The 71,162-nt window shown below is 42.7% G+C and overlaps 2 protein-coding genes and 1 pseudogene across 14 annotated transcripts; 2 read left to right on the top strand and 1 right to left on the bottom strand.

Moving 5' to 3' along the window:
* Window positions 1-19,078: 19,078 nt before the first annotated feature.
* On the top strand, window positions 19,079-34,623 carry FCGR2B (Fc fragment of IgG receptor IIb). Of its 5 annotated transcripts, none has more exons than XM_012511334.2 (8): window positions 19,079-19,316; window positions 26,198-26,218; window positions 27,342-27,596; window positions 28,923-29,177; window positions 29,909-30,022; window positions 31,209-31,265; window positions 33,299-33,336; window positions 33,446-34,623. In XM_012511334.2, the coding sequence occupies exons 1-8, from the start codon at window positions 19,205-19,207 to the stop codon at window positions 33,521-33,523; spliced, it is 930 nt and encodes a 309-aa protein (XP_012366788.1). In that variant the 5' UTR covers window positions 19,079-19,204; the 3' UTR covers window positions 33,524-34,623. The 5 variants fall into 5 exon arrangements, with proteins under 5 accessions (XP_012366788.1, XP_030679920.1, XP_004089883.1 ...); XM_030824060.1 differs by having other exon boundaries at window positions 27,339-27,596; XM_004089835.2 differs by lacking the exon at window positions 26,198-26,218 and having other exon boundaries at window positions 27,339-27,596.
* Window positions 34,624-46,987: 12,364 nt separating this feature from the next.
* Window positions 46,988-47,380, bottom strand: LOC115837613 (annotated as a pseudogene).
* Window positions 47,381-60,905: 13,525 nt separating this feature from the next.
* On the top strand, window positions 60,906-68,275 carry FCRLA (Fc receptor like A). 9 transcript variants are annotated; one of them, XM_030824057.1, is made up of 6 exons: window positions 61,167-61,275; window positions 64,406-64,420; window positions 64,684-64,836; window positions 65,132-65,398; window positions 65,858-66,142; window positions 67,005-68,275. In XM_030824057.1, the coding sequence occupies exons 1-6, from the start codon at window positions 61,197-61,199 to the stop codon at window positions 67,298-67,300; spliced, it is 1,095 nt and encodes a 364-aa protein (XP_030679917.1). In that variant the 5' UTR covers window positions 61,167-61,196; the 3' UTR covers window positions 67,301-68,275. The 9 variants fall into 9 exon arrangements, with proteins under 9 accessions (XP_003258815.1, XP_003258817.2, XP_030679917.1 ...); XM_003258768.2 differs by having other exon boundaries at window positions 64,403-64,420; XM_003258767.2 differs by lacking the exon at window positions 64,406-64,420 and having other exon boundaries at window positions 60,906-61,275; window positions 67,005-68,271.
* The last annotated feature ends 2,887 nt before the right edge of the window (window positions 68,276-71,162 follow it).

Genomic DNA, 71,162 nt, shown 5'->3' with positions numbered 1-71,162 from the left:
CTGATGTAGTAGCAGAGCAATTTACTTGAAGCAAGATTTTGGATATTTTAGGTTGTTTCTAATTTTCATTATCATTCAACAGCTCTGCAAAGAGTAACAGTACTTTTGTATATTTTGGGATATTTCCAAAGATCATTTTCCCAGAAGCAAAATTACAATGTCATAGGTACATAAATTTCTAAGGTTTTGATAGTTTTTCCAAATCTCTTTCCAAAACAATTGTTTTAATTTCTACCCTATTCAGAAATATATGCAAGTTCATTTAATCACGTTCTTTTTTCTTAATTGTGGGCAATTTCATAGATGAGAAATGGGGTCTCATCATTTTTATTTGCATTTATTTGATTACTAGTGTGGAATCAACATTTACCATGTGTCTGTCAACCAGTTGCATTTCCTCTTTCATATTACTATTAGATGGAAAGCACTTAGCACCATGTCTGGCCCGCTTGGATATTTATTTTTTGTTTAACTAAATGTTTTTGGGTTTCTCTATTGATATCCCTGCCTTTGCCTATTTATCAAAACTCTATGTTCTTCTCACTAATTTCTTATATAACAAAAATACCCCTTTGCAGGGAGACATGAATTTTTACACATTTTTTTTCCATTTTTCAGCTAGTAGTTTGTTTTTGGTTGGTTTTAGTTTTGTATCATTCCGAAATTTAAGTTTTATGAAGGTCTTTTCTTTCTTTCTTTTTTTTTTTTGAGACAGAGTCTTACTCTGTTGCCCAGGCTGGAGTGCAGTGGCATGATCTCCGCTCACTGCAACCTTTGCCTCGCCTCCCGGGTTCAAGTGAGAATGTTTGGCTAATTTTTGTATTTTCAGTAGGGATGGGGTTTCACCATTTTGGCCAGCTGGTCTCGAACTTCTGACCTCATGCGATCCACCTGCCTCAGCCTCCCAAAGTGCTAGGATTACAGGCATGAGCCACCACGCCTGATCTCTTTTCTTTCGTTCTTTTTTTTTTTTTCTCTATTTTTTCCTAAGCTTAGAAATCTTTCTTCCTTCAGAGAATTTACTCAACATTCAATTCTATTATCCTCTGGCGTGTCCATAGCATGATTCTTGTGGTTCACTCTATGATCCTTATGAAACAGATTTGCTTGTATTCTGAGAGGAGCTGTCTGCTTAACAACTTGCCTGGCTCCAGGTGCTTACTAATGCCTTTTAGCTCCCTGCTTTTTGACTCTCTTTACAACTCTCCTTAGAACCCAACAAAAAGAGATATAAAATAAGTGACATAAAAATGTGAAGTGCTTAAACCGTTTATTTCACATTGCTGACTTTTTTCCATGTATCTTTCCTTTCTAATTAGTACTTAAAATCAAGGCTGAAGCACCTTAAAGATAGAAATGGCTAAATATTCTTGAACCTTTCAATCGTAGGATGCCAGAACAGGCCTCTAGAGTAGATAATATCTATACTGAGATCAAAGAGTCTCCCCTAGAGCAGAGTTTGTTGTATTCTGAGTATGAGGAGAGTAGGACAGTGTGATAAAGCTGCAGTGGAGTAAATGGGTCTTGGTACCACAGTGCTTTACAGAACACATTAAGGAGTTTGGGTTTTGTCCTGAGGGTGTGGGGAGCCACTGAATTATCTGAAACAGGAAAGTGACATAATATAATTTGTACTTTAACAAAATTACTCTGGTTGCTGCTTGTAAATAGGCTGGAGGAGTAAGACTGGGAGCAGAAAGATAAGTTGATCTCTTGCAGTAGTCATGGTGGCAGATGAAGATAGCCTCAGGCGAAGGTAATGGTGGTGGGGTTGAGATATTTAGCAAGAAGAACCAGCACAATTGGATGTGGGTTATGAAAGAGAATGTGGGAATCACAATGACATCTAGATTCCTGGCTTAGGAGGTGCCATTCCCTGAGGTGGGGAATATGATGGAAAGAAGCTTAGCTGGAAGGGGCTGGGGAAAGATGGTAAGTTCAGGTTTAGATATTCTGAGTTTGAGGTGCCTGTGGACATAGCAGGGGAGTGGCCAATATCAGCTGGGTAACTGGAAGGAGAAATCTGGGCTAGAGCTAGAGACACAGACGAGCCGAATTGTGCTTTCAGAAAATTAACTGGAAGCCAAAGAGATGACTCCTTATTTGCTGATACCTTGCAGCAGGTCTATTTCCAGTGACAAGGAGGCAAGTTTGAATTGGTTAGAGCCTCATTCACAGTTCTTCAAATGTTCTTGTCAAGTATTTACTTGCTACTAAGGAGGACAGCCTCAACCTTCCTCAGGACCATTTTCCAGCATCCTTCAGCATGTTTGGCTTAGGACCAAGTTCCCACCCTCCTGAATCTTTACCCTTGCTGGAGACACATGCACTTGATATAGTCAAAGGGCAAAACAGGCCTGACGGGGAGGTTCCAAGCCATTTGAGTTGCAGACCCTGGGTGTTAGAATCTAACTCCTCGTTTTCTACTACAACTTCAAATGTCATCCTCCTCACTAAGGGTCTAAATCCAGAGTGCGGATGAATGAAACAAGCCTTTCTTTCTGAGTACCACTGTCTGAAGTTATGCAGAGGTCAAGAGACATTCAATCAGAAGAGCAGACCAAGTGGCTTAAGGTAAGTGCAGCCCCGGGTTCTCCTTGCTCTGGACTCTTTTTTTTTTGAATTGAAGTCTCGCTCTTGTCACCCAGGCTGGAGTGCAGTAGCGCGATTTCGGCTCACTGCAACCCCCGCCTCCCGGGTTCAAGCAATTCTCCTGCCTCAGCATCCTGAGTAGCTGGGACTACAGGCACCCACCACCATGCCCGTCTAATTTTTGTACTTTTAGTAGGGACAGGGTTTTGCCATGTTGGCCAGGCTGGTCTCGAACTCCGGACTTCAGGTGATCCCCCCCGCCCCACCGCCTCGGCCTCCTAAAGTGCTAGCATTACAGGTGTGAGCCACTGTGCCCGGCCTGCTCTGGACTCTTAATCTCACTCCGCTAGACTGTTAGCTGGCTATTTCTTGCGTTAAACCACTCAGATCTCTCTTTACTTTCCTTGAAAACTGGGTTCCTTTGTCCTGCAGAAGAGATGTACACTGTCCACTTTTGTTTCAACAGAGGGCAGTAGAGAACAGCAAACAGTTTACATTTCTAAGCCCAGAAGAAACAAAACAAATCCATTTACAACATTCTCCCCAGGTCAAGGTACCCAAAATATGGCACACTGTGCTTCGTGTGTTCATAAATGGGGCATGTCTTTGTGAAGGTAGGGCAGATCCCGGAGAGTCAGCGACTCGTAGACGACCCTTCCTCTTGTGAACAACAGTTTAGCTATGTGTAACTCATGGAAGGCTTTATGGAGAAGGAGTTTGATCTTGAAGGATAAGTATGAGTTGGCAAGATAGCTTTGTTCACAGAAAGCAGCATGGGCTCAAACATGGCAACAGCATGGCAAGCTTGGGGAAGTTCAGAATAGGATTGGGCAGAATCTGACAAGACCGCAATATACCTCAAGACCCTAGGTGTTGGAATCTTCAGGATGGCACATAGCATCCTGTGTCGTGGGGCAGCTGTGATATTTAGATACACTCTCAGATGCCATGTGCCATCCCAAAGTGTTCGAATGTCACTTTGAAGGGTTTAACATCATCCTGAAAGCAATGTAAAATCATTGAAGAATTTTGAGCAGGGTGGTGATCTAACCTATTAGGCAATTTGAGATTTTCTTGTTTGTTTTTAATTGAGGTATATCATGGTCTTGTTAATCTTTTAAACTTTAGCCAACAAGGTGGGTATGTAGTGATATTGTGTTTTTAATGTGTGTTTCCCTGATAAGTAGTGACGACTTATTATCTTTTTATGTGCTTATTTGGTCATTTGGATATCCTTTTTTGTGATGTTTCTGTTTAAGTCTTTTGCACACTTACGAATTAGCTTATCTTATTCTCATTGATTTTTAATAGTTTTTTAATGTATTTTAAATATCTCTTTTGTCAAATATACCTATTACAAACATTTCTCCTACTCTGTGGCTTTCCTACTAACCTTTTAATGATGTCTTAACTTTTACTTTTTTCTTTTTTTTTTTTTGAGGCAGAGTCTTGCTTTGTCACCCAGGCTGGAGTGCAGTGGCGCAAGCTTGGCTCATTGTAACCTCTATGTCCCAGGTTCAAGTGATTCTCATGGCTCAGCCTCCAGAGTAGATGGGACTACAGGCACGCACCAGCATGCCTCACTAATTTTTTTATTTTTATTTAATAGAGATGGAATTTCATCATGTTGGTCAGGCTGGAAAATTTTTTTAATATATTTCAATAATGATTATACCAAAATATATTTTGTATTATTTGAGAAAATCTGTAATGTATATTTGGGAGATTAAGAAATACAATTATGAAGGTCACTGAAGCATGACTCTTCTAAAACAAGTTAATAATACATTCTACAGAAAACCTTTTAGACATTACAATCTCTAACCTATAAAATGGAACTCTAAATACCTTTTTACCATCTCAGTAGTAATTTCTGCCACATCACTTTCAGAAGGCTCATAAGCCAACTCACATACAACCGTAATATTAATGAGGAAAGCAGTTAGCGTCAAAGGAAGAGGATTGAAAGTAGAAGTGTTATGAAACTCCTCTTTTACTTTTTTGCATGCTATCAAAATCACTGCCAATAATATGAACGTCAGGTCAATTTCCATAGGTAAATCAGTTATCTTTTACCTCTTTAAAAAAAAGTTTTGCAGAAGAGGGCTGAAAATTTCTTGAGCCATTTCAGCACAAAGAATGAAAGTTCAGTTCTCACCATGATACAACTCTACCCTGCTGTCATCTTCATTGTGATGGTGGCAGAAGTTTAGCAGGGTGCAAGTGACCACTAAATGACATCTTTTCATGAAAAAACAATTGAAAAATCTTTTTGAAAACCCTATGAAAGATGAATTGGAATGGAGCAAGACTGAGGCAGGATGACTAGTTAAGGGCTTGTTTCAGCCCTTCTGCCATTAGAGGACACACAGAAGCTACCATCTAAGAAGCAGAGAGCAACCTCTCACCAGAGAGTCTGCTGGCACCTTGATCTTGCACTTCCCAGCTTCTAGAGCTATAAGAAATAAACTTCTGTTGTTTATAACCAGGAGGCAGTTGTACTATTATTATTACTATTTTATGGTTGAGAAAACCAAGGCATGGGGAAATTAAATGACTTGCTTGAAGGTTTTCTACTGCTAGTAATTGGCAAGAGGAAAAGAAATGTGCAAGAACTTTATTGATTGGATGGGAATGGTAAATATATTAATTTGAAGGATTTTGTCTTAGTAGATCTTAGAGAAAGAAGAGTAAATTTGGGAGAAGTTTTAGAAAAAAAAAATGTGTGTGTGTTTTATTTTTTGGACAGAGTCTCTCTCTGTTGCCCAGGCTGGAGTGCAGTGGCATGATCTTGGTTCACTGCACCCTCCATCTGTCATGTTCAAGTGATTCTCCTGCTTCAGCCTCCTGAGTTGCTGGGACTACATGCCACCATGCCTGGCTAATTTTTGTATTTTTAGTAGAGATGGGGTTTTGCCAAGTTGGCCAGGCTGGTCTCAAACTCCTGACATCCTTGGCCTCCCATAGTTCTGGGATTACAGGTATGAGCCACTGTGCCCAGCCAAAAAAAATGTTTTGAAGTGGAAATGCCTAATAGGTAGCTATCATTATATTATATATATAATATATGATAAATATATTAATATATATATTTTTCTAGAGTTAAGTAGAAAAGTGTTGGCCAGAGATAAAGACTGAGGAGTCATCAGCATATAGGGAGTGAAGCAAGGCTCTCATTCTCAGCACTATTGACACATGGGGCCAGATAATTCTTTGTTGTGGGGGGCTATGCTCTCCACTGGAGGACATTTAGCAGCTTTCTTGGCCTCCACTCAATAGATGCCAGGACCAGCCCTCTCCAGTTGTAATAGCCAAAAGTGTCTCCAAACATTGGCAAATGTCCCCTGGGAGTGGGGGGCAAAATCAACTCTGTTGAGAACCACTGGTATAGAAGAAGCCAAGAATGTAGATAAAATCATTTAGAAGTAGTGAGACATATACAGGATCATGTTTCTTAGCTCTTTAAAGTTCATTTGCAACCTTTTTGAACATAAACATACTTTCTTTAATTTTATCTTAATTTTCATATCTAGTTTGTCAAGTTTACAACTATTAAATTGTATTATAATGCTAAAAAGTCTTTTAAAATTACACCTCTACCTCTCCTTCCCCCTCCAATTCTGATGCACCCCTTGAGGGAGTCTCTTCTCACTTAGAAAATTATTGATAGAGAATTATGTAGAGGACAGAAAGCTGAGCAAACACCAATATTTAATGGACAGGTGAAGACAGAGGGGTGTTCAGGGAGAGTAACAGGAGTCATCAGAGGGACACCAGGAGGGGAACCCTGGTAAGTCGTGATGAAACAGGTGGTGAATGACTTCAGAGTATTTTGGCCTTGCAAACTGCAAGGGTACATCCTAAAAGAACTGCATACTGCCCCTGGGGTTCATAAATCACTTCTTAGAGAAGTGAGAGAATTCTGAGTTCTCCCTGGGCTTAGAGTAAAAAAGGCATTTCCAGTGATAGGGCCCAGTGCAACATTCAGGACAACTCAGGGAAGAAAACTTTGAGATTCAGAAAGAAAAATGACTTCTTCTGTCAAGGAAGAAATAAGGAAGACTGCAGATGAGGAGATGGCCTAAGTTTTGGTCTTGAAGGGAAGATCAGAAAACAAGGTCTGGGTTCCCATTTATTTTGGAAGCAAAGTATTATTGTGCATTAGAAACTAGGCTTGGCACTCTTCTTTTGCTTATCTTCATATCTTAGAAAACCTTTCTTTTAAAATCTTCCAGCCAGTTTAGTTGACCAAGAGAAAGATTTAGATATTTTGACATTTCCGCCAATTTAACTTCTGATTATCTCCTTTGTGGCTGGCTAGAGTGGTGGCGCTGGCATCCCAGCTCTCCAATCAAAATTTTTAAAATAAAGATCTGGCCGAGTGCAGTGGCTCACACCTGTAATCCCAGCACTTTGGGAGGCCAAGGGGGGTGGATCCCCTGAGGTCAGGAGTTTGAGACCAGTCTGACAACATGGAGAAACCCCATCTCTACTAAAAATACAAAATTAGCCAGGTGTGATGGTGCATGCCTGTAATCCCAGCTAATTGGGAGGGTAAAGCAGAAGAATTACTTGAACCCAGGAGGCAGAGGTTGTGGTGAGCTGAGATTGCACCATTCCAGCCTGGGCAACAAGAGCGAAACTCCATCTCAAAAAATGAAATAAAATAAAATAAAGATCTATGGGCATTTTAATAATGCTCTATTTATCTGTGATTTTCAGCAGTTTAAATATGATATATTTAGGAGTGTGTGTGTGTGTGTGTGTGTGTGTATTTTAGTCTGCCTATGCTTCTCTGTCCTTCTTGGATCTGTGGTTTGATAACTTCCATTATTTTTGAAAAATTGTTGGCCATGTTCTCTTTAAATGTTTCTTCTCTCTCGTTCTTTCTCTCTTCTCTGGGATTTCAATTACATGTATGTTAGGCCAGTTTATATTGTCCCACAGTTCTTGGGTGTTCTGTTCTATTTTCTGTTTTTTACTCCTTGAATTTCAGTTTGGATAATGTCTATGAACCCATTTTCAAAGTACTGATTTTTTTTCTCAGCTGTATGGCATCTACTGATGACCCTGTCAAATACATTCTTCTTCTCTTTTACTCTGTTTCAAAATTTTCTAACATTTCCATTTGACTCTTCCTATAGTTTCTATCTTTCTGCTGAAATTCCCCATCTGTTTATGTATGTTGTCTACGTTTTCCACTAGAGCCTTTAACATGTTAAATATGGTTACAATTAATGGTTTGATTTTAAAATTCCCTATTTGATAGTACCAACATCTGAATCATCTTTGAGGCAGTTTCTATTGCTTGCATTGTCTGTTGACAGGATTTTTAAACCTTGCTTTTCTGTGTTGGCTCATTGTTTGTATTGAATTCTGGACATTATGTGTAGGACAGTAGGGATTGAGGTAAATTGCATTTATGGTTGGAAATGAGCACCCCTTTTATTCTGGTAAGCTCTTAGTGTGGGCCAATCTAGTCAAGATTTGAGATGGGTTCGGGTTTTATTGTTGCCACAGTTACCTTCAAATTCTTCTAGTGTTATCTTGTGCTTCGGTGGGGGCAGCATTTCAGTAGACTGAGACACTGGTATTACTGGATGGTATTTTCTCAATTTTCCTGCACTACCCCAACTTTAGGCCTTTCTAAAGTATGTGCCTGCACCTCAGAGATTCTCTCTTCAGTGGCAGAGTACTTTTGCTCCTTATTCAGTACTTGCTAGCCTGGGAGGTAGGGCAGAGATTTATCCGTTGTGAAGTTGCCTTTGCAGAATATATATATAAATAAGGAGAGAAATCTGGCTGGGCACAGTGGCTCATGTTTGTAATCCCAGCACTTTGGGAAGCTGAGGCGGGTGGATCACTTGAGGTCAGGAGTTTGAGACCAGCCTGGCCAAGATGGTGAAATCCAGTCTCTACTAAAAATACAAAATTAGCTGGGCGTGGTGGCAGGCACCTGTAATCCCAGTTACTTGGGAGGCTGAGGCAGGCGGAGAATTGCTTGAACCAGGGAGGCAGAGCTTGCAGTGAGCCAAGATCTCACCACTGCACTCCAGCCTGGGTGACAGAGCAAGAGTCCATCTCAATAAATAAATAAATAAATAAATAAATAAATATAAAAAATAAATGAATAAAGAGAGAAATCTAACATGACTGACTCCATCCTGCTTCTAACCCACAGGCTAATTTTTTTTTTTTTCTTATTCTAGCATGGAGGTCAAAATAGCTATGAGAGAAATTTATAGTTAAACTTTGAGGCAAGGGAAACTGAACTCCCTCCTTGTTCAAGATCAAAACTGCATTTATAAGGCAAGGTTAAAACATGGTAGGGACTTTAACTTCGCTGAAGAATAGACTCAGTTAAACAATGACCTGCCATTGCTTAGTGTTTCTTCCTCACTTCCTTGCTTTCCATGTGTCCTTACAGTAGCATGTTGCTTACTGCACCAGAGTCACGTAACCGGGAGTTGCAAAATTTATAGCTTCCCCAACTACTCCTATAGATAACATCACTATTGTGAACCCTGAAGAACGAGTCTTCGAGGAATTTTTCAGATTCAACATTTCAGTAGACCAAGAGACGCCACTAGGTCCTGAGATCCACCCACTCCCGGGAACTGACTTGGCTGCGTGAAGACGGCTTTAGACGCCCCAGTAATTTCATCCCCAGCCAATCAATTGTTCTAGTTTCCAAACCTCCTGCCCACCAAAGTACCCTTGAAAAACCCTAGTCTCTGAATTGTCAGGGAGACGTGTTTGAGAAATTGCTCCTTGCTCTCTTCACATGGCTGGCCCTGTGATTATTAAACTCTTTCTTTGCTGCAATAGCCACTGTTCTTATTGATTTTTTCAGGGCAGTGGCTAAGAAGAACGTGTGGGGCTTGGCAGCTGTTCTAGTCCCGCCTCAGTCTTAGTCGGGCCTTCTGTCCCTGGATCTTGAGGATAGGGCTTTTTCAGTGATCCTAGATCTCACTCAATGGTAGAAGACCTGTAATCATCTAGGCTTGGGATGGTTTCCAGCCCCTTCCCCAATGGTAGAGAGTTGTTGTTTTTTTTTTTTTCTGTTCCTTTCCTCCAGGTGTAATGGGCTCTTTTCCTGTGCCCTGGGCCCTTCTTCTAGTGATTTAAGACATTTGTTCCTTAGAAAAAAGATTCAGGTGGGCTTCATGACTTTCCCAGAATGATGGCTGCTCCATTACCTAGGTATGTATTCCCTGGCCACAAGCTTTTCATGAGCTCTAGTGGAGTCCCATGAAGATGCTTCAAATGGATAGGAATGGCCCTTGTATCATGAGCTCTCAGTTCTTGGTCACATCTGGCTTTCAGCGATTTATTAAAAATTTTAGCTGAATTCTTCTAACCCATTTGAATGGTAGCCCTGCCTTCCTTCCACGCTGTCTTACAGGTGAGCCTGTGCTCATATCCTAGTCCTCTTTAGAAACATCTGTCTTTTCTCATTTATGCAGCCAAAAAACACATGAAGAAATGCTCATCATCACTGGCCATCAGAGAAATGCAAATCAAAACCACAGTGAGATACCATCTCACACCAGTTAGAATGGCCATCATTAAAAAAACAGGAAACAACAGGTGCTGGAGAGGATGTGGAGAAATAGGAACACTTTTACACTGTTGGTGGGACTGTAAACTAGTTCAACCATTGTGGAAGTCAGTGTGGCGATTCCTCAGGGATCTAGAACTAGAAATACCATTTGACCCAGCCATCCCATTACTGGGTATATACCCAAAGGACTATAAATCATGCTGCTATAAAGACACATGCACACGTATGTTTATTGCGGCACTATTCACAATAGCAAAGACTTGGAACCAACCCAAATGTCCAACAACGATAGACTGGATTAAGAAAATGTGGCACATATACACCATGGAATACTATGCAGCCATAAAAAATGATGAGTTCGTGTCCTTTGTAGGGACATGGATGAAACTGGAAAACATCATTCTCAGTAAACTATTGCAAGGACAAAAAACCAAACACCGCATGTTCTCACTCATAGGTGGGAATTGAACAATGAGAACTCATGGACACAGGAAGGGGAACATCACATTCCAGGGACTGTTGTGGGGTGGGGGGAGGGGGGAGGGACAGCATTAGGAGATATACCTAATGCTAAATGACGAGTTAATGGGTGCAGGAAATCAACATGGCACATGGATACATATGTAACAAACCTGCACATTGTGCACATGTACCCTAAAACCTAAAGTATAATAATAAAAAAAAAAAAGAAACATCTGTCTTTTCTTAGATTTCAGGGTACTTGGTTGCCTCACTACCTCAGCACTCTGATGGGTTCAAGAAAAGTTATCACTTTGTGTATTATCTGTTTTTTTTTTCCAGCGTTTCTAATTAATACAGGTTTTTTGGGGAGGTTGTTTCTAATTAAAACGTTTTAATGAGGCTGGTTTTCACAGCTGTTTTTATACCACAAATCAAAATGGCCAAGTCCAAAATGAAAAAATCACCAGAATGGCAGGGCATCATGAGTTTAAGCACAGAAATTAGATGAAGTTATCTGTTTCTCACATGACTTGATAATCTAAAAAGCAGAAAGTAAAATGGTATGTTTTAAAAGTTATCATAAAAAGTGTCCTTGAGGTCGGCCCTGACTCTGTCCTGAAGGCCATGCAGGCAGGAGTTGTGCTAAGTAGGTAGGCTCTGCTATTGGCTCTTCACACCTCTGGTTAGTTTACAACCTCTCCTCGTTCAAAGTTTGCACCAAAGCCTGATACTGGCTTTTGTTTTCCTTGAGGCTATGCTGTTTCTCATATAAACATGATTTCCATTTTATGACTGTCCTAACCCTTCATGGTGCAAGCCTGTTTCTCTGAGCTACTACATTCTTCATACATTTATGTTATAACTTCTTAATATTCAGAAGTACCTTAATATTCAGAACTACCCTCCAAAATGGAGGGCTCTTTTCTGACCATGTTCTCAGCTGTTGGACAGGGGACAGGGACTGATCATGCTGGGTGGTTTGAAAAGCCTATGGGAGGCCAAGTAAGGGAGACCTACTGCCAGGACTATCACTCCAAGCTCAATTCCTGGGGCTTCCACCCTCACATTCTAGAGGAAAGCATATTGCCACTCATCCAAGTTGTGTGCTGTGATTACTAGTGAAATCTGATCAGCTCTGGGGGCCCTTGGCTCTTGGCTGTCAATGGAGGATGATACTGGGCTATAGGAGGAAGAGGTAAGGAAGAGAGAGTATGCAGATATGTCTGAAATCACAATCTTTCTGATTAGATATTTTGGCTCTATAATCAATTATTTCTTCTAACACTCACACTTTTCCTCAATTTTTATTTATTTATTTATTTATTTTGAGACTGAGTCACTTACTCTGTCGCCCAGGCGGGAGCGCAGTGGCGTGATCTCGGCTCACTACAACCTCCGCCTCCCGGGTTCAAGCAATTCTCCTGTCTCAGCCTTCCAAATAGTTGGGATTACAGGCATGTGCCACAACGCCTGGCTAATTTTTTGTATTTTTAGTAGAGATGGGGTTTCACCATGTTGGCCAGGCTGGTCTCATTGGCCTGACCTGAGGTGATCCACCTGCCTCGGCCTCCCAAAGTGCTGGGATTACAGGCATCAGGCATTGTGCCCAGCCTCAATTTTTAATTCTACTACTTTCTGCTCTAATTCAGGTGAAGCACAGGATAGGTTTGTATTGTTTTTATATCTGTCTCCTGCATGTATCCTGTCTTTCCCATTGTAATGAGGATTCCTCAGGACAGAGACCACTGTTCTTCTCATTTCTTCATTTTTTCCTCCCATCCATCCCCACCCCATCTTTCTTACCTAGCAGAGTCAACACTGGGTTAGAGCACTGGATATGGATTGAGTAAATCAGTCACTAGTTGATCCCCATGAGTTATTGCTTTCCTGCTCAGAATTTACTATTGCCACTCTTGGTATCATTTCCCTCCGGTGATTCCTGAAGACCTCGTTTTACTTCTGTAATTCTGCCAGGGACCAAGTTAACTGCAGCCTGCCCTTCTGCTCCAGTCACAGTAAACTCTTCTCCTAGGGCCTCTACTGAGACTGGAGGCCACAGGAAAGAACAGGTGCTGAGCAGGAACTTCCACTGTCCTCTTGTACAAAATACTTTTCCCAGTTTCTAGAACGATAAACCGCGACCCGATTGAAGGGCTTTTCCGTAAGACTACTCAACCAGTGGCAATACTTACCTTCGTATTTGCAACTTTACTGAAATACCTTGGTCAGAGGAGATCTCCTTTTAATTTTTATTATATGTTTATTTAGTAGAGGCAGAGATCTCCTTTATTTACATTCAAATCACTTTTAGGATCTGTCCTGTCTTATCAATCTGCCAATAAATGCACAAAGAGAAATGGATGATGGGAACTTGATGGTGGCAAGATTTGTTCCTTTTTTCTTTCTTCTTTTTTTTTTTGAGACAGTCTTGCTTTGCTGCCCAGCCTAGAGTGCAGTGGCATGATCTTGGCTCACTGCAACCTCCACCTCCTAGGTTCAAGCAATTCTCCTGCCTCAGCTTCCCAAGTAGCTGCGATTACAGGTGTGCGACACCACAGCTGGCTAATTTTTACATTTTTAGCAGAGATGGGGTTTTACTATGCTGGTCAGGCTGGTCTCGAACTCCTGACTTCAAGTGATCTGGCTGCCTCAGCCTCCCAAAGTGTTGGGATTACAGGCGTGAGCCACCATGCCTGGCTGACAAGATTTGTTTCAAACTGGCCCTGGACCCAGCACCCTCCCTTCTGCTTCTGACTCCTCACACATCAGTCCTTCTGCTTTGGATACCTGAATAATGGACATTTCTGGTTCTCAACCCTTCTGCTTTCTCTCCAGGGGATGGCTTACATCTTCCTTCCTGGCTAGCACCTTTTTAGGGTGGCGCTTACAGTAAGCTATCTCTTTGTCCTCACCCTTCTGTGTGTTGCCCCAGAGATGAGCCTGCCCAGGTGTTACCTAAGATCTCAACTCTTTTCTGTCCCTGACAGGTTGTGGCAAACTGGGCACCCTCATACTGAAAATCATCATTGAAGACAGAGTAGAATCCGGAGCTTCATAGAGGTGGAAAGTTATGATAACTTTCCTTGCCCATCATGAGGGTCATAGCTGACACTCCTATAACAAAAGATGAGTTAGCAAGAGAAAAAGTTTGTCAACATTTTATTTTATTTTATCAAAATTTTACGTGACGCAGGAGCCTTCTGAAATGAAGACCCAAAGACTCAGGGAAGACTCTGTTTTTATGCTTAGGTTCAATGAGGAATGCCTAGCCCTGTAGAAATGTGATTGGATAAAGGGTATAGTCTGATGCTAACAACTGATGGGGAAAACTTAGCAAGGTCTGTGTGTTTAGATTCTTCTTGGCCTGTGTACCATTCCTTCCTCCTGGGTGTGGGGCAGTACTCCTCTGAAATGAGGGTCTTTAATGACTTTTCTCAGTTGCTTTGCATTTGCTTCTTTGTGAAAGATCAGTTGACTATATTCATGTGAGCCTATTTGCAGGCTCTCTATTCTGTTCCATTAATCTATTTGTCTGTTCTTTCACCAATAATTGGATGCTTTTTACAAGTTATTCCTGGTTCTAACCACCATGTTCCTAATGATGATAAGCATTGACTCATTTCCAATTTTACCCAGTGTTGCCAGTTGGGGCACAGAAACAATACCCCAACATATGGCACTTTGGCCTGCTGAGTGCTTTGAACTAAAGGAGATTGGAAGGCCTCAGAAGCAAGGTCTCTCTGACATTCTCTTGCCCTCCTGTCTTTTACCCTTCCTTCTCCCCTGAAGCAAGTCATAGAAACCAAAATCCCTCTTCCCCAAAGCAAGCCATAAAACTTAGAAAGGTTACTCTCTTCCCTCCTCCCTGGCTGAAGTGATCCACCCACTTTAGCCTCCCAAAGTGCTGGGATTATAGGCAGGCGTGAGTCACCACTCTTGGCCGGGTATTTGCATTTCTAACAGGTTGTTAGAGATGATGATGCTTTAACACAAAGACTTGAATTCCCTGAGGAGGTGTGGTTGATGCTTAGACCTGGCTGAGGCCTCTCCAACCAGAGCCTCCATCAGTCAATCATCATTTTTGTTTGTTTTCCTGGTGGTTGCCTTCTCTGCCAGGCTTCCCCCTCCTTTGGAGTTGGCAGCTGATTGTAGTGCCTGCCTGTCTCAGCTTGTGGGGAAGTGGCTATAAGGAGGAAACTGTAGAGAGGATTGATAAAAACAACCACAGGGATTCACTGAGCCTGTGGTCAGGATATTAAGAGGAAGAGAAACAAAATTCAACCAAGCAGAACAAAAAGAAAGGAGTACATTCTGAATCAAGCGGCTGGAATCTGAGAGTTTGTAAACTTGAACCATTTGAGTTTATAGCATTTCTCTGCCTTCCCAAAGTGGGTCTATACACACTAGTCCCAACTGGAAGCAGAGACTAGATTCTTCTAGCCTTTTAATGATAATAATGATAAAGACTAAATTTATATGGCAGTTTCTGTGTTTAGCATTATTTATGGATTTTCTCATTTAATCTTCACAACATTATAAGTTGAGTACTAATGTAATCTCCATTTCACAGATGAGACAACAGAGCTTAAAAAGGATGAATAGGACAGGCGCAGTGGCTCACACCTGTAATCCCAGCACTCTGGGAGGCTGAGGTGGGCAGATCACTTGAGGTCAGGAGTTCAAGGCCAGCCTGGCCAACATGGTGAAACCCCGTTTCTACTAAAAATACAAAATTAGCCGGGCGTGGTGGCGCATGCCTGTAATCCCAGCTACTCGGGAGGCAGAGGCTGGAGAATCGCTTGAACCCAGGAGGTGGAGGTTGCAGTGAGCTGAGATTGTGCCACTGTACTCCATCCTGGGTGACAGAGCAAGACTCTGTCAAAAGAAAAAAAAAGGATAAATAAGATATCCAAGATTGCACAGCTGATAAGAGACAAGATGAGGCTCTTGATCTGGGTCTGTCTCCAAGCATCTTCATTATCGGTTCTCATGATTTTTGAGTTATTCATACTTTTCCCCTTACCAGAATACACATTTTACATAAAATCATCCCTTTCAAAGAATTCTCCTTTCTTTTTTTCCTTAGAGAAAAGTCTTGCTCTGTTGCCCAGGCTAGAGTGCAGTGACATGATCTCAGCTCACTGCGATTTCTGCCTCCCAGGTTCAAGCGATTCTTGTGCCTCAGCCTCCCAATTAGCTGGGACTAAAGGCATGCGCCACCACGCCCAGCAAATTTTTATTTTTTATAGACACAAGGTTTCACCATGTTGGCCAGGCTGCTCTTGAACTCCTGACTTCCAGTGATCCGCCCACCTCGGCCTCCCACAGTGCTGGGATTACAGGTGTGAGCCACTGGGCCCTGCCCAAGAATTTTCCTTTCTGACTGACATATTTCAGTTTTAATAAATAGTGTGCCCCTCTATTTGTAACCATTTTGTTTTAGAAGTATCTCCTTGTATTTTGTGCTTTCCCTTTCCCAGCTGTGATGGGAAAAAGAGACTCATTTCTGTTGTGATTTAGTGTCCTTGGAAATGCCCTACCTGACTCTGTGTCTATCTCCTTTAATAAGTCATCTAAAATATATTGTCTGGTTCTTTTGTCTCAGTAAAATGTCTAGTAGTGGTATTTGGATCCTGAGACAATTCAGGGAAGTAGCATGTGCACTGTGTAGGACTTCCTGATCATTTTTAAATCGTGGCACAGAGAAAACCACACAAGTAAAGTTGTAAACAAATGAGGCTGCTTACAGCCAGGGGCAACTGGCCCTACCTGGCTATTCCTAGGCCTGAGAGCCACTCATTAGTTCTGTGTGCTGGTAACTCATACAAGGCATGTAGGTGGTCCCTGCACACTGTTTGTGAAGCTCCTTGAGTGTTGTAGTAAACCTAAGTCTTTAGCGTCAGGCAGACTTGGTTTCGTATTCTGACTCCACCACTTATTAACCGTGTAGCTTTGGACAAATCATTTTAACTTCTCTGAATCTAAGTTCTTCATGTGCAAATGAGGGTGATAATACTTATCGTCTGGGGTTGTTGAAAATTAGAAATAATGTGAGTTTAGTGCCTCCTCCATAGTAATAATGTGAAAGGAAAATAAAAACTCAGGACTCTAATTCACTGTGCCAAAAGAAAAAAAAAATTAAACTGAAAGCTGAGTCATGCAAGAAACTGACTTTCCATTCGATCCTAAGCAGATAGCTACAGATAAAAGATTAAAAATCTCCGTAGATGGCCAGATGTGGTGGCTCATGCCTGTAATCCCAGAGCTTTGGGAGGCCAAGGTGGGTGGATCACTTGAGGTCAGGAGTTCAAGACCAAGCTGTCCAACATGGCAAAACCTCAGTTCTACTAAAAATACAAAAAAAAAAAAAAAAAAAAAGAAATTAGCAGGGTGGGTGGCAGATGCTTGTAATTCCAGCTACTTGGGAGGAGGAAGCAGGAGGAATCGCTTGAACCCGGGAGGTGGAGGTTGCAGTGAACCAAGGTCGCACCTCTGCACTCCCACCTGGGCGACAGAGCGAGATAAGGAAGGAAGGAAGGAAGGAAGGAAGGAAGGAAAGAAAGAAGGAAAGAGAAAGAAAGAAAGAGAAAGAAAGAAAGAGAAAGAAAGGAAGGAAGGAAGGAAGGAAAGAAGGAAGGGAAAGAAAGAGGGAGAAAACTCCACAGGTTACTTGTTTGTACCTTATCTTACATGAAGTGCCAATTTACCGAGAGCAAGACAATACATAATTGACTATTCCCCTGTCTGCTACTTTTCCCTTACAACATGTGGGTTACCATACTCTTCCTCTTTCCCCTCCGGCCTGCTTTTCCTCTAAATATTGAAACCCTCAAATTCATCTTTGGAGAAAGTCACAGACCACATACTGTTTCTGTGATTCGTGTTTTTTTCTTCCGGGCATGTCCTTAACCTTGGCAAAATAAACTAAATTAATTGCCACCTGTCTCAGATACTCTTGGTTTTACAGTAAGAATTCATATGCTTACACAGTAACTATTAATTTTGGTTTCTTAGTGTGTTACCTATATATTGTATGCCTTTGTTTCTAATGATATTTATAAAGTATTGATGCCAGCTCATTGTTATCTCATCGCCAGTTAAAAAAAAAACTAATTTTTAACCTAAAAATTAGATAAGAGCTGGAGATGGATTTGGAGTTAGAACGGGGGCAGTAGTAAAAGCATGCATCAGAGTGGGTGGGGCTGTTGAAGGTTTCTGAAGACCACAGAATGTGATAACAAGGTTTTATAGTGTCATTTCCTTAAGTATTAAAGTATTACAGCTTGCTTCCTGAGAGGGCATTTGGGAAAGAGTCCCCAGAAAGGGGCCCCAGGAGAGATTCCAGAGAAACTCTTGTTCTGGAGATGTTGAGGGTGAAAAAATGGTAATGAGGATGATGACAGAATGCAAGGAAAGGGAACTAGCATTCACCGGACACCCACGATGTACCAAGCACTTTGCTAACCCTCATATTCTCTTTTACTTTCCAAAAATCTGTAGTACTGTGGTTCTCAGCCAGGGGCAATTCGTCCCCTGGGGAACACTTGCTAATATCTGGGGGCATATTTGTTTTCACAACTGGAGGTGCCACTGGCATCTAACAGGTAGAGCCCAGGAGTGCTGCGGAACATCCTACAATGCTCAGGGAAGGTCCTCACAACAAGAATAATTTGGCCCAAAATGCCCATAGTGCTGAGGCCGAGAAACTGTGCTTAAATGGTAGGCACAATAATCTTCACTTTTACGGATTGGAACCGGACACACTGAAAGCCACCTGGCATTCAAACCGAAACCTAACACAGCTCCAAAGCCCATGCTCTTTCACCATGCCATTGCAGTGAGAACAGGGATAGAAATGAGGGTGGCAAAAATGACCAAGATACAAAACCAGGGCACAGATTGGCGCTCAATAGATACTTATTGGGATATTCATTAAATAGAAGAATGAATAAGAAAAAGAATGAATGAGGGCAGGGGAATAATGAGGATGAGTGTGGCCATTCTATTGCCATCCTGCCATACCTCCTTGTCCTTGTTCCACAACTCAACAGTGAGTCTGGGATTATGACAATAGAGAAAATTAAATGATGGTAGGTGGCCTGGAGCCCCCATGCTCAATTTCAGGAGGAGTCCAGATTCCAGGGCCTGGGTCTCCAAATGGAAGTAGAAGTACTAGAAGATTGCTGGTGCACGCTGTCCTCCGTCACCCTTTCTCAGGAGGATAGAGACTGAAACAGGAGGTTCTGAGCTGAGTTTTGGTGACCATTTCCCTCTTTCTCCCAGAGGCCCAGGCCAGCTGTGGCCTCAGGGGGAGAAGAAGGGAGTTGTTTCCCTAGTTTCTAAAATTTCTGTGAATTTGAACATGGGCTACACCAGATTTATTCTGGGAAGCTCTGAATCTTCTAGGAGGGAACGACTGAGAGGAAAGAGGGTGGAAAGGGAGGAGCCTGTGATAAAACGGAACATTTCTTTTTCGCTTCCTCTTTCAGACTCCAGAATTTGTTTGCCCTCTAGGGTAGAATCCACCAAGCTTTGAGAGAAGGCTGTGACTGCTGTGCTCTGGGCGCCAGCTCGCTCCAGGAAGTGATGGGAATCCTGTCATTCTTACCTGTCCTTGCCACTGAGAGTGACTGGGCTGGTTGCAAGTCCCCCCAGCCTTGGGGCCATATGCTTCTATGGACAGCTGTGCTATTCCTGGGTGAGTCAGGGCCCCCAGGAGGGAGAGAGGAACAGGAATCTCAGTTGGGGATAACCCTGGGCAAGGATGAGGGGTGGCATGGGAAGCCCGTCAGGACACCCAGGGGAGGGAAGGCAGGCTGGTGAAGACGAAACCCTGATGACTGCTGGCTTTGGAAAGTCATCCAATGTGGCAGAGTTCAGGGCTTTTTCAGTGTCTTTCACCCAATCTCACTGAACACCCAGACTCTTGATGTTCTGTTGCTTTCCACATCAAAACCCGCTCTGAGAAAAGTCTAGTAACCTATACTTGAATGACAAATGAATGGCCAGAGTGTTTGCCTTCTTTGAAATTTATGTTTCACGAAAGACCAAATCTTAGGCAGGAGGGCCAGTGCTGCCTTGGGTAAGGGGTAGGGAGGAAGTTATAAGATGCATTTTTGGGAGGAGGTGGCAGTGGCCATTCTCTGTGCCCCTGAAACCACTTCATGTAGCAGAAGCCTATTGTCTTCATGTGTAAGAATATTCCCCTGGGCAGAAACATAGGGAGATCTGGGTTATCCAGGGAACGGGGGCTCTGAGAATACGCAAACCTGGGTAAGTCTGGAGTCATCTGTTGTGGGACCAGAGAAATCATGCATGCTTCTTTTTACTACACAGACCGTGATGGGGAGGAACTGGATCTGATCAGCAAGAAAGCCAGGGTCTTAGGCCAAAATGGAGGGCTCTTTTCTAACCATGTTCTCAGCTGTTGGACAGGGGACAGTGACTGATCATGCTGAGTGGTTTGAAAAACCTAGCGGAGGCCAAGTAGGGGAGACCTACTGCCAGGACCACCTCTCCAAGCTCAATTCCTGGGGCTTCCACCCTCACATTCTAGAGGAAAGCATATTGCCACTCATCCAAGTTATGTGCTGTGATTACTAGTGAAATCCGATCAGCTCTGGGGGCCCTCGGCTCTTGGCTGTCAATGCAGGATGATACTGGGCTACAGGAGAAAGAGGTAAGGAAGAGAGAGTATTCTCCCATGAATGGGATGGAATGGATTAAAGTAGAAGAGAAAGTAAAGTGAACTACCTCATTTGTCATGTGGGGAAGCTCAGGCCTAGAGAGGTGATGTGCTTCTCTATCTCTGCTGCTAGGGCTAACAATGTGCCAGTCACCTGGGCAAGACTCCTGGGAAAGATCTTTGGTATTTTCTCCCATTTGCCTTTTGCTAAGTCATCAAAGATTTACCCCATTTTTTCCATTCTTATTGGGCCTTCCACATTTAGGTCTTCATCACTTGATAACTCAATTTTTATAGCACCCTCTGATGGGGTCTTTATTGCTCCTGTCTCCCCTCCCCTGCATCCATGCTGCCCACCAAGGCCATGGTATCTTCAGGTCCAGCTATGGCTGTGTCAGTGCATTTCATAACTGCCTTCCATGCTGCCCCATTGCCTACTGCAAAAACTCTAATTCTGTCCTGGTAACCGTGTTCCCCATTGCACCCCAAATGGATCTTCTTCTATAGCCAGGCAGCATGTACACTGCACTTTCTGTTTTTACCACCTTTGCCCCTGCTGATTCTCCAAATTCTATGTGCAGGCACTGTTCTAGGACTTGGAGACTTATCAGTGAACATGACCGACAGCCTTCCTGACCGGAAATACGAGGTCAATGAACTTATTGTGAAGCAATAAGTACACCGGGTGGGAGCATATTTGGTATTTACTGCTATTTAGTAACTGTGGAATGGATACATAATTGGTGACTTCTCTCTCCTTTCCTCATCTTTTTCTTTTTTTTTCTCTCCCTCTTCCTCTTCTTCTTTTTTACCCTCTCTCCCACTACACCATCCCCCTTGCCAATCCTACATACTCAGGTTTTTAGCTACCACTTCTATGTCAATAACTCTTAAACCTATTTCTCTTGCTTGCTTCTGTCAAGTATAATTTTATATTTCCACTGCTGGTTGGACACCTCTAAAACGATTCTCCAGCTCAAAAACAAAGCATATTTAAAATCCAACTTATCATCTCCTCCTTACAAATGTTCTCTTCCTCCTAACATTTGTGTTTGCGTAAGCACAGCCACCCTTTTCCTAGTTATCCAACTTAAATCACCCCCACAGTCTATTAAATGCCAACTTCTCTCTGCCACTTAAATTTCTTCTGCATCTGTTTCCTCTTCTTCACCTCCTATTGTCAGTACAACTTTGGGCTCTCATCTCCTACCTAGATTCAACCAGTGAATGATTTCCAGAGCAATGGCACATAAAATTAATATGGCTACCGCTCTCTTTGAATTTATATTCTACTGAGGGATATAAATAGTAAGTAAACAAACAAGAAGGCATAAGTACAAATGGAAAAGGGCTATGAAGATGTAAACAGGGTATTGTGATAAGATTAGTTGTGGGGAAAAGAACAGAGCAGCCTACTTTAAACAGGATGTTATGTAAAGAGTTTTCTGAGGGAGTGACATTTAAGCTGAGACTTTCAACATGGTAAGGATTCAGCCATCTGGTGATCAACGATGCATTTCAGGGTAGAGGGATTGGCATACAGAAAACTCCCAAATTTCAAGAATGCCAGGAAGGCCAGTGTTAATGAAGCTCAATGAGTAGGGGAAGAGGGATCTGAGCTGAGGCTGGAGAAGTAAGCATGGACCCAATTTGGTAGGGCTTGTAGACCGTTTCCGTTTTATTTTAAGATCAAAGAAAGGCAACTGAAGGCTTGTAAGCAGGGGAGTGACATCATCTGATTTCTTTCTTTCTCTCTCTTTTTTTTTTTTTTTTTTAAAGAACTAGCTTCTTTGTGGAAAATGGATTATAGGGGGACCATAAGAAGTGAGGGGACAAATTAAGATATGGGAAAAAGCTGATGGTGACCTAAACTGAGTAGTGTCTATAAAGGGGGTGAAGAGAAGTTAGTGGGTTCAAGATCTAAGTTGGAAGCAGGATCAAGACTTCCTGGTGTGGAAGGGGCTGGATTTTGGGAGACAGAGAGGTTAAAAGATGGCTTGCAGGTTTCTGGCCTATGTAGCTGGGTGGATAATGAAGATAGATATTTGACATGGGGAAGACTGAGAGAAACAGAATGTGTCCACTTGATATGACAACATGAAGCCATTGGTGATTTTGACAAGAAAAGTTTCAGTGGGCTGCTGAGGGCCGAGTCCAAATTGCAGAGAATTAGACAGTGAATGAGAGGAGAAGAAATGAGGACAGTCTATGTAAGAAAAACAATGGAGAAATTTAGTTTTTAAAGGGATGAGACGGGCCAGGCGCGGTGGCTCACGCCTGTAATCCCAACACTTGGAGAGGCCGAAGTGGGTGGATCACTTAAGGTCAGGAGTTCAAGACCAGCTTGGCCAACATGGTGAAACACCATCTCTACTAAAAATACAAAAATTAGCCAGACATGATGGTGCATGCCTGTAATCCCAGCTGCTTGGGAAGCTGAGGCAGGAGAATTGCTTGAATCTGGGAGGCGGAGGTTGCAGTGAACTGAGATGGTGCCGCTGCACTCCAGCTTGGGTGAAACAAACAACAACAACAAAAAAAAAAACCTGAGAGAAATGGGGCAGTAGCTGGAATTATATGTGGTGTCAAGGAAAAGTTTTTTTGTTTTTTGTTTTTAATGGAAGATACTGAAATAAATTTACCATTGATGGGAAGATCCAGCTAAGAGAGAAACTGGTGATGCAGAAGAGAAAGTGAATAACAGAAAGGGAAATCCTTGAGAGGATTAAAGGGAATGGGATCCAGAGTACTTGCTTTGAGACTGACCATAGACAGGAGGAGAGATGCTTTCTCCAATGAAATGCAAGGAAGGAGAAGACAGGTAGAGATGCAGATAGACTGATAGATTTAGTCGGGGGATGATGTGAGATCTTCTGTGTAACCTCTTTTGTTTTCTCTGTGAAATATGAGGAAAGGCATCAGCTAAAAATGAGAGGGTACTGGAGGCAGAGGGTGGGACGAGAAAGCTTGGGGAATGAGGAAAAGATGAGTGTCACTACTCAGAGTAGCAGAGCAAATTTCTTGGAGAAAAGTGCCACAATGGCAGTTTAGTGTCCTTTTGAATGTGGTGATCGCACATTTACTGCGTCAACAGTTTGCCTTCTTGTGTGGTAATTTCAATAACACGCAGCTGAGCAAGTAAAGGCATGGAGAATACAGGTGCATTTGGTAAAGATAGAGACAGGCAACGAAGTTAAGGGGATTTGCAAGGAGGTAATTATAATGATACCTCATTGAATTCAAGCTAGATGGGGGTGGGTGGGAGGTAAAGGCAAACGTGCTCAAGGATAGACAGTGGTAAGACGGATGCTTTGGGGTTCTTGATAAGGTCAAAGATTATTCTGGGGGCTGTACTTGAGCAGAGAAAGTTCATCTCCAAAGAAAGAAAGTTTACTGATGATGAGCAGTTCAAGGAATGAAGAGACAAGGTGTTTGATGGGTTATCCACATATTCTGGATCACTGCAGTCATCTCTTTTTTTTTTTTCTTTTTCTTTTTCTCTGACCTCATTCTTCCATCACAATTAGTTTCTTTCTTAATTAAGCTCTTTGGCATTTGCCCTGTTCCAATCTATTTGACACTGCACTTTCAGCCCCAATTTGAAAATTCTAAGTGACTTCCCACTGTATACTGAACCAAGGAGTGAACTTATAAAAAAAACTTAAATTTATTTGAAATTCACCATGTGTCATGTAGCACACTAAATGCTTTCTCTGGATTATCTCATTTAATCCTAACAGCAACCCTATGAGGTAGATACTGCTGTCATTATCTTCATTTACAAGCAAGGAAACTGAAGCAGAGAAAATTTAAGTAATTTGTGAAAAGTCACTTAGCAGTAGCGGAGTCAGCATTTAAACTCAGTATGTGCTTTCCCCCACTGCCACACCACCTGGCACTAGAAGCCCTCCAGAGTATGACTTCTACCTTGCTTTCCTGCTTTGTCCCTCATTATTGGAAGTGCTTGAGGAGAGACCAGAAATCAAGTAGAAGTTGGGCTGCAACTTGCTGGGAATGTTGCCAAGTACTTGCTGCTCCTTCCCATGGAATACCTCTTCCCTCTCAGCCAAAATCCTATCAGTCCTGGAAGGTCCTTGATGAACCTGGAAGGTCCCATCTTCTCTGTGGGATTCCCCTCCTTATGAACCCCAAACCCTCCCAAACACAGAGCCCTGGGATCTTTTCTTTCTCTGAACCTCCATAGCATTTTATCCATATTCCTCTAATGTCATCTCTTACATCAGATTACACATGTGCTTATCTCCACCGTTAGATTCTTGTCCTCAGTGGAAGTAGGGACTTACATTCTTTTCCCTTAGGTGAACTCAGCATGCATTGCAGGGCAGTAGGAAGCCAATGCAGGTTTGTTGATTAATGTTGGATGCAAAGGAAGGAAGTGATTGGTCCAAGTGTATATTTCGAGATATTGGAGCATCGGGACCAGAATCCGGTTCTCTAAACTTTGAAGCCAACACTTTCTCCACATTGCCCCCTTTTCAACTCTTGGTTCCGATTCCATTTCCTTCCGTACTTTTGTCCCTGAAAATATACATGCACTTGGAAGCTTCTTGACTTTCTCTCAGCCCAGATGCAAGAGAAACCCCTCACCCATGGACAGATGGACACACACCACACACACACACACACACACACACACACAGAGCTCTGATTCACCTAAGGATCCATCTTTGCTTCTTTACCCAATAACAGCACCCACAAATCTTTATCCACCCTAGCCCACACTTTGCCTCCACTACGGAAGCTCTTTTCTTAACCCAGTGGCATCCCCCTACCCCTGCATGAAGTCACAGATCTAGTGCCATTTTGCAGTCTCTTCCTCCTTTTATCAGGTATTTCTAATAGCAAAAACCTGGAAGACCTAAATGCCAAGCAAAAGAGTTGTTAAATAAATCACAGGACAGCCAAATAGTAGGATATAGTGTAGCCATTTAAAACGACAACATGGGCAGGGAACGGTGGCTCACACCTGTAATCCCAGAATTTTGGGAGGCTGAGATGGGTAGATCACTTGAGGTCAGGAGTTCGAGACCAGCCTGGCCAACATGGTGAAACCCCTTCTCTACTAAAAATACAAAACGTAGCTGGGTGTGGTGGCGCAGGCCTGTAATCCCAGCTCTTGGGAGGCTGAGGCAGGTGAATCACTTGAACCTGGGAGGCAGAGATTGCAGTGAGCCAAGATCACGTCATTGCACTCCAGTCTGGGTGACAGAGTGAGACCCTGTCCCCCCACAAAATAAAATAAAATAACAACATAGAAACAGATTCATCTACTAGAACTTGCATTGCTCAGTGAAAAATCAGGTTAAAGAACAGTTTTTAGAGTATATCCTCATTTACACTTATGTATGTCTGTATGTGAACAGTGTGTGTGTGTTTGTGATCACAGAAAAAAAATCCAACAGGATGTATGCCAAGGTGATAATATTTTGCTCCTATGTATTTTCTATTTTTCTGTAGTGATCATGGATTACCTGTGCAATTTCTACCCCCTCCCAACAAAAGAACAAATCTTGCTCTCAGGATAAACTCTGGCAAAATTATTTATACTGATGCATAAATCATATGTAAAGCCCAACAGAGACCTCTTTCCAGAGGCACATTTATTTTAATCAGTCAAGAGGGGTAAGCCAAAGGAAAATGTCACAAAACCGGTGGAAGAGGGTGTTATATAATTTTATTTCATTTTTGTATGTTACTGGGAGTTCTCAGTCCTTTTAAAAGTGCAGCTCATCCAGGCAGTCCCAGGGCATATGGCCATGAGGGCTGTGCTGTAGGTGAAGGGCGCTCTGGGCCTGGGCAGTCTCTGAGCCAAAGTGGGCAGGTGTCAGTTCAGACACTCCACTGTGGGCTGATCTTTGCTTTCTGTCTTACAGCTCCTGTTGCTGGGACACCTGGTAAGTACTCCACCCACAGCCTTTCCTTCCCCCAGGTCCCCTTTTCCTCTCCTCCCAGTGCCCTGTCTGGAGGTGCTCTAAATGCACCAGCAACTGAGCCCAGTACCAAGTCAGGGCCAGGAAAGGGTAATTGCTCCCGGAAGATCCCCTGCTCCCTCTTCCACTCTCCTCCTTCCTTTTCCTCCTTCTATGGAGGCAAGTGGTAGGCAGCCACGGTGTTCAAACGGGGGAGCGGTCACAGAAAATGAGAACTCTGACCTCTCTCTCAACTGCCTTCCACTGTCCAAATAAAACCAAGAGCTTCCTCTCTCCAAATAAAATTCAGGCACATGCAAAATCACATGGCCTGCATATGTTGTCCCCCTGTGTTGCTAAATCCTTGACTGTGCATGTTTCTGAGAGCTTCAAGGCCTGTTCCCTGACAGAGTGGTCTCTGCATACCTCTGGCTACACTTTGCTGGGCACTTCTGTGTTTGTGCCACTCAGCCTCCACCGCTCCAGGACTGGCCCTCCAGCTTTTCTCCCTCTCTCTCTATCCTTCTGAGGCCAGAGAGGCTCGTCTATGCTCGGGTGTGAGGACGGGCCATCTTGACCTCATTTTTAAAGTATACAGAATGACATTAGGTCAGAACGGAAACCTGATATCCGACTCCCATGCCTGCCATCTCCACCAGAGCCCCCACTTATCTTCAGCCAGCCCCAGGGGAAATTTATCCACTAGTGTCCAAATGCCTTTGTTTATCAGGGAGAAAAGTTGTCTCAAAAGAGTATGTATGTATGGGGTGTCTGTGTGTCTGTGGTGGTGGGGAGAGGTTGGTGGGGAGAGAGAGAAGGAACTGGTGAAGATATCTCTTGTAAAGTATATGTATTTCTAGGGTGTTTCTCTTGCCTGCTCCCTCCTTCTTCCCTGTTGCCCTGTCTGAGTCCTGGGCTCCCTGGGGCCCTTGTGGTGGGATGTATGAGCAAAAGCAACTGCCTTCAGTTGCAGAACCATTCTGGGCCTGGCTCAGCTTTTGGTGCCCCCAGTAGGCCTACAGGTGCTTTTTTGTCTGAGATTCAGGGCCTGCTCAGGCTCTTGGGCTTCCTCTTCCTCACGCTACCTCCTCTCTCTGCCCCTCAGCAGCTCCCCCAAAGGCTGTGCTGAAACTCGAGCCCCAGTGGATCAACGTGCTGCAGGAGGACTCTGTGACTCTGACTTGCCGGGGGGCTCACAGCCCTGAGAGCGACTCCACTCAGTGGTTCCACAATGGGAATCTCATCCCCACCTACACGCGGCCCAGCTACAGGTTCAAGGCCTACAACAATGACAGTGGGGAGTACAGGTGCCAGACTGGCCCGACCAGCCTCAGCGACCCTGTTCATCTGACTGTGTTTTCTGGTCAGTGGAGGAAGGCCCCGGGGTGGACCTGGGAGGGCCAGGACGGATGAAATCTGCTTTCAGGCAGAGGTTTGCAGGCAAGGGGGGTGGCCTGCTTACTGGGAAGTATCGCTGTGTGTTGCCTCAGCACATGTCAGTGGTTGTTTTTGCCTCAGTCCTGATTGAACAGAAGAAGGTTACAAGGCCAAAAACAGGCAGCCAAGTGTGAGAGAAGCAGAAGGAAATCCCTACTTCATAAAACCCATTTCCATTTTAATGGCAGAATTGAAAAGCACAGACCACAACTGAATCCTAGCCCTGGAAATGACTCACTATACAACATGAAGAATTCATTTAACCCTTGAGTTTCCATTTCCTCACCTGCTCCGTGGGGCACTAACGCCTCCCTCAGAGGCTTCTGGTGAGAATCAGTGTTTCCCTGCCCCCACCCCACCCTCCATGCCCCTTCTCCACGTTCTCACTGTGCTAGGTGCTCTTCTCTGTCTTTCTCTTCCACCAGCCTGTGGGAAACCTGAGATGAAAGTCGTGTCTCATCCATCTTTGTATTTCCAGCATCTGAAACTGGGCAGAGCTTAATAAATATTTTGCTGGAGAGTTTGATGATCTTACAAAGCTCCCATTGAAAGGTGGCTCTCTGTAAAGCAAAGTTACAATGAGATTGTGATGAACACTGTCCTTGTGGCTTTTCACTTAGTCCCCTCCCTTCACCTGAATAGCAAATTTTCCTCAAAAGTACACAGCAAACGAACGACCCACTGGTGACACTGCTGCCTTTAGACCCTGCTGGAAAGAAGCTCCACATTTATTAACATTCCCAAAGTAAATTTATCAAGTAGCATTCATTAGGTAACATTTGTTGCACATTCATGACTTTCTACTGTCCACAAAGGCATATATGTCCTTATCATCTGCAGACTCCTCGGTCAGACTGGATTCCTCCTTCCCTCTTCGACACGAAAGAGATGGCATCTTAGGGTCTCTTGTGTTCTTCCTGCAGAGGCCTGTCGGGCAGGAAAAGGCTGCAGCTGCCTTCCTGGGAGAAGGAGGAGATGAGTGTGTCCTGAACACCTGTTATGTGCTAGGGGCTATTGTAGATACATGACATTATCATGCTCATTTTCACAAATGAGGAAACTGAGTCTCAGAAGACTTAAATTATTTGCCCAAGAGTTCATAAATGACAGAGCCGTCATTAGAGTCCAGGACTGTCTGATTTCAGACCTAAGCTGTTCCCTCTGCACATCATGTCCCACCAGTAAGGAAGATCTGGGTCTCAGAGCTGAGCCAAGACCTCCCAGGTCCTCTGGGGTTTTTTGTGTCTTTCAGAGTGGCTGGTGCTCCAGACCCCTCACCTGGAGTTCCAGGAGGGAGAAACCATTGTGCTGAGGTGCCACAGCTGGAAGGACAAGCCTCTGGTCAAGGTCACATTCTTCCAGAATGGAAAATCCAAGAAATTTTCCCGTTCGGATCCCAACTTCTCCATCCCACAAGCAAACCACAGTCACAGTGGTGATTACCACTGCACAGGAAACATAGGCTACGTGCTGTACTCATCCAAGCCTGTGACCATCACTGTCCAAGGTATGGGGAGTCTGCCAAGATGTAGGGAGGGGAGAAGAGGGGATGGACAAGGGCTGAGGTCACATGGGCCTACATGGAGGTCTGAGAAAGGCCATAGCAGCAAAATTGGGCACTGGAGCAAAGAGGAGTGGTGTGGAGGCCTGGCTAAGTATGGACCAATGAGCAGGAATACGGGCCAGAGCTTGGAGCCCTCAGGTGATAGGTGGCCAGGCTGTTGTTCCACTTTGAAATGCAGGTCCCAGACTAAGGACGACAGCGAAGCAGAGCTCCCTTGTTGGTGCAGAGGTTCCCTAAGCTCCTGGGCATTCCTAAGAACTGAGATTTGCCTTGTTTCTTCTCATGCCTCATGTTATAGCCATTCACTCCAGAAAGCCTGGCACGTCATTGACTGTTCAAGGCTGTGCTCCATAGCGTAATGATGCCTCCAGCTATGCGAGGCTTTGGGCCCACCCTTCCCACTGTCCCTGAGGGCTAGGGGGAGCCCTTCCCTCTGCTCCTGCCTGCTCACCAGTGTGCCCTTATTAGTTTGGTGGAGAAACCTCGGTAGGCAGGAGGCATAAGTGCAGCCACAGAAACCCTGTACAGATGAGGCTGGGGATGTAGTGAGTGCTGCAGAAGTGAGTGACTCAGACACAGAAGAGCTTTGGGTGACAAGCACTAGGACATAGCATTGGATAGAGGGGAGGTGGGACAAGGAGAGTACTGCCTGTCCTGATGTCTGCCTTCCCTAGCGCCCAGCTCTTCACCGATGGGGATCATTGTGGCTGTGGTCACTGGGACTGCTGTAGCGGCCATTGTTGCTGCTGTAGTGGCCTTGATCTACTGCAGGAAAAAGCGGATTTCAGGTTTGTAGCTCCTCCCGGTCCCTTTTGTTATAAGTTTCCACTTGGCCCAGGCCCTAATCCCAGACATTGCCAGAATCCCTCTCTTTGGGCTAGATACGCATTCAGATCTAGGCCCTTATTGTATTATATTCATTCGGTCATTTATTAGATCATTCATTTGACAAGACTTGAACAAACTAGCTTATATGTCAGCCAATGCGTGAGACATGGTGGGTGATGCCAAGATGAAGTCCAGTCCCTGCCCTTGAGGAGTTTTCAGCATTGTGAAGAAGACAGGGTCATTATAATAAGATAGGATAAGAGCAATGATAGGGACATGAAAAGCCTAGGATAGAAGTACAGAGGAGGCTCCATAGCCCAACAAGGGCTGAGGCAGTTGGAGAAGGTCTCGGGGAGAGCAGTGTAGTGTAGTGATGGAGTGCACGTAGTGGGGCCGGACTGCCTGGGTTCAAATCGAGTTCTACAGCATACCAACTGTATGACCCAAGTGAGTCACTCCACCTCTCTGTGCCTCAGCTGTCTCATGTGGAAAATGGGGACACTAATAGGACTTACCTCACAGGGTTGCCATGGGGATGAAAGAGGCTGATGCTCTTACACCAGTGCCTGGTAGGCAGTAACAGCACACAAACAGGGCTGTTGCCATTCTGGAGGAGGTGGTGTGTGAGGGCAGCGCTTAGCTAGGGAAGGAGGACTCTCCAGGCACTGGGCCAAGGCAGGGATTGAAGCTGGATGGGGCTCATATGGGTGTCAAAGGGGAAGTAGAGAGGGCACTGCAAGCCACCGAGAAACAGAAATAATCCCACTAACACCTCACAAAGCACTTTGCAATTGGTTCATACCCAGGACCTCAGTTACTGATGATAAGTAAATACAGAGAAACAGAGAGAGAGAGACTGAGACACAGGGGTGTTTTTAAAAGGCAGAGCAAGTCTCAGACAGATGCCATGGAGTGGCCTTTCTGACACTCCTGGGCATCCCCATGGGTGAGCTGAATTCTGCCTCTGGACCAGCCCTTTTCCAGGCAGGAGCAGCCCCTGAGCAGGGGAACTGGGGGTGGGAGGACAGGAAGCATCTGCCAGAGGGAAGGCCTGAGCTGGTCCCATCCAACCCTGGCCCTGGTCCTTGGTCCTGAGGACTCAGGCCCCACCGCCTAATCCTACTAACCTCTGTGTGCCCCTCCCAGCTCTCTCAGGATACCCTGAGTGCAGGGAAATGGGAGAGACCCTCCCTGAGAAACCAGGTGAGTACAGGGTTGTCTCAGGGATTCAGTGATGGCTCACCAGGGCTGCCGGCTGGACTGGAGCCAGGGAGAAGGGGCTTACGCGCGTTCAGCTGGGAGCCAGGGAGGGAGCAGCGGTGGGAGGATGGCCAGGGCTCAAATCGCTTGGTCAGCTCTGAGTCTAACTCCTGGGCCTAAAGAGGACCTCTCTGGAGATGAGAAGAGAAACACCAGTCCCAGATACAGAGGAGAGGGCTGTGTCCGAATTTCTGGTACCAGGAATCTGGTGATATTTCCAGAGCAGGAAATCAGAGATACTTTGTTCTTTCTGTGGAGCTTTGGCAGAGCTGGCAAATGATAGGGCTATGGGCTGTTAAGACTGAGGCCAATCGGATGCGGGAGGCAGGAGTCTAAGGGGAAAGGAGGAGGAGGTCTGGAAACCCCTCGATTTGCTGAGGAATCTGCCTCTGTGGAGGGATGGGGTGGAGTGGCCAGGCTCAGCTGTCTGTGGAACACTAAGAGGAGGTTTGGGCTTGAGAAAATTCTGGGGGACTAGGGGCACTAGTGGGCTCTACTCTGTGGGCAAAACTTGGTTCCGACGCCCAGGCACTCAAGGTTGATTGAATTTTGACCTGGTTCTGCCCCCAACACACAGTGGAGCCTTGAGCATGTCAGTCTCCCTGATGGGGTTCAGTCTCCTCACTGAGGAAATGAGTAGGTGGCCGGGGTGACCTCTCAGCCCTTCTAGATTTGACATTCTGAGAGACAGGGGCCACCCAAGCCCTGGCCCAGGTGAGAGTGTGTAAAGGAATTTCCAGGGGGATGCCAGGCAACTTCCAGACTGTAGTTAAAGTCAGAGCACAAAGGAAACCAGAGCTTTCTCCGGGGGTTTCCATGACAGTAAGAACAGGCAGAAAAAAGAGGCTGTCAAAGACCCCAACTCAGATGGCTGGAGTATGATTCAGAGCAAAGCCAACAGATTTAAGAGCTTGAGCAAGATATCACTCGTTCAGCTGTGCTTGCAGCAAGGTTGCGTGTCCGCTGGCCAGGCCCAGTGGAGATAGGGGCTGTGTTCACACCAGGGCCTGTGTTCACACCAGGGCCAAAGCAGATCTGGAAAAAACCAAGTCCAAGCAACTGGATTATCTGTCTTGTGTGGTTCTGTCTACACTGGCATAAGCACATTTCACAAGGCATTTTTGCAGCCAGGCATTGGGGCTGCATAAATGGTTTTTTAAAAATCCTTTCCCAAAAGGCAGAGCTGGGTTGCTGGGATTCTTGGGGAATGTATTAGAATGGGAATTCAGAATATGGTTTACTGCAGAATTTACAGCACGGCAATAAAGGCTCTCTGTGTTCAGAGGGTGAGAGAAGAGACTAGATGCATTGTCTCAGATGTCTCCCGACTTCCTGAGAAATGCCACTTTGCAGATACAGGGGCTGCTTTTCACACTGGCTAAGTCAGTTCATGGCAAAATATGAGGAAATTCAGTGTTTCAGACACTAACCAGACAAAATCCATCCTTCCTTTCTTCTTCCCTCCCTCCCTTCCTCCCTTTCTCACTCATTCTCTCTTCCTTTTTAATGCCATAGAGTACCATATTTTTCAAAGTTCCAACAAAGATGCACTACATTTAGACAATGTGGAAATGGCCCTCAGCCTTCTCTCCCTGAAGTCTGTGGCCAGCAAAAATCTGGACTTTACTTCACTCTGATGCTGAACACCCCCGTCTCACACCTCTTCCCTAATATCTCAGATCCCAAGCCTCCCTGGTTTGCTTCTAGGAAAGCTCAGCAATTCCCTGAAAAGAATGCAACTCAAGTAGCTGCTCCACTTTTTCACCTTGGCCTGTGGGGAAGGCTGTGGCTGGGCTACCCCATGCGTGGATCAATGAGGTCATATTTACCCAGTGCTTGGCCTAGAGGCCCAAGACAGGGTCAGCAGTGCTTGCTTTGGCTCTAGTTTGGGCGTTGGTTTTGCAGCCTCAGCATCAGCACAGGCAGGCCCTCTTCTCCAGCAGTGCTCTGGCTGATATTTCTTCTTTTTCCCACAGCCAATCCCACTAATCCTGACGAGGCTGACAAAGTTGGGGTGAGTGATCCCAGCCGTCTCCCCCTCCCTTCTCCCCGTTGCCTTTTCTGTTGCCTTCTTTCCTAGGCCCTCTCTGTGGATCCTCACTGCTGGTTTCTGCCTTCTCTAGGCTGAGAACACAATCACCTATTCACTTCTCATGCACCCGGATGCTCTGGAAGAGCCTGATGACCAGAACCGTATTTAGTCTCCATTGTCTTGCCTTGGGATTTGAGAAGAAAATCAGAGAGGGAAGATCTGGTATTTCCTGGCCTAAATTCCCCTTGGGGAGGAGAGGGAGCTGCTGCAGTTCCAAAAGAGAAGGTTTCTTCCAGAGTCATCTACCTGAGTCCTGAAGCTCCCTGTCCTGAAAGCCACAGACAATATGGTCCCAAATGACCGACTGCACCTTCCGTGCTTCAGCTCTTCTTGACATCAAGACTCTTTCATTCTACATCCACACAGCCAATCCAATTAATCAAACCACTGTTATTAATAGATCATAGCAACTTAGGAAATGCTTATGTTACAGGTTACATGAGAACAATCATGTAAATCTATATGATTTCAGAAATGTTAAAATAGACTAACCTCTACCAGCACACTAAAAGTGATTGTTTCTGGGTGATAAAATTATTGATGATTTTTATTTTCTTTATTTTTCTATAAAGATCATATATTACTTTTGTAATAAAAAATTATGAAAACAACATTCTGTTTACCTTTTCAAGGCTGTATTGGTTGGAGTGTAGATTGAACTGCCTGGGGTCTGTTTCTCTTCAGTGATGAGACTCTTAGGAAGGCAGGAATGGATAGGATGTGGGGGGGAGAGGAGAGATGGGGATTTAGAATGTAGAGTGAGTGCCCCGTTTCTTAAAACTGAATACAGTCATGCACCACATAATGATGTTTAGTTCAACAACAGACTGCATATATGATGGTGGTCCCATAAAACTATAATACCATATTTCTATTGTACCTTTCCTATTCCTATGTTAGATGTATGAGTACTTACTGTTGTGTTACAATTGCCTAAAGTATTCAGCACAGTAGCATACTGTACAGGTTTGCAGCCTAGGGGCAATAGGCTATATGCCACAGCCTAGGTGTGTAGTAGGCCACACCATTTAGGTTTGTATAAGTATCTGCTGTGATGTTTACACAACAAAATTGCCTGCATTTCTCAAAATGTATCCCCATATTTCAACAATGCATGACTGTACTCTTCTGCCAATGACCTTGTCTTCTTGTTTCCATGTCTTCTTCTCTTTCCTCCTATGGCAAATAAAACACTGTTTTGCAACACAAGTTCAGAGGAAGTCAAACTTCAGATGAGCCCTGAGTGGAGATTGCTGACATGTCCTGCTCTGCTATTCTCCCAATGTAGTTACCAGAAGGATGTGACCTTCTCAGAGAAGTCATCCCAGGCAGATTAGAAACATGACTGGCAGTCTCCTTGAGGGTTTGGTGAGCGCCCTTGGAGAGGCTTCATTTTCCTGGGACTCTAACGCAGTAACATTGTGCAACATTTGTTGCACTTTTTATGGTAGGATAAAAAGTACTCACTTTTTATGGTCCCACAATCAGATTTCCTGCACACTTATTGTTTTAGTAATAAGGGATAATAATTAAAATTACTGCATTATTAAGGGCTTACTTTGTGCCAAACTATATGCTTTAGAATTTAGAGAATTTACGATTAGCCTTTTATATTTCCTCTTTTGTGAGTTTCCTGTGTATTTATTCTTTGCCCATTTTTGTAGATACAATGTATGTCCCTTTATTTATAAATTACATAGTAGTAACTTATTTCCTTTTATTTATATGTAAATTATTTCACTACACTAATAATATATTCTTTTTATAAAATTAAGATACAGATAGGGAAAACAAAAAAATTAGATGGCCCATAAATCCATAAACCAGAAATAATTAATGCTAACATTTAAGGATATCAATCCACATTTCTGTCTGTGGCAGTGTGTATTTGTGTTTTAAAAATTGGATCTAATCCCAGTTACTCGAGAGGCTGAGACAGGAGAATCGCTTGAACCCGGGAAGCAGAGGTTGCAGTGAGCCAAGATCGCACCATTGCACTTCAGCCTGGGCAGCAAGAGTAAAACTCCGTCTCAAAAAAAAAAAATTGGATCATATCATATATTTTTACATGTTAATAAATATACTCAGGCAAAAATGTATGCTCGTTGTAAGCATGTAAGCCCAAATAATACAGAAAGATAAGGAGTAAAAAGTAGAAGTTCCATTTTATCATCACTTCCCTCTATCCTCTTCCCTTTTCTTTCTTTCTTTCTTTTTTTTTTTTTTTTTTTTAAGAGATGGGGTTGTAGCCCAGGCTGGAGTGCAGTGGCAGGATCACAGCTCACTGCAGCCTCAAACTCCTGGGCTCAAGTGATCTTCCCACCTCAGCCTTCCTAGTAGCTGGGACTACCACACGTGGCTAAATTTCAAGAATTTTTTGGCCGGGCATGGTGGCTCATGCCTGTAATCCCAGCACTTTGGGAGTCCGAGGTGGGCAGATCGCGAGGTTAGGAGATCAAGACCATCCTGGCTAACACGGTGAAACCCCGTCTCTACTAAAAAAAAATACAAAAAACCCCCCAAAATTAGCTGGGCTTGGTGGCGGGTGCCTGTATCCCAGCTATTCAGGAGGCTGAGGCAGGAGAATGGCGTGAACCCGGGAGGCAGAGCTTGCAGTGAGCCAAGATCATGCCACTGCACTCCAGCCTGGGCTACAGAGCGAGACTCCGTCTCAAAAAACAACAACAACAACAACAACAAAACAAATAATTTTTTGGCTGGGCGCGGTGGCTCATGCCTGTAATCCCAGCACTTTGGCAGGCAAAGGTGGGTGGATCACCTGAGGTCAGGAGTTCGAGACCAGCCTGGCCAACATGGTGAAACTCCATCTCTACTGAAAATACAAAAATTGGCCAGGTGTGGTGGCTCATGACTGGTTATTCCCAGCTACTTAGGAAGCTGAGGCATGAGAATTGCTTGAACCTGGGAGGCGAAGGTTACAGTGATCTGAGATCATGCCATTGCACTCCAGCCTGGGGAACAGAGTGAGACTCGGTCTCAAAAAAAAAAAAAAGTTTGTAGAGACGGGGTTTTGCTGTTGTCTAGGCTGATCTCAAACTGTGAGCCTCAGGCTATCCTCCCCATTTAGCCTCCCAAAGTGGTGGGATTACAGGTGTGAGCCACTGTGCCTGGCCCTGACATGCTATCTAAAGTCTGAAACTTGACTCCCGATCCCCAGGGTCAGTTTCTTTACTGATAGTTTTTCAATAAGCCATTTAGATAGTTGGCTTGATTACGTAGCCAGAGGCGGCATAAAAATCCCTCTAGGAACTTCTGCTCTGGGCTCTCCCATAGCCAAGATTCCTCGCATGGATCTCGGTGGTTTAATCCAGACAAAAAGTGCAAATAAGGTACAGTAACTATAAGGATGCTAGGGAGCTTGCACATGGAATCTCTTGGACTCCCAGTAATTGCCTAGACTTTCTTTCTCTTGCTATACTTTTAAATAAGTGCTTTGTTTGAGCATGCTCAGTAGAGTTTGATGAGTTCTTTCAAATATCCTCTTCAGCAAGGACATCCCTGACTGCACTTCCCCTACAGCTATTTCTCTGCTCTTACTTCCTTCATGATATCTATCACTGTATGTAATCATGCATTTTTTTTGCTTAAATATTTACTTACAAGTTCTAAAATGTAAGCTCACTCTGGGCAGGGTGTTTGTATTATTCACTGGTGTATTCCAGAGACTAGAACAATGCAATCACTATTTATTGAATGAGTTAATGAATGGAATAATATTATATTTATCTAAAACTCTTAAATGCTTTAAATAGATCTTTACCATATTTGGAACTTATTTTTGGACTTGGTGTAAGGTGAGAACCTAATATAATTTTTCCACATGAAAGTCAGTTGTTCCAATACCATTTGTTGAACAGTTTAATAATTTGAAATCCTAATTTATCACCTAAATTCCCACTCATAGGTCTATTTTTAGCCTCTCTTCTATTACATTGTTCTATTTGTCTATTTCTGCATCAATACCACATTTTTCGTTATTGCAACTTTATAGTGTACTTTGATATATAGAAGGTCAAGTTTTCTTTTTTTTATTTATTTTTTATTTTATTATTATACTTTAGGTTTTAGGGTACATGTGCACAATGTGCAGGTTTGTTACATATGTATCCATGTGCCATGTTGGTTTGCTGCACCCATTAACTCGTCATTTAGCATTAGGTATATCTCCTAATGCTGTCCCTCCCCACTCCCCCCACCCCACAACAGTCCCCGGAGTGTGATGTTCCCCTTCCTGTGTCCATGAGTTCTCATCACTCAATTCCCACCTATAAGTGAGAACATGGGGTGTTTGGTTTTTTGCCCTTGCGATAGTTTACTGAGAATGATGTTTTCCAGTTTCATCCATGTCCCTACAAAGGACATGAACTCATCATTTTTATGGCTGCATAGTATTCCATGGTGTATATGTGCCACATTTTCTTAATCCAGTCTATCGTTGTTGGACATTTGGGTTGGTTCCAAGTCTTTGCTATTGTGAATAGTGCCACAATAAACATACGTGTTCATGTGTCTTTATAGCAGCATGATTTATAGTCCTTTGGGTATATACCCAGTAATGGGATGGCTGGGTCAAATGGTGTTTCTAGTTCTAGATCCCTGAGGAATCGCCACACTGACTTCCACAGTGGTTGAACTAGTTTACAGTCCCACCAACAGTGTAAAAGTGTTCCTATTTCTCCACATCCTCTCCAGCACCTGTTGTTTCCTGACTTTTTAATGATGGCCATTCTAACTGGTGTGAGATGGTATCTCATTGTGGTTTTGATTTGCATTTCTCTGATGGCCAGTGATGATGAGCATTTTTTCATGTGTTTTTTGGCTGCATAAATGTCTTCTTTTGAGAAGTGTCTGTTCATGTCCTTCGCCCACTTTTTGATGGGGTTGTTTGTTTTTTTCTTGTAAATTTGTTGGAGTTCATTGTAGATTCTGGATATTAGCCCTTTGTCAGATGAGTAGGTTACAAAAATTTTCTCCCATTTTGTAGGTTGCCTGTTCACTCTGATGGTAGTTTCTTTTGCTGTGCAGAAGCTCTTTAGTTTAATTAGATCTCATTCGTCAATTTTGGCTTTTGTTGCCATTGCTTTTGGTGTTTTAGACACGAAGTCCTTGCCCATGCCTATGTCCTGAATGGTAATGCATAGGTTTTGTTCTAGAGTTTTTATGGTTTTAGGTCTAACATGTAAGTCTTTCATCCATCTTGAATTAATTTTTGTATAAGGTGTAAGGAAGGGATCCAGTTTCAGTTTTCTACATATGGCTAGCCAGTTTTCCCAGCACCATTTATTAAATAGGGAATCCTTTCCCCATTACTTGTTTTTGTCAGGTTTGTCAAAGATCAGATAGTTGTAGATATGCGGCATTATTTCTGAGGGCTCTGTTCTGTTCCATTGATCTATGTCTCTGTTTTGGTACCAGTACCATGCTGTTTTGGTTACTGTAGCCTTGTAGTATAGTTTGAAGTCAGGTAGCGTGATGCCTCCAGCTTTGTTCTTTTGGCTTAGGATTGACTTGGCAATGCAGACTCTTTTTTGGTTCCATATGAACTTTAAAGTAGTTTTTTCCAATTCTGTGAAGAAAGTCATTGGTGGCTTGATGGGGATGGCATTGAATCTATAAATTACCTTGGGCAGTATGGCCATTTTCACGATATTGATTCTTCCAACCCATGAGCATGGAATGGTCTTCCATTTGTTGTATCCTCTTTTATTTCATTGAGCAGTGGTTTGTAGTGATGAGGTCCTTCACATCCCTTGTAAGTTGGATTCCTAGGTATTTTATTCTCTTTGAAGCAATTGTGAATGGGAGTTCACTCATGATTGGCTCTCTGTTTGTCTGCGATTGGTGTACAAGAATGCTTGTGATTTTTGTACATTGATTTTGTATCCTGAGACTTTGCTGAAGTTGCTAATCAGCTTAAGGAGATTTTGGGCTGAGACAATGGGGTTTGCTAGATATACAATCATGTCATCTGCAAACAGGGACAATTTGACTTCCTCTTTTCCTAATTGAATACCCTTTATTTCCTTCTCCTGCCTGATTGCCCTGGCCAGAACTTCCAGCACTATGTTGAATAGGAGTGGTGAGAGAGGGCATCCCTGTCTTGTGCCAGTTTTCAAAGGGAATGCTTCCAGTTTTTGCCCATTCAGTATGATATTGGCTGTGGGTTTGTCATAGATAGCTCTTGTTATTTTGAGATACGTCCCATCAATACCTAATTTATTGAGAGATTTTAGCATGAAGAGTTGTTGAATTTTGTCAAAGGCCTTTTCTGCATCTATTGAGATAATCATGTGGTTTTTGTCTTTGGTTCTGTTTATATGCTGGATTACACTTATTGATTTGCATATGTTGAACCAGCCTTGCATCCCAGGGATGAAGCCCACTTGATCATGGTGTATAAGCTTTTTGATGTGCTGCTGGATTTGGTTTGCGAGTATTTTATTGAGGATTTTTGCATCAATGTTCATCAGGGATACTGGTCTGAAATTCTCTTTTTTGGTTATGTCTCTGCCAGGCTTTGGTATCAGGACGATGCTGGCCTCATAAAATGTGTTAGGGAGGATTCCCTCTTTTTCTATTGATTGGAATAGTTTCAGAAGGAATGGTACCATTTCCTCCTTGTACCTCTGGTAGAATTCGGCTGTGAATCCATCAGGTCCTGGACTCTTTTTGGTGAGTAAGCTATTGATTATTGCCACAATTTCAGAGCCTGTTATTGGTCTATTCAGAGATTCAACTTCTTCCTGGTTTAGTCTTGGAAGGGTGTATTTGTCGAGGAATTTATCCATTTCTTCTAGATTTTCTAGTTTATTTGCATAGAGGTGTTTGTAATATTCTCAGATGGTAGATTGTATTTCTGTGGGATTGGTGGTGATATCCTCTTTTTCGTTTTTTATTGCATCTATTTGATTCTTTTCTCTTTTCTTCTTTATTAGTCTTGCTAGTGGTCTATCAATTTTGTTGATCGTTTCAAAAAACCAGCTCCTGGATTCATTAATTTTTTGAAGAGTTTTTTGTGTCTCTATTTCCTTCAGTTCTGCTCTGATTTTAGTTATTTCTAGCCTTCTGCTAGCTTTTGAATGTGTTTGCTCTTGCTTTTCTAGTTCTTTTAATTGTGATGTTAGGGTGTCAATTTTGGATCTTTCCTGCTTTCTCTTGTGGGCATTTAGTGCTATAAATTTCCCTCTACACACTGCTTTGAATGTGTCCCAGAGATTCTGGTATGTTGTGTCTTTGTTCTCGTTGGTTTCAAAGAACGTCTTTATTTCTGCCTTCATTTCATTATGTACCCAGTAGTCACTCAGGAGCAGGTTGTTCAGTTTCCATGTAGTTGAGAGGTTTTGAGTGAGTTTCTTAATCCTGAGTTCTAGTTTGATTGCACTGTGGTCTGAGAGACACTTTGTTATAATTTCTGTTCTTTTACATTTGCTGAGGAGAGCTTTACTTCCAACTATGTGGTCAGTTTTGGAATGGGTGTGGTGTGGTGCTGAAAAAAATGTATATTCTGTTGATTTGGGGTGGAGAGTTCTGTAGATGTCTATTAGGTCCACTTTGTGCAGAGCTGAGTCCAATTCCTGGATATCCTTGTTAACTTTCTGTCTCGTTGATCTGTCTAATGTTGACAGTGGGGTGTTAAAATCTCCCATTATTATTGTGTGGGAGTTTAAGTCCCTTTGTAGGTCACTCAGGACTTGCTTTATGAATCTGGGTGCTCCTGTGTTGGGTGCATATATATTTAGGATAGTTAGTTCTTCTTGTTGAATTGATCCCTTTACCATTATGTAATGGCCTTCTTTGTCTCTTTTGATCTTTGTTGGTTTAAAGTCTATTTTATCAGAGAATAGGATTGCAACCCCTGCCTTTTTTTGTTTTCCATTTGCTTGATAGATCTTCCTCCATCCCTTTATTTTGAGTCTATTTGTGTCTCTTCATGTGAGATGGGTTTCCTGAATACAGCGCACTGATGGGTCTTGACTCCTTATCCAATTTGCCAGTCTGTGTCTTTTAATTGGAGCATTTAGCCCATTTACATTTAAAGTTAATATTGTTATGTGTGAATTTGATCCTGTCATTATGATGTTAGCTGGTTGTTTTGCTCATTAGTTGATGCAGTTTCTTCCTAGCCTTGATGGTCTTTACAATTTGGCATGTTTTTGCAGTGGCTGGTACTGGTTGTTCCTTTCCATGTTTAGTGCTTCCTTCAGGAGCTCTTTTAGGGCAGGCCTGGTGGTGACAAAATCACTCAGCATTTGCTTGTCTGTAAAGTATTTTATTTCTCCTTCACTTATGAAGCTTAGTTTGGCTGGATATGAAATTCTGGGTTGAAAATTCTTCTTTAAGAATGTTGAATATTGGCCCCCACTCTCTTCTGGCTTGTAGAGTTTCTGCCGAGAGATCAGCTGTTAGTCTGATGGGCTTCCCTTTGTGGGTAACCCGACCTTTCTCTCTGGCTGCCCTTAATATTTTTTCCTTCATTTCAACTTTGGTGAATCTGACAATTATGTGTCTTGGAGTTGCTCTTCTCGAGGAGTATCTTTGTGGCGTTCTCTCTATTTCCTGAATCTGAATGTTGGCCTGCCTTGCTAGATTGGGGAAGTTCTCCTGGATAATATCTTGCAGAGTGTTTTCCAACTTGGTTCCATTCTCCCCATCATTTTCAGGTACGCCAATCAGACGTAGGTTTGGTCTTTTCACATAGTCCCAAATTTCTTGGAGGCTTTGTTCATTTCTTTTTATTCTTTTTTCTCTAAACTTCCCTTCTTGCTTCATTTCATTCATTTCATCTTCCATTACTGATACCCTTTCTTCCAGTTGATCGCATCAGCTACTGAGGCTTCTGCAATCTTCGCGTAGTTCTCTAAACTTGGCTTTCAACTCCATCAGCTCCTTTAAGCCCTTCTCTCCATTGGTTATTCTAGTTATCCATTCGTCTAATTTTTTTTTCAAAGTTTTTAACTTCTTTGCTATTGTTTTGAATTTCCTCCCGTAGCTTGGAGTAGTTTGATCATCTGAAGCCTTCTTCTCTCAACTCGTCAAAGTCATTCTCCGTCCAGCTTTGTTCCATTGCTGGTGAGGAACTGCGTTCCTTTGGAGGAGGAGAGGTGCTCTGCTTTTTAGAGTTTCCAGTTTTTCTGCTCTGTTTTTTCCGCATCTTTGTGGTTTTATCTACTTTTGGTCTTTGATGATGGTGATGTACAGATGGGTTTTTGGTGTGTGTGTCCTTTCTGTTTGTTAGTTTTCCTTCTAACAGACAGGACCCTCAGCTGCAGGTCTGTTGGAGTTTGCTAGAGGTCTACTCCAGACTCTGTTTGGCTGGGTGTCAGCAGCGGTGGCTGCAAAACAGCAGATTTTCATGAGACCAGAAATTCAGCTGTCTGATAGTTCCTCTGAAAGTTTTGTCTCAGAGGAGTACCCGGCCGAGTGAGGTGTCAGTCTGTCCCTACTGGGGGGTGCCTCCCAGTTAGGCTGCTCGGGGGTGTGGGACCCACTTTAGGAGGCAGTCTGTCCGTTCTCAGATCTCCAGCTGCGTGCTGGGAGAACCACTACTCTCTTCAAAGCTGCCAGACAGGGACATTTAAGTCTGCAGAGGTTACTGCTGACTTTTTGTTTGTCTATGCCCTGCCCCCAGAGGTGGAGCCTACAGAGGCAGGCAGGCCTCCTTGAGCTGTGGTGGGCTCCACCCAGTTCGAGCTTCCTGGCTGCTTTGTTTACCTAAGCAAGCCTGGGCAATGGCGGGCGCCCCTCCCCCAGCCTCGCTGCCACCTTGCAGTTTGATCTCAGACTACTGTGCTAGCAATCAGCAAGACTCCATGGGCATAGGACCCTCTGAGCCAGGTGCGGGACACAATCTCCTAGTGTGCCATTTTCCAAGCCCATTGGAAAGGCGCAGTATTAGGGTGGGACTGACCCGATTTTCCAGGTGCCATCTGTTACCCCTTTCTTTGACTAGGAAAGGGAACTCCCTGACCCCTTGCACTTCCTGAGTGAGGCAATGCCTTGCCCTGCTTCGGCTCGTGCACAGTGTGCTTCACCGACTGTCCTGCACCCACTTTTTGGCACTCCCTAGTGAGATGAACCCGGTACCTCAAACGGAAATGCAGAAATCACCCATCTTCTGTGTCGCTCACGCTGGGAGCTGTAGACCTAAGCTGTTCCTATTCGGCCATCTTGGCTCCACCAGAAGGTCAAGTTTTCTCTCATTTTTTTGTTTCAAGGTTTTCTTGGCTACTACTGTGCTGCTTCTCTTCCAGATGTACTTAAGAATCCCATAACACTATTATGATACTGGTAGAATTGCATTGCATTTATAGATTATTTGGGTAAGGTTTGACATCTGTGTCATATTGAGGCTTCCCAAGTTACAACTCTTCATTCATTCAGACTTATAGACTTTTCCTATAATATCATGTGAGCTTGGTACATTTTTTGTGATAGATCTTTGACAAACATTTTTTTCTGTCATTTTTGGTCTGGTTAGGATTTTTTCTCTCTCAGGAGTCAATTTTGAAAATTTTTGATTTCCTAAGAATCATCCATTTTATTGGTATGCAGTGGTACATTGCACTTTTTCCCTATTTTTTGGTAATAAGTTGTGTGTTTGTGTTTACATCCCTCCTCTCATTCCTAGGTTTTGGGTTTTCTTTCTTTTATCAGTTAGGATGACTTCAGTTGGGAATAACAGGAAATCGTGATTCAAATTGGCTTAAACATCAAGGAAATGTATTATCTCACATAACAAAAAGTCCAGAGACAGAGTTTCTAGCACATCAGAACTCTTGGTCCAGTTTTCTACAATTCTGTGAGCACTGCCCTTGAGCTAGCAGCAAGATGATTATAGTGGTTCTAAGCAGCATCATACCCAGACCGCTATAGAAAGAAAGGGACTATCTCTTTAATGTGTAGCCTTTTTTTTTTTTTTTTTTTTTTTGAGACAGAGTTGCAGTGGCGCGATTTCCATTCACTGCAATCTCTGCCTTCTGGGTTCAAGCAATTTTCCTGCCTCAGCTTCCTGAGTAGCTGGGATTAAGGCATGCGCCACCACACCCAGATAATTTTTGTATTTTTTAGTAGAGACCAACCAGGCTGGTCTCAAACTCCTGACTTCAGGTGATCCACCTGCTTCGGCCTCCCAAAGTGCTGGGATTATAGGCATGAGCCACTGTGCCTGGCCTTGTGTCTGTTTTTGACAATGAGGAACATTTTCTCAGAAGTTCTGCAACCATCTTCCCATCATATCATATTGGTCAGGACTGGGTCACATGCTCATTCTTAAAACCATCACGAGAAAGGGGACTGAAATGACCATAATTTACTTAGCTTAATCATTTGGAGAGTCAACCATCTTGACACTATCTCTCTGTTCATCCTAATCAGACTTACCAAAGGTTTGCTTTATTAGTCTTGTCTCAGCTTTTGTCTGGCTCAAGTACTTTGCCTTTTGCTTGTTTTCTAATGTATTATTTCTTTCTTAGATTTCATTTATATTTACTGTATTATTCATTACTTTCTAAGCTTCTTGTTTTGAAACAGATTCACAAAAGGCTATACCTTTTCCTCTTCTGCCATTTTGGCCACACCCATTAGATTTTGAGATGTATGTATCCCTGTCATTGTTGTTTCTAAACAGTCTATAACTTTAGTTTTATTTTCTTCTTAACTCAAAGTTTATTTGGAAGGGTGTTTTGTTGTGTTTGTTTTGTTCAAGAGAAATGAGCACTACCTTTTTTGTTTTCTATTTTATTGCAGGACGGTCAGTAAATGTGGTCTGTATGATTTTTCTGTACGTGAGTATCTTTAAGTATATGTATGAAGACAATATTTTCTTTCATTTTAAAATAAAGTTTTGTTTTTTATTATAGAAACACACACACTTAGTTTACATGGTATAATAGGATAGAAGGCATATAACAAGAAATAGCTGTTTATTGCCCCTCCCCTCACATCTCAGCTCTACTTCTCAGAGGCAACCATGTTCAATTCTTTCAAGTATGTCTTCTGCTAACTTACCTCCATATTTCCAAACAATACAATATGCTGCTATTTCTTGATTTTTCAATATTAGACATTATCTATTTGATTTCCTACTATAGAATACGAGGACTATTCTTATTATACCATGCTTACTCACTTCCCACTTTTCCTACCATGTACTCCAACATAGCTTTATCACAATTTATGATTACTGTTTGTTATTGAGACAAATAGTGTTGTCTGCTTATATTGCCCTTCTTGAACAATCTTTTTTTCCTCTAGAGATAATAAATGCCTCATTTTCGTATATTTTTTAGTTGTCTATGTGTTTATTAGCTTTTCCAAAGATTTTAAAAAATGCTCTAAAGCAGCTTAATACTATTTTCCATGTGGTCAAATGCACCATGTAGCTTTTCAGTTTCTCTTCCTTCCTTCCTTTTTTTTTTTTTCTCCATTAGCAAGATGTCCCTACTTTTTTGACACTGTTTTCGGTCATTTGATCTCTGGACCTCTTGCACAGCTGTTGTCCTAGGACTTCTCTATCTTTTATATGAAATCCTGTTTCCTGAATCTTATGTCTTCCTATTTCTTGGTTTCTTCCTTGCATGGCTGCCGCATGTTTGCCAGGGCATCCTGAGAAAGGGTTTGCAGGTGATATAGTGGAGGCCATAATGCCTCACCTCATACTCACTCAACTCATCTGAATTCACCTGCAGCTGCTGGCTGGGTCAATTTCTCCTGAGAATTAAACTATGACAGGGAAAAATTAGTCACCTGCAAATAGTCACCCTGGGTAGGAGAGAGGCCCTAAGAGTCTAGCTTCTCCTTATACAGAGTTTACAATTATCTTCTCATTTTTAGAATCATTGTTTAACCATATATTTTGTTGTACATGATTCCTCCAAATTCCTGAACTTTTTCTAAGATCTTCAGGAAAATTAGCTTGCTTTTCATTAGCATTCCTTTCTTTAGGGAAATAAACTCAATTCCCTATTACCCAATTTTCTATAACAACATGACCAAGATTTGTGGTTATCCCAATGTTACTTCTTAGATATTAGACAAAAATAATGTTAAATGGTTGAATAAAAGAGACATCTTTATATCTCTGTTTATCTTAATTAGACTTGTCAGAAGTCTTTTTTATTGGTCTTTTCACAGAATTAGTTTTTGATTGTTTGATCACATCTTCCTTCTGTTTGCAATCTTGTACATTGTAATCTCTTCTATTTTGTAATATTCTTAGTCTTGAATAATACAAAAAAAAGTATATATTTTCCTTACCACACTAGTCTCTCTGTTTACTGTATTCCTGTGCCCACTGGAATGAAATGTTCCTTAATTTTTCTATTTTTGCTGAAAACCACAATTTCAACAGATAATTTAAATTATACAAATTGTTATCTCAACAAGATTACTTAAGACTTGTCAAACACATTGTAACATACATTTCTGTAACTGCTGTTAGCCAAATAATTAAACACTTCAATCTATGATTTCTGCATACCCAACGAGAACCTATGTCTTTTTTTTTTTTTAAGGCAATTTTATAACTTTATTTGATGTATTTGACGATCAGCGATTAGTTCTCATCCACATTGACTGTCTGTAGATTTTTGAAAGTGGCAACAGGTACATAGGTAACCAAAGTATAGAGCTTATCTGGTGAATCTTCATCCTCATTACGTTTTCTGGACAGCCGCACATGGATTCGGTATGGGACATTCTTATTCCTTTGGCCCAGACAGCTTTGTTGAGCCTGACATCAATGCGCGCATCTGGAGTTCCCATCTCCTTCATGGCAAATTTCCCAATCTCTTTGAGTGCCCGAGGGGCACGCTTCTTGAAGCCCACTCCATGGATGCGCTTGTGAATGTTGATGGTGTATTCTCGGGTCACCACCTCGCTGATGGCAGAACGGCCCTTTTTCTTCTCGCCACCCTTCTTTGCGGGAGCCATTCTGCTGGGTCCAAGTTGGAAACAAGAGCGTGAGGGATTGTGGGAGAAGGAAAGCCGAGAATCTATGTCTTTTAATAGATCATGCTTTGGGTGTCAAGTCTAAGAATTCTTTGGCTAGTCCTACATCCCAAAGAATATGTTCTTCAGTTTTGTTTTGTTTTTTTAAGTTTTATAGTTTTACTTTCTGCATTTAAACCCAGGATCACCCAGGCACAGTGGCTCACACCTGTAATCCCGGCACTTTGGGAGGGCAAGGCAGGAGGATTGCTTGAATCCAGGAGTTTGAGACCAGCCTGGGCAGCATAGTGAGACTCGGCCTCTACAAAAAAAAAAAAAAAGTTACCTGGGAAGTCCCAGCTACTTGGAAGGCTGAGGTGGGAGGGTTGCTTGAGTCCAGGAGGTCAAGGCTGCAGTGAGCTATGATTGCACCACTGCACTCCAGCGTGGGCAACAGAGTGAGACCTTATCTCAAAAATGTACATAAATAAGTAAGTAAATAAACCCAGGATCCATTTTGAGTTTATTTTTTATGAGGTATGATACTTAAGTTGAAGTTTATTTTTTTTCCTGTAGATGACCAATTGCTCCAACAATCATTTGTTGAAAAGGCCATCTTTCCTCATTGAATTGGTTTTGCACCTTTGTCAATGATCAGTTGGGCCTATTTGTGTGGGCCTGTTTCCGGTTCTCTATTCTGTCCCATTATTCTGTGTCTATCACTCTGCCAATACCATACAATCTTGATTATTGTAACTACATTGTAAGTTTTAAAATTGGTTAGACTGATTCCTCCCAATATTCTTTTTTCGAGATTTTTACGCTATTCTAGTTCCTTTGTCTTTCCATATACATTTAAAAATAATATTGTCTATATCTATAAAAAATCACGCTAGGATTTTGACAAGAATTGTGTTAAGGGTGTATATTAGTTTGGGCAGAATTGACTTCTTTACTATATTAAGTTTTCCAATCCATAAACATGATATGTCTCTCCATTTATTTAGATTTTTACAAACTTTCCTTCATCAATGTTGTGTAGTTTTTGTCATACAAAACCTATACATGTTTTGTTAGATTTATACCTATTTCTTTTTTCTTCTTAGTATTGTAATTGTAAATGATACTGTTTTAAATTTCAGAGTCCACATGTTCATTGCCAATATGTAGAAATACAATTGAGTTTTTATCTTGTATGTTTATCTTGTATGTTGCAACCTTGCTGAAGACTCACTTGTTAGTTGCAGGAGTTTTTAATGTATTCTTGGCATTTTCTAGGTAGACAATCACATCATGTATAAGCAGGGGCATTTTATTTCTTTCTTTCCTACCCATATGCCTTTTATTTTCTTCTCTTATCTTAGTGAACTGGCTAGAACTTCCAGCATTATGTTGAATAAGAGTGGTACTAGCAGACATCTTTACTTCGTTTTGATTTTAGGGGGAAAGCATGCAGTCTTTCACTGTTGAGTATGGTGTTAGCCAAAAGTCTGTGTAGATGCTCTTTATCAAGTTGAGGAAGTTTCCCTCTGTGCCCTCTCCTTTTTGCTTGTTTCTTTTTTAAATTTTTTTTTAGACGTTTCGTCAGGAATTGGTGTTAATTTTGTTGATTTTTTTGTATTGATTGACATGACTTTTTATGGTTTGACATGATTTTTGATGTGATTTTTCTTCTTTAGCATGTTAACATGGTGGATTACATTGATTGATTTTGAAATATTGAACCAGTCTTGCATTCCAGGAATAAACCCCACTTGGTCATGGTGTATAATTCTTTTTATATGTTACTAAATTCTATTTGCTCATATTTTGTTTAGTATTTTTGCATCCATAGTCATGAAAAATATTAGTCTGTAGTTTTCTTTTGTGTGTGTGTGTGTGTGTGTGTGTGTGTGTGTGTGTGTCTGTGTGTGTATTAAACCTGTATTTGTCTTTAGCCCAAGATATGATATGTCTATCTTGGAATATGTGTCATGGGCACTTAGAAAGAATGTGTAGTCTTTGTCTGGCTTTGGTATCAGGGTAAACTAACTTTGTAAAATGAATTGGATTGTGTTCCTTCCTATTCTATATTCTGAAAAACATTGTATAGAATTGGCTAATTCTTCTTCAAATGTTTGGCAGAATTCACCAGTAAAACCATCTAGGACTGGAGATTTCTTTTTGGGGAGTTTCAAAATTATGAATTCAATTTCCTTTATAATTATAGAGCTACACAACAATCTATTTCATTTTGGATGAACTGTGGCAGTTTGTGCTTTTTGAGGAATTATTTTCATCTAAGTTGGCAAATTTATGCATTTAAAATTATAGGCCAGGCACAGTGGCTCATGCCTGTAATCCTAGCACTTTGGGAGGCCAAGATGGGAAAACTGCTTGAGGCCAGGAGTTTGACACCAGCTTTGGCAACATAGTGAGATTCCCATCTCTATTTTTTAAAAAATAAATATGGGCCAGGAGCAGTGGTTCACTCCTGTAATCCTAGCACTTTCAGAGGCTGAGGCAGGCAGATCACCTGAGGTCAGGGGTTTGAGACCAGCCTGACTAACATGGTGAAACCCTGCCTCTACTGAAAATACCAAGATTAGCCTGGTATGGTGGGGCGTGCCTGTAGTTCCAGCTACTTGAGAGGCTGAGGCAGGAGAATCGCTTGAACCTGGGAGGCGGAGGTTGTAGTGAGCCAAGATCACGCCACTGCACTCTAGCCTGGGTGACAGAGGGATACTCTGTCTAAAAAAAAAATAATAAAAATATATATAATAAAAATAAATAAATAAAATTATAATATTCCCTTATTCTCCTTTTGATATCTGCAGGTTTATTGGTAACTTGTATCTTCACTCTCTCTGTCAGTCTTGCTTGAGGTTTGTCAATTTTATCTTTTCAATGAAGATCAATTTTCTCTATTTCTTATTTATTTTCTCTGTTGTTTTTCTGTTGTCAATTTCACTTTTGTGTGCTTATCTTTATTCTTGCCTTCCTTCTGCTTGCTTGGGTTTATTTTGCTCTTCTTTTTTTAGATTCTTGAGGTGGGAGCTTAGATTATTGATTTGAGATTTTTCTCTATTCAATTAGTGCTATAAATTTCCATTCCAATACTCTTTTAATTGTGTCCCACAAATTTTTATAAATTATATATTTCATTTTTATTCTGTTTAGTGTATTTTATTTTATTTTCCTTGAGACTTCCTCTTTGACCCATGGATTATGTAGAAGTACAGTGTTTGGTTTCCAGGTACTGTGCTACCCAGCTGGGTTACTACGCTTTTCCCACGGTTTTTGCAATCTGCACATCAGGAGATTCCCTCGTGTGCCTACACCACCCCAGCCCTGGGTTTCAAGCACAAAACTGGGCAGCTGTTTGGGCAGACAGGGAGCTAGCTGCAGGAGTTTTTTTCGTACCCCAGTGGCGCCTGGAACCCCAGTGAGACAGAACCATTCACTCCTCTGGAAAGGGGGCTGAAGCCAGGGAGCCAAGTGGTCTCGCTCAGCAGGTCCCACTCCCACAGATCCCAGCAAGCTAAGAACCATTGGCTTGAAATTCTCGCTGCCAGCACAGCAGTCTGAAGTTGACCTGGGACAATTGAGCTTGGTCATGGTAGGGGCATCCGCCATTATGGAGACTTTAGTAGGCGATTTTTCCGACAGTGGTTAGAAGGCTGGGAGGTCTGGGCAGGGCGTGGCAAAGCAGCTGTGGCCAGACTGCTTCTCTAGATTCCTCCTCACTGGGCAGGGCATCTCTGAAGGAAAGGTAACAGCCTCAGTCAGGGGCTTACAGACAAAACCACCATCTCTCTGGACAGAGCACCTGAGGGAAGGGGCAGCTGTGGGCACAGCTTCAGCGGATTTAATTGTTCCTGCCTGCTGGCTCTGAAGAGAGCAGCTGATCCTGACTAGCAGGATTCTCCCAGCATAGCGCACCAGCTCTGCTAAGGGACAGACTACCTCCTCAAGTGGGTCCCTGACCCCCGAGTCTCCTGACTGGGAGAAACTTCCCAACAGGGGTCGACAGACACCTCATACAGGAGAACTCTGGCTGGCATGGGGCTGGTGACCCTCTGGGATGAAGCTTCCAGAGGAAGGAGCAGGCATCAATCTTTGCTATTCTGCAGTCTCCACTGGTGATACCCAGGTGAACAGGGTCTGGAGTGGACCTCCAGCAAACTGCAGAAGAGGGGCCTATTAGAAGAAAAACTAACAAACGGAAAGCAACAACATCAACATCAACACAGAGGAGCCCCACAAAAAAACCCCATCCAAAGGCCATCAGCCTCAAGAATCAAAGGTAGATAAATCCATGAAGATGAGGAAAAACCAACGCAAAAACACTGAAAACTCCAAAAACCAGAATGCCTGTTCTCCTCCAAATGATCACAACTCCTCTCTAGCAAGGGCACAAAACTGGACGGAGAATGAGATTGACGAATTGACAGAAGTAGGCTTCAGAAGGTGGGTAATAACAAACTCCTCTGAGCTAAAGGAGCATTTTCTAACGTAGTGCAGGGAAGCTAAGAACCTTGATAAAAGGTTACAGGAACTGCTAACTAGAATAACCAGTTTAGAGAGGAACATAAATGACCTGATGGAGCTGAAAAACACAACACGAGAACTTCGTGAAGCATACACAAGTATCAGTAGCCAAATTGATCAAGTGGAAGAAAGGATATCAGAGATTGAAGATCAACTTACTGAAATAAGGTGTGAAGAAAATATTTGAGAAAAAAGAATGAAAAGAAATGAACAAAGCCTCCAAGAAATATGGGACTATGTGAACAGACCAAAACCTATGATTGATTGGTGTACCTGAAACTGACAGGGTAAATGGAACCAAGTTGGAAAACATACTGTAGGATATTATTCCAGAGAATTTCCCCAACCTAGCAAGACAGGCCAACATTAAACTTCAGGACATACAGAGAACACCACTAAGGTACTCCTCAAGAAGAGTAACCCCAAGACACATAATCTTCAGATTCTCCAAGGTCAAAATGAAGGAAAAAATTTTAAGGGCAGCCAGAGAGAAAGGTCAGGTTACTTATAAAGGGAAGCCCCTCAGACTAACAGCGGATCTCTTCAGAAACCGTACAAGCTAGAAGACAGTGGGGGCCAACATTCAACATTGTTAAAGAAAAAAACTTTCAACCCAGAATTTCATATCCAGCCAAACTAAACTTCATAAATGAAGGAGAAATAAAATCCTTTCCAGACAAGCAAATGCAGAGGGATTTTTGCCACCACCAGGCCTGCCTTCCAACAGCTCCTGAAGGAAGCACTAAATATGGAAAGGAAAAGCTGGTACCAGCCACTGCAAAAACACACCAAAATATAAAGACCAATGACACGATGAAGAAACTGCATCAACAAATGTGCAAAATAACCAGCTAGCAGCATGATGACAGGATCAAATTCACACATAGCAATATTAGCCTTAAATGTAAATGGGCTAAATGCCCCAATTAAAAGACACAGGCTGGCAAATTGGATACAGAGTCAAGACCCATCATTGTGCTGTATTCGGGAGACCCATCTCACATGCAAAGACAAACATGGGCTCAAAATAAAGGGATGGAGGAATATTTACCAAGCAAATGGAAAGCAAAAAACAAAACAAAAACAAAAACAAACAAACAAAACTGGGGTTGCAATTCTAGTCTCTGATAAAACAGACTTTAAACCAACAAAGATCAAAAAAGACAAAGAAGGGCATTACATAAAGGTAAAGGGATCAATGCAACATGAAGAACTAACTATACTAAATATATATGCATCCAATACAGGAGCACCCAGATTCATAAAACAAGTTCTTAGAGACATACAAAGAGACGTAGACTCCCACACAATAATAGTGGGAGACTTTAACACCCCACTGTCAATATTAGACAGATCAATGAGACAGAAAATTAACAAGATATTCAGGACTTGAACTCAACTCTAGACCGAGTGGACCTAATAGACATCTACAGAACTCTCCACCCCAAATCAACTGAATATACATTCTTCTTAGCATCACGTAGTGCATATTCTAAAATTGAATACATAATTGGAAGTAAAACACTCCTCAGCAAATGCAAAATAACAGAAATCATAACAAACAGTCTCTCAGACCACAGTGCAATCAAATTAGAACTCAGGATTAAGAAACTCACTCAAAACTGCAAAACCACATGGAAATTGAACAACCTGCTCCTGAATGACTACTGAGTAAATAATGAAATTATGACAGAAGTAAAGAAGTTCTTTGAAACCAGTGAGAACAAAGAGACAGCATACCAGAATCTCTGGGACAAAGCTAAAGCAGTGTGTAGAGGGAAATTTATAACACTAAATGCCCACAACAGAAAGCTGGAAAGATCTAAAATCACCACCCTAACATCACAATTAAAAGAACTGGAGAAGCAAGAGCAAACAAATTCAAAAGCTAGCAGTAGACAAGAAATAACTAAGATCAGTGCATAACTGAAGGAGATAAGAGACGTGAAAAACCCTTCAAAAAATCAGTGAATCCAGGAGCTGGTTTTTTGAAAAGATTAACAAAATACATGGACCACTAGCTAGATTAATGAAGAAGAAAAGAGAGAAAAATCAAATAGACACGCAAAAAAATGGTAAAGGGAATATCACCACTGATCCCACAGAAATACAAACTACCATCAGAGAATACTACAAACACTTCTATGCAAATAAACTAGAAATTCTAGAAGAAATGATAAATTCCTGGACACATACACCCTCCCAAGACTAAACCAGGAAGAAGTTGAATCCCTGAATAGACCAATAACAAGTTCTGAAATTGAGGCAGTAGTTAATAACCTACCAACCAAAAAAAGCCCAGGACCAAACAGATTCACAGCTGAATTCTACCAGAGGTATAAAGAGGCCGGTACCATTCTTTCTGAAACTATTCCAAATAATAGATAAAAAGGGACTCCCCTCTAACTCATTTTATGAGGCCAGCATCATCCTGATACCAAAACCTGGCAGATACACTACTAAAAAAGAAAATGTCAGGCCAATATCCCTGATGGACACCAATGCGAAAATCCTCAATAAAATACTGACAAACCGAATCCAGCAGCACATCAAAAAGCTTATCCACCATGGTCAAGTCGGCTTCATCCCTGGGATGCAAGGCTGGTTCAACATATGCAAATCAATAAATGTAATCCATCACATAAACAGAAGCAATGACAAAAACCACATGATTATCTCAATAGATGCAGAGAAGGCCTTTGATAAAATTCAACATCCCTTCATGCTAAAAACTCTCAATAAACTAGGTATTGATGGAACATATCTCAAAATAATAAGAGCTATTTATGACAAACCCATAGCCAATATCACACTGAATGGGCAAAAGCTGGAAGCATTCCCTTTGAAAACCGACACAAGACAAGGATGCCCTCTCTCACCACTCCTGTTCAACACAGTATTGGAAGTTCTGGCCCAGGCAATCAGGCAAGAGAAAGAAATAAAGGGTATTCAAATAAGAAGAGAAGAAGTCAAATTGTCTCTGTTTGTAGACGACATGATTGTATATTTAGAAAACCCCATCGTCTCAGCCCCAAAACTCCTTAAGGTGATAAACAACTTCAGTAAAGTCTCAGGATATAAAATCAATGTGCAAAAATCACAAGCATTCCTATACACCACCAACAGACAGAGAGCCAAATCATGAGTGAACTCCCATTCACAATTGCTACAAAGAGAATAAAATACCGAGGAATACAACTTACAAGGGACATGAAGGACCTCTTCAAGGAGAACTACAAACCACTGCTCAAGGAAATAAGAGAGTATACAAACAAATGGAAAAACATTCCATGCTCATGGATAGGAAGAATCAATATCATGAAAATGGCCATACTGCCCAAAGTAATTTAGAGATTCAATGCTATTCCCATGAAACTACCATTGACTTTCTTTGCAGACTTAGAGAAAACTACTTTAAATTTCATGTGGAACCAAAAAAGGGCCCGTATAGCCAAGACAATCCTAAGCAAAAAGAACAAAGCTGGAGGCATCATACTACCTGACTTCAAACAAAACTACAAGGCTACAGTAACCAAAACAGCATGATACTGGTACCAAAACAGATATGTAGACCAATGGAACAGAACAGAGACCTCAGAAATAACACCACACATCTACAACCTTCTGATCTTTGACCTGACAAAAACAAGCAATGGGCAAAGGATTCCCTATTTAATAAATGGTGCTGGGGAAACTGGCTAGCCGTATGCAGAAAACAGAAACTGGACCCCTTCCTTACACCTCATACAAAAATTAACTCAAGATGGATTAAAGACTTAAATGTAAAAATCTAAAACCATAAAAACCCTAGAAGAAAACCTAGGCAATACCATTCAGGGTATAGGCATGGGCAAAGACTTCATGACTAAAGCACCAAAAGCAATGGCAACAGAAGCCAAAATTGACAAATGAAATCTAATCAAACTAAAGAGCTTCTGCACAACAAAAGAAACTATCACCAGAGTGAACAGGCAACCTACAGAATGGGAGAAAAGTTTTGCAAGCTACTCATCTGACAAAGGTCTAATATCCAGAATCTACAAGGAACGTAAACAAATTTACAAGAAAAAAACAAACAACTCCATCAAAAAGTGGGCAAAGGTTCTGAACAGACACTTCTAAAAAGAAGACATTTATAGGGCCAACAAACATATTTTAAAAAGCTCATCATCACTGGTCATTAGAGACATGCAAACCAAAACCACAATGTGATACCATCTCACACCAGTTAGAATGGTGATTATTAAAAAGTCAGGAAACAACAGATGCTGGCAAGGCTGTGGAGAAACAGGAGCGCTTTTACACTGTTGGTGGGGGTGTAAATTAGTTCAACCATTGTGGAAGAAGACAGTGTGGTGATTCCTCAGTGATCTAGAACCAGAAATACCATTTGACCCAGTAATCTCATTACTGGGTATATACCCAAGGGATTATAAATCATTCTACTATAAAGACACCTGCACACATATGTTTACTGCAGCACTATTTACAATAGCAAAGATTTGGAACCCACCCAAATGCCCATCAATGATAGACTGGATAAAGAAAATGTGGGACATATAAACCATGGGATACTATGCAGCCATAAAAAAGGATGAGTTCATGTCCTTTACAGGGACATGGATGAAGCTGGAAATCATCATTCTCAGCAAACTAACACAGGAACAGAAAACCAAACATCATGTGTTGTCATTCATAAGTGGGAGTTGAACAATTAGAACACATGGACACAGGGAGGGTAATATCACACACCAGGGCCTGTCAGTGGGTAGGGGTAAGGGAAGGAAGAGCATTAGAAAAAATACCTAATGTATGCAGGACTTAAAACCTAGATGATGGGTTGATAGGTGCAGTAAACCACCATGGCACTTGTATACCTATGTAACAAACCTGCACTTTCTGCACTTGTATCCCAGAACTTAAAGTAAAATAAAAATTAAAAAAAAAAGAAATTGAATTTATTATCAAAACTTTCCTGCCGAGAAAGCTTAAGGTCCAGATGGTTTTACTGCCAAATTCTAACAAACACTTAAGGAATAAATAATACCAATTCTATACCAAGTCTTCCAGAAAATTAGGGAGAAAAGACAGAAAAGATCTTTTCTCCCTTTTCTAGGGAGAAAAGATGCAACTCAGACATCCAGGCAAAGGCATGACAAGAAACCAAACCTAGGCTGGTCCAAGTGCAGTGGTGTTTACAACTAATTGATCATCACCATTTACAGATTTCTTTGTTCCTTCTCCACTCCCGCAGCTCCATTTTAATAGCCTTTAAATAAAAAGTATTTTAAAAAATGAAGAGGCCAAGCGCGGTGACTCACGCTTGTAATCCCAGCACTTTGGAAGGTCAAGGCGGGCCTATCACTTGAGGTCTAGAGTTAGAGACCTCGCCAACATGGTGAAACCCCATCTCTTCTAAAAATACAAAAATTAGCCGGGTGTGGTGGCAGGCACCTATAATCCCAGCTACTGGGGAGGCTGAGGCAGGAGAATCATTTGAACTTGGGAGACAGAGGTTGCAGTGAGCTGAGATGGCACCACTGCACTCCAGCGTGGGTGACAGAGCAAGACTCTGTGTCAAAAATAAATAGAATAGAATAAAAATAAGAAAAAAATAAGAAAAAAAGCCTAGAGACCAATATCTCTCATGAACATACATGCAAAAAGTTTTACCAAATTTTAGCAAACAAATTCAATATTATATAAAAGGATAATACATATTGACCAATACAAATTTGGACCAATTCAAAACCAATGAATGTAATTTACCATATTAACAGATTTAAAAAGAAAAAAAAACATCATTTCAATAGATGCATAAAAGCACTTGATAAAGTTCAATACCCATTCATGATAAAACAAACTAACAAACAAAAATACTCACAAAAACTCTCAGTAAACTAGGAATAGATGGAAACTTCCTTAACCTTATAGGGGACATATACAAAAATCTACATCTAACATCAGAAAGACTGCATGCTTTCTCCCTAAGATTGGAAACCAGGCAAAGAAGTCTGCTCTCACTGCTCTTATGAGCATAGCTCTGAAAGTTTTAGCCACTATAATAAGGCAATAAAAGAAAATTTAAAAACATGCAGATCAGAAAGGAAGAAGTAAAATTGCCCCTATTTACAGATGACATGATGGTCTATATAGAAAATCCCAAGTAATCTATTTTGAAAAACTCCTGTAACTAATGAGTTCAGCAAAGTTACAAAGTCAATATACAAAACTCAGTTCTATTTCTGTATACCAACAATGAACAATCAGAAATGCATTGTAAAAATACCATTTATAATAGCATCAAGAATATAAAATACTTAGGGGATACATTTGACAAAAGATGTACAAGACCTATATGCTGAAAACTGCTGAAAGAAATTAAGGAAGACTTAAATAAATGAAGAGAAATGTTGTTTTCATGGATCAGAAGATTTGATATTGTTATGGTGTGAATTTTTCCAAACCGATCTATAGAATCAATGTAATCCTATTCAAAGTCCCAGCAGGCTTAAAAAAATTGACATGCTGATTTTATTTATTTATTTATTTTTATTTTTTTGAGATGGAGTCTTGCTCTGTTGCCCAGGCTGGAGTGCAGTGGCATAATCTCAGCTCACTGCAACCTCCACCTCCTGGGTTCAAGCAATTCTCCTGCCTTAGCCTTCCAAGTAGCTGGGATTACAGGTGTGTGCCACCATATCTAGCTAATTTTTGTATTTTAGTAGAGACAGGATTTTACTGTGTTGGTTAGGCTGGTCTTGAACTCCTGACCTCAAGTGATCCACCCTCCTCAGCCTCCCAAAGTGCTGGGATTACAGGCATGAGCCACCGCGCCCGGCCATGACATGCTGATTTTAAAAGTTTATGGAAGTACAAAGGTATTTATATGAAAATTTAAAATTCATACGGAATCACTTTTTTTAAATTCTGAAAAAGAAAAACAAAGTTGAGGAAGAGCGTCCAGAAATAGGATCAAATATATATGATCAATTGATTTTTGATAAAGATGCTAAGGCAATTCAATGAGGGAAGTATAATCTTATTCAACAAATCGGTGCTGGAACAATTGGTAGCCATATGTAAAAATATTGACAGTGGGGTCCTGCAAGGATTGCTGCAGATGGTATAGGGGAGGGTCTCTATCCAGGTAAGATGCTATGGTAAGGGCAGTTAAGGAGAAAGGGTGACATAAGAAGAGAAGGATATTGTGATTTGTTTAGAAGCCCCTTAGCCTCTGCCTAACCCTGACGGTCTATGTTTTATGTAGTTTTAGGAGTGGCGATGCATCTAAACACATTTTATTTATTTAATTTGTATGGCCAGGCGTGGTGGCTTATGCCTGTAATCCAGCACTTTGGTAGGCCGAGGTGGGCAGATCACAAGGTCAGAAGATCAAGATCATCCTGGCTAACACGGTGAAAGCCCATCTCTACTAAAAATTCAAAAAATTAGCTGGGCGTGATGGCATGCACCTGTAGTCTCAGCTACTCGGGAGGCTGAGGCAGGAGAATGGCTTGAACCCTGGAGGCAGAGGTTGCAGTGAGCCGAGATCATGCTACTGCACTCCAGCCTGGGTGACAGAGAGAGACTCCATCTCAAAAAAAAAAAAGAAAAAGTTATTAGGGCTAGCTAGGCTTTTCTTCCTCTTCTGAGGCTTCACATCACATCAGCTGCAAGGCTTACTGCCTCACTGCCTTCCCCAGCACCCATTTTCAACCACCCCTGGACTCCCTGGGGCCACCTGCACAAAAGCATATGCCTCTCAGATAATGGAAATTTTATTCTAAATGCTTATTTTAGACTCAGAAAGATCCACTCTCTTATGCTCGTGTGGTTGATATGTCTGCTCTGACCTGTGGTTTTTGTACAGTTGAAGGGCCATACTGTCTCTCTCTCTGCCTTCAAGGAGGACCAAACTACCTTCCCCCATTTCTCTCTCTTTTTTTGTTTTTTTTTTGAGATGGAGTCTCGCTCTGTCACCCACGCTAGAGTGCAGTGGTGCAATCTCGGCTCACTGCAACTTCCGCCTCCTGGGTTCAAATGATACTCATGCCTCAGCCTCCGAAGTAACTGGGACTACAGCCATGCACCACCATGCCCAGCTAATTTTTTTTTTTTTTTTTTTTGGTAGAGATGGGGTTTCACCATACTGGCCAGGCTGGTCTTGAACTCCTGACCTCCAGTCCAGTGATCCGCCCACCCTGGCCTCCCAAAGTGCTGGGATTACAGAGGTATGAGCCACAGTGCCTGGCCTACCTTACCCCATTTCTGATGGCTCATTTCATCTCCAAATAACCTACTGGAGGCCTGGTGGGTGTTATGATGAGAGAAAGGGGAGGAATGTGGTCACTGTGGAAAGACACATAGGCCCTACCATTGAGGAGGCCTCAAACAAATAGCAAACATTCAGAGGCAGGGACAATGGTTCCCAGAAGGCCACCTGGAACCGAAGGGAGAGGCTGTAGCCTCTATATTGCTCCTATTCCTGAGTCTCCTCAGGTTTCTCAAGATATCAGATGCCTCCTGTCTCTAATTTCCTCAGGATCAGTGGCTTGAGCTTTGGCTATGAGCCTAAGCCCTGAGCTGACTGCTGGATCCTCTGGGAATAGATTTTCTTTTTCCTTTACTCTTTCCCAGTGGACTCTCCCTGCCTTGTACTCATATTTCCACTGAGACTGAGCAGCCTTAGTCATGCTCCAGAAACAGAGAGCTGACACGAGTCTAGAGAAATTTGCATGCAAATTTGTGTGGGCTTTGAATAGTCAGAGCCTACTAGAGACTAATCTGATATCTAACTTGGTGCCATGACTAATCTTCCTTCTCTGTCTTGCTACCTTCTAGTCACTAGAAACATATAAGCGTTGGAATGGGCAGGACATTTGAATTCTCATCATTGATTCCCCAGTGATTTTCTATTGGCCTTCGAACAACAGCCCACCTTCTGTCCCCAGTTGCATCACCAGTGAAAAGGGTGGTTGTTGCACTGACCGTTCCCAGAGTGTACATGAACACCAGCTGGCTATCAGACAATGACATGCTTTGAAAGGCCCCTGAGCTCTGTGAGGAAATTCTTGAACAGTTGAGAGTGCTACCATTTTGTCACAGCCCTGAGGACGCAGATGATGCTGAAAGCGTGTTGGCCAAATCTGAATGATGAAAGCCAATTACAAACTTGAAAATGAAAACAGACCCCAGATGCAAGGAGATGAGACAGTTAGATTTACTTCCTCTTTTCTAATCTGAGAGGTTTCATGTTGAAGAAAATCAGTGTTGGGGTTGCAGGAGACCTAAACACAGTCACCATGAAGCTGGGCTGTGTTCTCATGGCCTGGGCCCTCTACCTTTCCCTTGGTGTGCTCTGGGTGGCCCAGATGCTACTGGGTAAGTAAAATATTTGAATATTGGTGTGAGAATGGAGCTTTGCTTAACTCTGGAGAAAGGACCTGAAGGAAAGAAACATGGACTAATTCTGGCCCTCCAGAGAAGCAGTGTTCAGGTGGAATAAGAAGGGTAGGTATAAGAAAGTTTGGTGTGCAGGATTGAATGACTTTCTGAATATAAAAATCTTCCTTCCTGAAAGTCCCCTCTGATCATGATGTCCTCTCTAGCTCTAATCTCAACTCTTTTCTTTCACTTATGAGACAAGTTTTCTTAAAAGAATAGTCTGCACTTGCTATCTCCGCTTCCTCACTTCTCACAGACTCCTCAATGCTTGCAGCCTGGCTTCTGCCGGAATCGGTTTTGTCTAGGGCACAATGATCTCCATATTGACTGGGTTATGGCATGCTTTTCAGTTCATATCCCGCTGGACTTCTCTGCTACACTGGGCTCTGTTGATCACTTACTCCTTCTTGCATTCTCTACTACCCCGGCTTCCATGGCACCATTTTCTCCTCATACTACATGGACTTCTCTTGATCCCTTAATAGCTTTTCTTCTCTTCCCCTTAAACACTAGTGTTCTCTATAGTTATAGCCTTGCCTCTGTACTCCTCTTTCTTTACACAATCACTTTCATGAGCTTATGTGTCTATATAATTTTTGCCACTATAACTCTGTATTTAAGAGTCCCAAATCATATCCCCAACCCTAACCATGCTTTTGAGCTTCACATTCAAATACCAAGCTTCATACCAGACATATCTACCTACATATCTCAGAAGTGTCTCTGCACCATGTGACCAGAGCTGAACTTATCTGTCCTTTTGGCCCCTGCCTCATCTAATTCGTTTTCCACTTTCTGATCTCAGCTAATGACACCAGCATCTACCCTTACAAGGCCATAAACCTCAGAAACAACCCAGACTCTTCCTTCTTTTTCATTCTCTAAATCTGATCAATCATTAGGTTTGGCAAATTTTACCTTCTAAATTGTTCATAGAAGCAGTCCCTTGCCTGGATCATCACTAATGTCTTAGGGCAAGCCCTCATCCTCTATGACTTGGGCTATTCCAGTAAATTCCTAACTAATCTCCTTGTCCAAACCTTGTGTTCTTGAAATGAATTCTGTACCCTGCAGACAGAGTAATTTCTAAAACTCAAGTTTACCAGCCCAAATTCTTTATCATGACAGGAAAGGCCAAGCAGCCTCTACTTTTACCCTCTCAGCCTTGTAACCTATGCTCTAATAAATCTCAATCAGTTCGTATTTACATACTCACACACCAGACTCTTGCCTGTCTGTAAGGCTTTGCTTATACCACTATCTCCACCTGAAATAAGCTCTTTCCATGGCACCCTATTCTCCTGCTGCTTGCAAATGTGTAGGTATCCCTAAAGACTCAGCTTAAGTGGTATCTTTTCCAGGCAGCTTTTCTTGAATGCTTCTTTCTGCTCCAATGGCTGCTTGCGATACATTTTTCTTATTATAATATTTTCCTACTTATGCTGAAATAATATTTTCATCTACCTGTGTCTTCCACTAAATTGAGAGCTATTTGTGGGTAGGGACAATGTTTTTTTGTTTTTGTCTTGTGATAAGAACTGCAGACTTGGAATCAGATACTCCGGTTTCAAGCCCCTCTTCTATTTACCAGCTCTATGTCACTTTAGGAAATCACTTTTTCTATTTCTGGTTCAGTTTTCTTATTTGTAGAATGAAAATAATAATACCTACCACCTAAGGTTTATTGAGTGAGTTCCCGGTAACCCAACAAGATTTTATTTTACATTGTTTTTTGAGACAGGGTCTCGCTGTGCCACCCAGGCCGGAGTGCAGTGGTGCAATCACTGCTCACTGCAACCTTGACCACTTGGGCTTAAGCAATCATACTATCTCAGCCTCCCAAGTAGCTGGGACCCACAGGCAAGTGCCACCATGCCTGGCCAATTTTTTAAAAAATTATTTGTTGAGATAGGGTCTCTCTGTGTTCCCCAGGCTGGTCTCGAACTCCTGGGCTCAAGGGATCCTCCCACCTCAACTTCCCGAAGTGCTGTGATTATAAGCATGAGCCACCATGCCTGGACAAGATTTTATTTTTAAAAAGAAAAAATGGAGAGGAGGCAGAGCACAGTTGAGTGACAATGGAGGAACTGAAAAGAGGCAGCATTACAGTGAAGGGAGCTGAGAAAGGATGGAAAGAAAACACCTGGTACTGATGTGATGAGAATTAGGAAGCAGGGAGGGGCCTTGGTAAGGGACATGACAAAATCAAAGAAGAACGCTAGGCTATTGGGAGTGGAAGAGAATAAAGGCAAGTGGGGCACGAAATGACAGTTGGATGGAGTGAAGAAGTATGCACATGTGAATGGCCATGAGGCTGGAGGAGGGGGAGAATAGTTAGGGAGATAAGGAGCAGTCCCAGGGAAGGAAGAAATGTCACTTCCCTTGCCTGGGTCTACCATGAAAGTAAGAGATAGGTTGAGGAGATGTGGTGAGAAATGGATAACTCTAAATTTCAATCTGGAGCAAAGAATTGTTCCACAGGTACTAATATGGACTGGGAGGAGGGGGAAAAAGACAGAGAAAGCTCTGTGCCACTGCCAGGGAAAATTCAAGTGGCAGAGGACATTAAAGTAAAGATGGCTGAAAAGTGAAGACCTGCAAGGGGGAGGAAGAAAGGAGGAGAGACACTGCTGGGTACTGAAAGCTCTTTGATAGATAACATATTCAAGGCTGAGGAGCCAAGTGAAGTTTGGGAAAATTAGAATATGAAAGAAAGTCCCCGAGGAAGGTCTGAGGACTGAAGTAGACCATATTTGCACAGTGAAGTAAAAAGAACACTGATTCTGGACTCAGACACACCTGCCTTTCGCGCTCCATTGCTTAGTCTCTTTTTAAGCTTTGGGTATGTTAATTTGGTTTTCTAAGTGTGTTTCTTTAAGATTATAAAATGAGGATAAAGTCACATACCTGGAAAGTTTGTGAGGATGAAGTAAGATACGGCACACAAGTGCTAACAGGGTCTGGCACTCAATGAACATTAGAATCTGATGTCTCCCTTTCATTCCTGTCCTGTGCCTCCCTGCTTCGAGTTACCATTGTCTTTGCTCCTGGTTTCCCGTACCAGCAGCTGGATGTGATGCCGGTGAGTTTCACCATTCTTTCATTCTCTCCCCTCCCTCTTCTCCAAACCACAGTGCATTTGCTGAGAGCACCTGGACACCAGTGAATCAAGGTCAAAACTATCCCCCTGACACACTCACAGGGGTCTTTCTGAAAAAAAGGTTTTGGTGTCTAACTAGTCTCATTCTAAAAAGGATGATTAACCTGGGAGATGGAGGAACCCTGTCCTCTTTCTCCAAGTTGCAGCATCATTTTCTGGTTCTCCCTGGGCCATGCCCTCTTCAGCTGCCAGTTTTGAGACGCTGCAGTGTGAGGGACCTGTCTGCATCGAGGAGAGCAGCTGCCACATGGAGGATGACTTGACTGATGCAAGGGAAGCTGGCTTCCAGGTCAAGGGCTACACTTTCAGTGAACCCTTCCACCTGATTGTGTCCTATGGTGAGGTCCTGGGAAGGCCTGAGCAGTGCCCCAAACCCCTTCTTTCAGCCTCAGAGCCCACCCAGGAAAGTGTCCCTAGGAAACTGGCCGTGGGATGAGGTACTTCCTTCCCAGTCTTCAGCCCACAGCAACCAGGGTGCTCTAAGTCATAGGCCCTAGGGAAGTTGTCCCATACTCCCAACCAGGGGTGAGAGTTTACCTGGACCCTCAGAGAAAGTTTAGGGGAGTAGGCATCCCTGGGGATAGCTCCCAAGGGAGGCCCTGGGTGACACTCAGCTCTTTCTCTGGACCATAGACTGGCTGATCCTCCAAGGTCCAGCCAAGCCAGTTTTTGAAGGGGACCTGCTGGTTCTGCGCTGCAAGGCCTGGCAAGACTGGCCACTGACTCAGGTGACCTTCTACCGAGATGGCTCAGCTCTGGGTCCCCCCGGGCCTAACAGGGAATTCTCCATCGCCATGGTACAAGAGGCAGACAGCGGGCACTACCACTGCAGTGGCATCTTCCAGAGCCCTGGTCCTGGGAGCCCAGAAACAGCATCTGTCGTGGCTATCACAGTCCAAGGTGAGAGCTAGAAGCAGCATCGTCATGGCAGGGGAGGGTAAGGAGAGACAGGGAGCCCAAATTGTCTTTCTTTAGCCTGGAGGTGGCAAGATCATCAAAAGATTATGGAGCAGGTTGCTGGCAAATGCCCAAGTTGGGCTTCAAAAGGGACAAGACTTCAGCCTTTTGAAGTCATCCAGCCCCACTCAGAGTCCAGCGTAGTTTCTACCACCCAGATCTATGCTTCCCAGTGCTCACTGATTGGGTGTCTGGACAACTATCAGATTTGCCCATCTGTGGATCTTTCCTAGTCCTGTCTACTTGCAGAAAGAACTTGACAGATTCAAATGGAATCTAAGAGAGCCCATTCCTGCTGGAAACAGGGGAAAGGAAGTATGACTCCCCAAGGCTCTTCACCGGCATGCGTCTACCTGTATATAAGATGCCTGAGCTCTTCTTTCTTGCCTGTCTTTTTCCCAGAACTGTTTCCAGCGCCAATTCTCAGAGCTGTACCCTCAGCTGAACCCCAAGCAGGAGGCCCCATGACCCTGAGCTGTCAGACAAAGTTGCCCCTGCAGAGGTCAGCTGCCCGCCTCCTCTTCTCCTTCTACAAGGATGGAAGGATAGTGCAAAGAGGGGGGCTCTCTTCAGAATTCCAGATCCCCACAGCTTCAGAAGATCATTCCGGGTCATACTGGTGTGAGGCAGCCACTGAGGACAACCAAGTTTGGAAACAGAGCCCCCAGCTAGAGATCAGAGTGCAGGGTGAGTTCGCATCAGAGTGCAGGTTGTCTGTTTGGCATGCGTGTGAATGAAAAGGGGGGATAGGGTGAATTGGCCTGTGATCTGGGGTTCAGTGTGAGCAAATTAAGAAGGGAACCAGAGGAGGCAGGAACAATGGGCCAGAATCCCTGATGATGAGAGACAGCACAAATAGAGAACTTCTCCCTCCGACTGTGGTGCACATCTCACCAGACCAAGAGCTGAGGCAGCTCCACGCCTGCTGCCCCACAAGCCTTAGCATCCCCCCATGCTCTCTGGGCATTTATGGGAATTTAATATCTGGAATGAAGATGGGATAGTCTGAAGTCTATGTTCAATTCTGGGAGCCACTGTTAAGAGGCTGCACTTGACCTGAAACACTACCAGAAGAGGTGTCCAGGGTGATAAGGGGGCTTGAAGTCATGTCATATGAAAAATAATGGAAGGGGCTGGAGATGCTATCCCGAAGAGGAGGTGACTCAGAGGCCAGCAGAGGTGTCCTCAAAAAGCTGAAGGCTGGCATTAGCACAAGGAATTGGACTAATGTCTTATATAATAAAGAGGCTGACCTAGAACCAGTTACCACATTCATGCTTCAGGGAATTAGATTCAGCCTTGATAGAGAAAGAACTGGCTAATAGTTATAGCTGTCCAGTGGTGAAGCCTCACTGCTGAAGAATTTCAAACAGAAGTGGCCAAGCTTCAGATTAAAATTTGGACCAGGAGGGACACTAGAGTCCTCAAGTCCCTGCTGCCATTGGGCCCCACAGCCACTTTCAGAGAACAAGAAAGATTGGCCAGGGATGGGAGGGAAGGGCCAGAGTCAGACTTCACTCTTGTATGTGCCTCCTGCCCCATAATCCAGGTGCCCCCAGCTCTGCTGCACCTCCCACCTTGAATCCAGCTCCTCAGAAATCAGCTGCTCCAGGAACTGCTCCTGAGGAGGCCCCTGGGCCTCTGCCTCCACCGCCAACCCCGTCTTCTGAGGATCCAGGCTTTTCTTCTCCTCTGGGGATGCCAGATCCTCATCTGTATCACCAGATGGGCCTTCTTCTCAAACACATGCAGGATGTGAGAGTTCTCCTCGGTCACCTGCTCTTGGAGTTGAGGGAATTATCTGGCCACCAGAAGCCTGGGACCACAAAGGCTACTGCTGAATAGAAGTAAACAGTTCATCCATGATCTCGCTTAACCACCCCAAGAAATCCGATTCTTTCTGTTTTCTCTTCCTGCCCTGCACATATGCATAAGTACTTTTACGAGTTGTCCCAGTGTTTTGTTAGAATAGTGTAGATAGGTGAGTGTAAATAAATTTATATAAAGTGAGAATTGGAGTTTAGCTATAATTGTGTATTCTCTCTTAACACAACAGAATTCTGCTCTCTAGATCAGGAATTTCTATCTGTTATATCAGACCAGAATTTTGTGATTTAAAGAGAACTAATGGAAGTGGATTCAATACAGCAGTCTCAGCTGAGGGCAATTTTGCCCCCCAGAGGACATTGGGCAATGTTGGGAGACATTTTGGTCATTATACTTCGGGGGGTTGGGGGTGGTGGGATGTGTGTGCTACTGGCATCTAGTAAATAGAAGCCAGGGATGCTGCTAAACATCCTATAATGCATAGGGCAGTACCCCACAACAAAAAATAATCTGGCCCAAAATGTCAGTTGTACTGAGTTTGAGAAACCCCAGCCTAATGAAACCCTAGATGTTGGGCTCTGGAATGGGACTTTGCCCCTTCTAATTATTATCTCTTTCCAGCCTCATTCAGCTATTCTTACTGACATACCAGTCTTTAGCTGGTGCTATTGTCTGTTCTTTAGTTCTAGTTTGTATCCCCTCAAAGGCCATTATGTTGAAATCCTAATCCCCAAGGTGATGGCATTAAGAAGTAGGCCTTTGGGAAGTGATTAGATCAGGAGTGCACAGCCCTCATGATAAGGATTAGTGCCCTTATTTAAAAAGGCCCCAGAGAGCTAACTCACCCTTCCACCATATGAGGACATGGCAAGAAGATGACGTATATGAGAACCAAAAAACAGCTCTCACCGAACACCGACTCTGTTGTTGCCTTGATTTTGAACTTCCAGCCTCCAGAACTATGAGAAATAAAATTCTGTTGTTTGTAAGCTATTCAGTTTGTGTATTTTGTTACAGTAGACCAAATGGACTAGGCAGTTGGCCTCTGCCACATGGCTGAGTTTATGATATGTTAAAAATACTCATAAAATAGTGTCTCTGTCTACAGAGGGCTTACACTGTGGGATAGAAGGGAATAGTAGCCCATCCTATAACACAATTAAAGCAGGGTATATAAAAATTTCCCACAGGATCCTACTGGGCTCAGAAATAAGTGACCGAGTATAATATTGCCAGAGTTGCAGATATTTGTTTTTAATTCATCTGTCTCTGAAATCCTTTTCTTTAGTAACACATAATGACTCTGTTTTAGTCCCGTATTAATACTTTTTTCTATGCTTGGACTTCTACTGTACATTCTCAGCCAATGAGAGCTGGCCTGGCAGACTCTATAGTAACCTTAACTCAATCAGTTAGCACATCATTTTATCATGACCTCAGCCAGTGGCTGTTCTACCACGTTATTCTGAATTACATGGTGTGATTTTCTCCACTGTGGCCTTTCTTTGTGCCATTTATTCTGTGCAGTTTTGACCCAAAATGATTTACAAGAGACATGCACATGATCATTCTAGACATGCCACAAAGAAACAAAGACATAGAATCATGCTGATGGTAAAATGAGAGTTTTATGGTAGTTCTTGCCACCTTCAAGGGAAGAAAAGATCAGGAGGCATCTGGGAGTTGGTAGAAGTCCATAAACATCACTACAGCCTGAGAGGACTGATTTACAACTGTATGAATGGGAGTTGCAAGAATGACCAGAGCTATGTCATGACTTTGATGGACTTGAAAAAATGGAAGCTCAGTTGCCAATGTACCATGGTGGATGTGTCTCCAAAGATACTATGTTATAACCACTCTACATGGAGTTGATTTCAGCTAATGCTCGCATTTGCATGAATGCGTCCTGCAAGCTCCTGCTAAGTGGGGAATTCATTCACAGATAGTAGAAGCTATCAGAGATCTGGGAAGGAAAACATGGATACGGCTGGCTGAGATAAATGTAATCTCTGTACACCTCATCCATGTGCATCCGTGCACCTCTACCATCACACTGCATTTTAATTATTTATTACTCATTTTTGTTCACCAGAGGGTGAGGTCTTTGAGAATACTCCTGAGCTCTTTGTTCCATGTTGTGTCGTTGATGTCTAGTATAATGAGGCATATGTAAGTTCTCAGTAAACTGTTTAGTTGAATCGAGTTGGGCCAGCAAAATAAGGGAAAACATCTTGAAGAGGATGGGAATGAAGCTGGACCTTAAAGGATGAATGTCATGTCTGGCATCAGCTAAATCTCCAGACTCTATCCAGGGGACCCAGCTTCAGTCAAGGACTTAGAAACCTCAGGGAGAAGATCTCCTATCAACAGGGATGAGGAAGGCAAGAATAGAGCTAAACGAATGAGAGAGAGAAATAGGGAGAGCAAGCATTTATCTGTCTCTTTCTGTCTAGCCTGGGGAGGTTGGAGAGGGAGTAGGGAAGAGGAATTGTTACAATGGATCTGGTTTATGGCTTGTGCCATTTAGGATTCTGTAATTGACAGAGGTGCCAATGCAGCTATGCTCAACATTGTCTCTGAAATAAAGATTAGACAGCGAGCACATGAAAGGAAAACTGTTCTCCACTCACAATACCTCTGACATCAAACATATGGATTTCCATACCAAGCTTTTCTCTGCTTCTCAGTGGAAACCAACTAGATGTTCTACAGTTTATCAATTCTGGCTCCAACTACCCAGAGTTAGCACAGACCCCATAGGTTAAGGGGTCAGTCCCACATGACTGCTCTCACTTCAAAAGCCAATTGCAAATCCCAGGCTTCGGGTACTTGACACTGACCAGCTATAAGTCAGAGGTTCTCACAACTCCTTGGGTTCAATAATTTGCTAAAATGGCTCACAAAACTTGGGAAAACAGTTTACTTAACAGCCAATGACGATATACATAGGGCAAGGTATGTGGGAAGAGGTGCAGAGTTTGCACGCTCTCTGGGTGTGCCACCCTCCAGCTTCTCCGTGTGTTCACTGATCTGGAAGCCCTTAGGGTTTTTAATGAAGGCTTCATTACACAGGCATGATTGACTAAATCATTGGCAATTGGTGATTCACTCAAACTCCAGCCCTTTTCTCCTCCAGGAGGTCAAGATGAGTTTTCCACACCAAGCAATTCTCTAATTCTCAGCAGAAACCAATTAGATGTTATGTAATTTACCAATTCTTACTCTAACTACCTAGCGTTAGCACAGACCCCTGAAACTTCCAACCCTCTAATTGCAGAGTTAAGAGTCACCTTATTAGCATAAACTCAGGTATGATTGAAGGGGCTAATTATACATAACAAGAAATACTCCTCTCATCCCTATCACTCAGGAAATCCCCAGGATTTTGGTAGCTCTCTGCCAAAGAGCTACCCAAAGGGGCAGAGAAAAGTATATATTTCTTATTGTGTCACACACATCCATTATCTTGTAAGTTGAATAGTGCATTTGCATACTCTATAACCCAGAATTCCATGCCTAGGTGGATGTGCCCAAGAGAAAATTTAGCACATGCACACCAGAAGACAGGTATGATAATGTTTATAGTAACAAAGCTTGTAAAAGCAAACTTTGGTACTGAAATGCCTTTCTTTTGTTGAAAAGAAGTCAGTGCAGATGTCCATCAACAGGAAAATGAGTAAATTACCATGTTAATTTGTTTCAAACCATATTAAACACCAAACTCCATATAAATAGGATGTTGTACTACCAGCTATGCATTTGGAAGTGGGGATGATGATGAACAAGACAGGAACTCAGGGAATAGATGGCTCACTGGGGACTAGAGTGTTCAGGTACATTTCATGAAGAAGATAATACATGGATGGGGCCTTGAAAA

This window comes from Nomascus leucogenys, chromosome 12 (genome assembly GCF_006542625.1).
Source record: "Nomascus leucogenys isolate Asia chromosome 12, Asia_NLE_v1, whole genome shotgun sequence".
Classification (NCBI taxonomy): Eukaryota; Metazoa; Chordata; class Mammalia; order Primates; family Hylobatidae; genus Nomascus; species Nomascus leucogenys.
This window is presented reverse-complemented; position numbering and strand designations above follow the sequence as displayed.

What these genes read in the sequence shown, in the direction of transcription:
- FCGR2B (XM_030824060.1), top strand. Translation starts at nt 19,205, where the DNA reads ATGGGAATCCTGTCATTCTTACCTGTCCTTGCCACTGAGAGTGACTGG. An exon ending in GACAGCTGTGCTATTCCTGG is followed by an intron (nt 19,317 to 26,197) that starts GTGAGTCAGGGC and finishes TCTGTCTTACAG; the next exon opens with CTCCTGTTGCTGGGACACCT. An exon ending in TCCTGTTGCTGGGACACCTG is followed by an intron (nt 26,219 to 27,338) that starts GTAAGTACTCCA and finishes TCTGCCCCTCAG; the next exon opens with CAGCTCCCCCAAAGGCTGTG.
- FCRLA (XM_003258767.2), top strand. Translation starts at nt 61,146, where the DNA reads ATGTTGAAGAAAATCAGTGTTGGGGTTGCAGGAGACCTAAACACAGTC. An exon ending in CGTGGCTATCACAGTCCAAG is followed by an intron (nt 65,399 to 65,857) that starts GTGAGAGCTAGA and finishes TCTTTTTCCCAG; the next exon opens with AACTGTTTCCAGCGCCAATT. An exon ending in GCTAGAGATCAGAGTGCAGG is followed by an intron (nt 66,143 to 67,004) that starts GTGAGTTCGCAT and finishes CCCATAATCCAG; the next exon opens with GTGCCCCCAGCTCTGCTGCA.